This window comes from Chenopodium quinoa, unplaced genomic scaffold (genome assembly GCF_001683475.1).
Source record: "Chenopodium quinoa cultivar QQ74 unplaced genomic scaffold, ASM168347v1, whole genome shotgun sequence".
Taxonomy (NCBI): domain Eukaryota; kingdom Viridiplantae; phylum Streptophyta; class Magnoliopsida; order Caryophyllales; family Amaranthaceae; genus Chenopodium; species Chenopodium quinoa.
In genome coordinates this window covers 1,324,716-1,396,487 of record NW_018742879.1, presented here as the reverse complement: position 1 = coordinate 1,396,487, position 71,772 = coordinate 1,324,716, and the positions used below count along the sequence as shown (strand labels likewise).

General features: G+C 38.3%; 5 protein-coding genes across 5 annotated transcripts; 3 read left to right on the top strand and 2 right to left on the bottom strand.

Moving 5' to 3' along the window:
* The first annotated feature begins 22,723 nt into the window (after nt 1-22,723).
* On the top strand, nt 22,724-30,002 carry LOC110726394 (meiosis-specific protein ASY1-like). Its single transcript, XM_021905867.1, has 23 exons — nt 22,724-22,893; nt 22,999-23,055; nt 23,774-23,870; nt 23,965-24,033; nt 24,119-24,211; nt 24,464-24,590; nt 24,717-24,786; nt 24,886-24,927; nt 25,379-25,507; nt 25,597-25,710; nt 25,807-25,849; nt 25,969-26,016; nt 26,099-26,223; nt 26,320-26,332; nt 26,435-26,511; nt 26,611-26,715; nt 27,042-27,192; nt 27,273-27,349; nt 27,448-27,505; nt 27,583-27,755; nt 27,869-28,000; nt 28,094-28,175; nt 29,639-30,002. The coding sequence occupies exons 1-22, from the start codon at nt 22,891-22,893 to the stop codon at nt 28,145-28,147; spliced, it is 1,857 nt and encodes a 618-aa protein (XP_021761559.1). The 5' UTR covers nt 22,724-22,890; the 3' UTR covers nt 28,148-28,175; nt 29,639-30,002.
* Nucleotides 30,003-40,605: 10,603 nt separating this feature from the next.
* LOC110726392 lies at nt 40,606-45,444 on the top strand. The gene is made up of 3 exons (XM_021905866.1): nt 40,606-41,175; nt 42,181-42,410; nt 43,073-45,444. Exons 2-3 carry the CDS (start codon nt 42,189-42,191, stop codon nt 45,143-45,145), a joined length of 2,295 nt encoding a protein of 764 aa, XP_021761558.1. The 5' UTR covers nt 40,606-41,175; nt 42,181-42,188; the 3' UTR covers nt 45,146-45,444.
* Nucleotides 45,445-45,779: 335 nt separating this feature from the next.
* Nucleotides 45,780-49,598, top strand: LOC110726390 (pentatricopeptide repeat-containing protein At2g02980, chloroplastic-like). Its single transcript, XM_021905864.1, has 3 exons — nt 45,780-48,551; nt 49,135-49,203; nt 49,519-49,598. Exon 1 carries the CDS (start codon nt 46,406-46,408, stop codon nt 47,960-47,962), a length of 1,557 nt encoding a protein of 518 aa, XP_021761556.1. The 5' UTR covers nt 45,780-46,405; the 3' UTR covers nt 47,963-48,551; nt 49,135-49,203; nt 49,519-49,598.
* LOC110726391 (flavin-containing monooxygenase FMO GS-OX-like 9) lies at nt 49,236-53,015 on the bottom strand. Its single transcript, XM_021905865.1, has 7 exons — nt 52,327-53,015; nt 52,078-52,148; nt 51,736-51,891; nt 51,344-51,426; nt 50,314-50,449; nt 50,031-50,204; nt 49,236-49,870 (listed from the first exon to the last, which is right to left on the bottom strand). The coding sequence occupies exons 1-7, from the start codon at nt 52,880-52,882 to the stop codon at nt 49,673-49,675; spliced, it is 1,374 nt and encodes a 457-aa protein (XP_021761557.1). The 5' UTR covers nt 52,883-53,015; the 3' UTR covers nt 49,236-49,672.
* A 3,085-nt stretch (nt 53,016-56,100) lies between these two features.
* Nucleotides 56,101-58,180, bottom strand: LOC110726273 (protein FAR1-RELATED SEQUENCE 5-like). The gene is made up of 2 exons (XM_021905726.1): nt 58,133-58,180; nt 56,101-57,378 (listed from the first exon to the last, which is right to left on the bottom strand). Exons 1-2 carry the CDS (start codon nt 58,178-58,180, stop codon nt 56,101-56,103), a joined length of 1,326 nt encoding a protein of 441 aa, XP_021761418.1.
* Nucleotides 58,181-71,772: the final 13,592 nt, after the last annotated feature.

Here is a 71,772-nt window from a genome sequence, read left to right as displayed (position 1 = left end):
CATACATTACTAATTATCATTTCATTAATTAATCTTTTGGTTAAATTATGACATGGTTTAACATTATACGTTATTCGTGTAACAACTTTGATTATAGTTTTATACCAATGAGTTATATAACTATCATTATTAGGGAGATTGATTTCATGCTTTACGGATACGGAGTAGTCTTTAAAATTTGTTTTTGTTGTTGTCCTTTGACTTTTGACACTCCGTACAAAAAGGCTTGTTTTGAGTGCGGTCTAGACTGCACCAAACTACAAAATGCCGCAAGTCAAATCACAATTTTGTGGTCTGGTGCAGTTTGCGGTTTAGGTGCGGTTTTCAAATTAATTTGGATCAAACCGCACCGCAAATCGCAAACCTTAGACCGTAAACCATCAAACCGCAAATCGTTAAATTGTTTTTATAACATATTTTTAGAATAATAAATATTAAATATCTTAAAATTTTGATGTAATCTTTGACTTATTTAATTAAGGGTAAAAATTCCCTCAAAAAAAATAAGTGTAAATTAATATGAGTTTTAATATTTTAATTATAAATACAAAATAAAATAAAAGTTTTTAAGTTTTTTTGTGATTTAAAACAATTGTAGTTAAGCCGCATAGCACTAAACGTATTTTGCAGTGCAGTTTGATTATAATTGCAGTTTGAAAAGTTTACAAATCGTAATTTTACAGTTTGGTGTGGTTTGAGATATAAACCGCACCACACGCACCAGATCATGAACAGCTCTAAATACAGGTCAATTAAGGAACTTTATTATGGACTACTACAATATATCACAATTTGTACATTTTGTGCAGTTACCAAACTTAGAATAACTTCAAGAACAAAAAGCTAATGGCATCAAACTTAAAGATGGTGGTTGCCCTTTAAATCTGTTCCCATCTTAAGATTCAATCCAATAAATTCCAGCGTTTTCAACATTCATCGTAATATTCCCGACACACATTGTGTAAGTTCCTTTTTTTTTTCCTTGTCAAAAATAAAATAAAATGGTATAATATTGTTTGATATATTCTCGTTAAATAAAATACTATGAGTACTCCATAAAACATTTTTTGAAAGGTAACTCAAATTGTGCCACGTTTATTTATTTACTAGGTTAGGTCCCGTGCCATGCACTATATAACATGGACAAAATACAACTATAACACACTTCGTATTTATTTTCTTCTTATTTGTGTAAATTTTAAAATTAAACATGGAGTGTAACGAAATAGTTAATTAGACTACAAGTATATTATAATTAACTACATCGATCTTAGACCATATGAGTGTTTTAAAAAATCAATGATAAATGAGTATCTTTTTCCTTTTTATTAGCCAAATAAGTATTTTAAAATAATGTATTACACCCAGTGGATATGAATAATAACCCCCTTTTAATGATATTTGATCAAATTGTCTTACGCCGTACATGATTTCATATATACATAGATTAAGATTTAAAATGTTAAGCTATATTGTTATACTCTCTTCGTTTCATGTGGAGAAACCAATTAAAACATTTTTAAGAAAAAAATCTCATTTTATAATTAAAAAAAAAATTCTGATTAAAATATTGAGAAGATAGAAATTGCACCAAACTTATATTATTGTGCATTTAATAAACTTTGTGATAGTGGAAAGCATAATAAGTAATACATAAATAGCTTAAATTTTTTTTAAAAAAAATATAACAATGTTATTTTTGTCCAAAAAATATGCTATTAGTAGGAAGATTTCTAATATGAAGAATATTTTGAAATTTGTCAATGAAAAATACTGCAAGAACAAAATAAACACAGAAATAATAATAATAATAATAATAATAATAATAATAATAATATTAATAATAATAATAAATAATAATAATATGAATTACGAATCTCTTAGTTTAATAGATTCAACAGTTTTGTAATATTGTTGTAAAATTACTTTATTTAAAATATATTAATAATTTGATAGAATAAAATATGATGTATTATGTATGCTATCTAAGGATATGACATACGATGTACGAAGTATAAGATATAAATTAATAGATATGAAAAATATTATATTATAGATATGGATAGGAAATTATGTAAAGTAAAATTACCACAATTATATGATTTGGTATATATTTTGTGTACAAATTATAGTAAAAGACATTGACTAAAAGAAAAGGAAAAAAATAGGGGTGACATGAGTCATTCTTGGTGTTTGTTTTAGTATTAAAATAGGTTAGTCTCGTGCGATGCACGATTTTAACAATATTTTTTTGGCTTATTTGTGTGTAATACGTAGTATAAATAATTTAAGCAAAATATAATAAATTGATGAATTAAATAAAGAGTGGAAGCCCCAAATTCATACAATCTACATAAAATATACGGAGTAAGAGAAAAGATAATGTTTATAAGAAAATGAAATAGTCCAACCACCTTTTTTTTTTTACTCCTGGAAAATTGTTTAGTAATTTTAAATATAAATTCTTTTAGTAAAATGTATAATTAATTTACCATTTTCAAACATTTATTTATCTTGAAAAAAAAAATAATGTCAATAATAGTTTTGACGGGAAAATTTTTTATGAGAGAGTGGATAGTAATGATGTCAGTGGTAAAAACTTTATTTATAGTTAGAAATTGATTTATGTATGTAGTGACATATATACTCAAATTTGGGAAAAATTGTATTTAAGATAATATGATAATTACACCAAACAGTGGTAGTAATTGCTATTGATTGGTGCAGATTGCTTTAGTTCATACAAATAACCCCGAAGATCGGAAATTTTTGGGAGTTGCTGGTGAACTCGCAAATTATAAACCTATAGTGCACCCTAATCAATGGTCTTCAACACGAATTAAGATTTTAAATCAGAATGATAATATTGAAGTCGGATGGATGGTAAGACACATATTCTAATTAGAATTTTTAAAAATTGGTCGCAAATCGTTAGAGAATACGTATAACCTTTTTATTTGGGTGTCAATATATATGTTCAATTTCAGGTAAATTCGGAAGTATTCGAGGATTATGAAGCACATTTGTATGCAAGTTTTGTGGCACTTGTAAGCATTCTTATCATATTATATAGGATTATATACCATAATGATATATTATAGCATGGCCTGTTGAGTGGCTAGAGTCTTTAAACACATTAATAGTGTGTGATATATAATGTGCCTATATGTATATAATCATGTTGTGGATGTTGAGAGTGAGGGATAGTTCAAGTGGTTAGATCTTCCTTCTTGATTCCAGGAAATTCTGTGATCGATTCCCCTCACTCCCGCCGTTGTAGCTCTCTTAACACCATGTTGTGGATGTTTCATATCGGAGATAGTATTCTGAATTCTATCGAGGCGATCCAAAACTATTCTTTAATACAATGATATAGAAAATAATTAATTGTTCCCTTTGTTTTAAAAAGTTTTCCTATTTGAAATTCAGATATTATTCACAAATTAGAAGGATCCTTTTTTTCAATATATAAGAGAATTAGATGCATGGTCAAATGAGGCCTTGTTTGGTTCATCTTAATGAGTGCTTCAATATGTGAGAGAATTAAATGCATAGTCAAATACTCAAATGAGGTCTTATTTGGTTCATCTCCATGAGTGCTTTTAAATATAAATATTTTATATTTTTTTACTAAAATGTAATTAGAGATATATATTAACGATTCAAGATGTCCATTGCAATATGCGTTCAAACGGAAATGGGAAAATTTTAAGGGAATAAAGGGAGCACTATTTTATTTTACGCATGTTTAAAATACAATCTCCATTCCTTTTATTGCAAACTTCTCTTCACCATTACCAAGAAATGCATTTAGATTTAGAAGAGAGAAAAAATAAAGGTGAAAATAACATTTGCTTGTGAGAATAAATATTGCTCCCTTCTTTAAAAATAGTAAGTTGTAAGTGTATTAATTAACATCCACATAAGTAAAGCGTATTGAAACAGAAGGAGTATGAAATAGTTTCTTCAAATATTTAAAAGAAGTAGAGAACTATAAATTTTCTAATTGCATTTGTTAATTTCCATTATGAATTAATTTAATTATTGTGGGAATTATGATATTTAAGTCAGAAATTTAACCACAAGCTCAATTCTCTTATACGAGTATATAATAGCATTCATTATATATAAATCCGTGGTAACAGAATTAAGTCAAAATTATTATGTAAATAGTAAACAAAGTCAAACTATACCAATTAAAAATGGATAGGAGTAAATGGTTTAAAGATCGGTATTACTTCATGATTCTTTTATATATACGATAAAGATTATAGGATTGTATTATATATCCCTAAAATTAATAAATTTGACCTTATCATAACTTAACTAAATTAACATCCTTTTATAGCATGGATACTATACTTTTCATTGGTATTAATATTCGTGTTTCTATTGTTTTGTGAGGGTATAGCATGAGAATAAAAATTATTGGTTATCAATAATTACTAATACAACAAAAGTAATTGGATATTATCCAGAAGATTTATTTTCTTTTCCGGATTATTTTAGCCAAGTTGAATGGGGAGGTGAGATTTCACCACCTGGAAATGGGCAATGGGAAGAAGGTACTCTACAACCCTTTCTATGGAGCATCCGTTATGCATGCTACATACGTCGACGGAAATAATACGAAGGTGTTAAATCCCGAAGACACTCATAAGGTTTGGGATTGCGATTTGCGAAGCATCATATACAGTTAAAGATGCAGGTTGGAAAATATGAAAAATTCGGTCGACTGATGTTATATGGAGGTCATAATGAGGTATAAGAGCCTGCCATATTGTAACCATGTTTATCTAGAGTTTATGTAACATCATCAATATTTAATAAAGAGTTTATTCTTTACATGATTTGTTTTTTTTTTTTTTTTTTTTTTTTTTTTGACATGATCTTAACACATACACCAACAAACTAAATTCATTTTTAAATTGATTCTATAATTTCAAAAAGTTATTTATTGTAATTTCAATTTTTTTTTCTTTTTTTGCATAATTAATTTATATATAATTATTGAAATTAAAAATTGTTATTCATCCGTCAATGAAAATCACATACATGCCTATATTCAAATTTGTCTAATTCATTTATTGTTAAAGATATGAGATATGATCCATATCAAAAATATATGTGTGATATATTTTTCATATTGATATTATTATTAGGAAAATTTAAAATGCACCCACCTTTAAATCAACCCAAAATAAACCTAAGTTAGTATTTTTTTTTTTCTCTCTTAGTAAACCTAAATGATATGTGACCTAAACAACCGGTCATTTTTTTTTCCTTTAATTATCTTTTTATAAATTAACAAAATAAAATAAAATAAAAAATTTATAAAAAACACAGACCACCCCCACTCGCTGCCAGCGCCTCCTCCCCACACCCAACTGCCAGCCAGCCTTGTAATACCCTAGAAATTTCCTTCTTTTTACAATTCCCTTTTTTACCTTTATAAAACTCTTTTTAGGAAATAACCAAAATATTACCGCCACCGTGATAACAGTTATGGCTTTTCAAAGTCACAGAGCGGAAGTCTTACAGCTAAAATAAAACTTTTAGAAACAAATAACTTGAGTTCACAACCTCAAAACCAAATTAAAATAAAACATTGCACAAGTTGGAACCAATATAAACATGACCCTTCAAAAACCAAATGTAAATAATCCATCATCAACGTTAGTCCAAAATAATAATCAATCAACTAAAAATAAAAGTCTAAGAAAGCATAACAAGTAACTCTCAACACTAATCCTATCATGCTCTTCATGCTTCGAGTACCTATCACTTTCTCTTTATTTCAATCCTTCTACTCACCATACAAAATGGATCTTAGACTCTTAGTAGGGTCAATCCAAAGAAAGCCAAAAGACAAACATAAAAGTACGAATCATCAAAAGCTGAGAGGATGAGATGAGAAGAGAAAAAAGAATGATTAAAGAGATTTTAATTTTCTAATTTTATAATTTATTAAAAATATAATTTATAGAAATTAACTTTGACAATAAAAAATAATGTATTTTTGAAATTATTAATTGAAGGAAATTTTAGATTTAACACCAGAAAAGAAAAAAAAAACCCCGAAAATGGTTTTTAACACCCCCAAAAAAAAATTATTTTAACACCAAACTTTTTTAACAAAATTGATTTTACCACCACTTAACTGATTCCGTCCAAGAATTCGTTAGGTGGGACCATAAAGCCACGTGTCATTTTATTATTGGCCAAAAAAAGAAAAAAAAACCAAAAACTACCCAGCCCCACCACTGCCATCTTCTTCTCCACCTTCACCCACATTCGTCGACGCAGCCACCGGCGCATCACCACCTCCACCCTCACCGACCGACCTAAACTCACCCCCTCCCTTTTGTCGCAGCCCTAAATCACCCCAAAACCACTTAACTACAGCCGTCGTTCCCTAAAAACAGCCACGAATTCGGCCATTGATGGCCGAAATTGGCCGATTAAGGCCACTCGGCCCCAAAACCGGCTGATTTTAGCCATTAGTGGCCGAATTCGTCGCCGTTTTGGGGAAGGAGGGTTGCGGATTAGGGTTTCAGTCATTAATGGTTAGGTGGTTTTGGGGCGAATTAGGGCTGCGGGAAAGGGAGGGGGAGGGTTCAGGTGGGTCAGGTAAGGGAGGGGGAGGGGATGCGTCGGCGTCTGGTCGTCGAATGCATTGGGTGAAGGTGGCAGTGGTGGGGTGGTGGTGGGGCTGGGGTGGCTGGGTAGATTTAGGAATTTTATTTATTTTATTTTAGGTTTTTTCTTTTTTTTTAGTTTTTATTTTTTTAAACAAATAAAATGGTGACACGTGTCACTGTGGACCCATTTAACAGAATTTTTGGACAGAGACCATTAAATGGTGGTAAAATTCAATTTTTTAAAATTTTTCTGGTGTTAAAATAAATTTTTTTTTGGGGGTGTTAAAAACCATTTTCGGGTTTTTTCTTAGTGTTAAAATTCAAAATTTCCTTAATTGAATAAGAAATAATTTTAATATTTTTAAAAAAATGCATACATGTATGATTCCAGCCAATCACGACATTCCACGATTTACCTTGCGGTAGTCATTTAAAAAAACGACTGCTATAAAATCTTAGCCAACATGCAATTTACTACGTAGAAGAAGAAGCAAATAATTTGTTGAGGAAGTAGAGATTATCAGTGTCCACTAGGATGCTAGTGGATACTCAACCTTCGTGATTTAGAAAATTTGATTAAAGAAGCAATCCATATTAAGAACCTACATTTTATAAAATATGATCGAAGAAGCAAACCATATATCAGAATATCTCTTCTACTAATGAATTTTGAAAGAAAAGAAAGCATAAAAAAAATTCAGTTTTAAGCGTAAGAATTGAAGATATCTCTCCTACATTCAATAGCGGAGCTCGTTACAGGGGCGGACTTAAGTTCAAGGCAACAAACATTTAAAATATATATTAAAAAAAAGTTAATAATGTAAATTGAATTGTTTTAATATGGAAAATACGATATTAAAATTCGGAAAAAAACTATCAATGTAAAACACACATAATTGTATATATGTGCAATATATGTATAAAATATAATATATTATATAATATACTGTTTTTATGAATTTTAAGTCATTATGAAAGTTTATATAAATGGTTTTATTAATAATTTAGGATAATAAATTAAATTCATTTACTTTTGGTTAAGAATTAGCTAGCTTAAATTGATTTGAACCCACTTGTTGGAAAGGTTGCTTCACCACTGGCTCGTTACTGCTTATTTCATCATGGTAATGATAAACAACAACCATAATATAGGTAAATTTATTCATGCATTTACATTCATTTTTTCATCGGTCGTTTCGAATTCGATATTCTTTGGATCAAAGGGTGAATTGTACAACCTAAACATACCCAGAGACTTCCACGAAGTTTCGTAACTGTATTAGTTAAAATGATATGTAGTTTGGTTGGTGGTGTACTTAAGGGGTTCATAGTATATTAGTGTCCACTAGGATGCTAGTGGACACTCAACCTTCGCGATTTAGAAAAACTGATTGAAGAAGCAACATATTAACAACGTACATTCAATCCATATTAGCAACCTACAAATTTATAAAATCTGATCCAAGAAACAACCCATAACAAAATATCTCTTCTACTAAGAAATTTTTAAGAAAAGAAATCCAGTTTTTAAAGCGTAAGAAAATCTCTCTTTTACATTTTATAACAGAGCTCGCCATGATAATGATAAACAGAGGTAAATTTATTCATGCGTTCACTTTTTCCATTCTGATTCCGGTATTATTTGGATCAGAGAGTGAATTTTACAACATAAACGTACCCGAAAACTTCCACGAAGTTCCGATAATTGTATTAGTTAAATTGATATGTAGTTTGGTGGGTGGTGTTCTTATGGCGTTCATAGTATATTGTATATATATTTATTGTATCTACGTTATTTTAAACCAATTCGAGTTTATCTCGAAATCGAGTTAACAGTAGACAAAATATGGTATAACAGAGTAGTATTACAATCAATCAATAACTATGTAATAAAAGACACACCATTAATGACACGTGTCATCTCTTGATGTGACCTTAGTGTTTTTTTATTATTTTTTGCTGAATAAAATTCTATTAAAGAAATAAATCTTTTACAAATATAATTTCCTAATTTTATACAATATAATTACTTTAACACAAAAATATATTGCTATATATGATTAGGGGATTTTGCTCCCACCAATCGGAATGCGCCACGTGGGCCAATCAGGTCCTGCCAAGTGTCCCCCAGTTGGAACTGTCAGGGCTTGCCACGTGGCACGCGCTTATTCGTCCACCTTGGACCTATTATGTCATGACATGTGGCATACTCCATGCCTAATGGAGAAACCGGCCACCCAGGCCCAACTTCCGAGGGAAGCCCAATCAGCCCTAGGTTAACCTAAACCTAGGATGGGCACGTTTCCCAAGGTTATAAATACCTCCCTTAATCCTCATTAAGGGGGATGACGAAAAAAACACATTAATTACACACAGTAATAACCGGCTGATCTCGCTAACAAAGCAGATTACCTACATTAAACACTCTCACCTAGAGAGACCCAATCACTTTAATTTCCGCATTAATTACTCCTTAATCAAGTACTAACTTGACCGTTGGAGGCGGAGCTCCCACCACCAGGAGTCTCCGTTATTTTGCAGGTACAGGCGTCCGGTTCCAGTCTCGGAATTGTAACTCTCCCGCAGGACATCAGAAAACCCCGAAACATTTGGCGCCGTCTGTGGGGAGAGTACTTCTGAGATGGCATCCAAGTCTGTACCGACTCCTGAAGAGAGGCGTTCCCTAGACGACCCTCAAGTTCAGTCGGACCATGATACCGAGAGTGAATTTGAAGTTGAAGCTCACACAGCTTCAGACGGGACCCTAAGGGCCCGACGTACCCGTCATACCGAAAGGAGGGAACATGAACATCTTCAAACTGGAAGTGAGCCAGAAGGCGCACCGCCTGTTCGGCAACAGCCGGCTGATGGATCTGCTCCATCACAAGGAACGAACTCATGACCTTCATGAGGAACTTCAAGGGAGAGATTCAAGAGTTGATCAACAAGAAGCCGCCTGCTCCAGTCAAGGAGCAGTCGGCTAAGAAACCCTCCACTTCACTGAAGAAGAAGCCAGTTCAAGGGCGAGAGGCGACTCCTCATCCTAAATCTAGGAAGCGGGAGCCACCTGCCCTTGATTTCACAAAATTCCGTTTTCCTACAGGAAATAGGAAACCTGTTCGTCATATTCAGGCGGACGGGTCGAAGCAAACATTCACAGACGCTCAGCTACTGCTAGAGCAGAAGAAGAGTGACCGATTGTCAGAGTCGGCCTCTACTTCAAACTTTCAAGGCAGTCTGCGAAATGCCTCGATGAGGCATACTCAGTCGTATCATGAGAGTCAGTCAGGCGGCACCTCCCGTCAGTCCGACTTTCATAGCGACCAGGCGATACCAAACTTACCATTTGTGCCGCAACAACAGTATTTTTTGCAGCCACCTCCGTTTGGTGGACCTGCAGCAAAAAACGTCCAACCTATGGACTGGCAGCTGCGGTTGCTTAGACTTGGTGAACAGCCGTCGGCCTTCTCCAAGGAAATTACTGAAGCCGCTCAGCCGGCCAAAGTGAAAAATGTACTAGTAGGCGCCTATGACGGCACTACTAACCCAGAAGACCATCTGATGGCATTCACCAACCTGATGTACCTTCAAGGGTTGGATGATCCCACTTGGTGCAAGTGTTTCCCAGCGACTCTCAAAGGAATCGCACAACAATGGTTCGGCAACCTGCCGACTGGTTGTGTAAATAGCTTCAGGACGCTTGCTTACTTATTCACCTCCAACTTCGCCATGAACATCCCTGCGAAGAAAACGACCCTTGATTTAGGAACAATTCAGCAGGGCGAGAAGGAGGGGCTTCGTTCTTACATCAGGCGGTTTAACCTGATGAGAATACAGATTCAAGGGTTACCGGATGAGGTAGCCTATACTGACTTTTTCAGAGGTCTCAAAGACGGGTCTACCTTCAAATTTGATTTGGTTCGAAAGAGGGTGGCGACTCTTCAAGAGGCCTTGATTGAAGCAGAAGCCTATATACAGGCGACTGATCTTTTTACGGTAAAACAGTCGGACGGGAAAAGGTTCGACAAAAGAGAAGGACGACAGAAACAGTCGTCAAACAAAGATGAGAAGAGAAAAGAGGTCTGGGCGGCTGATTCCTCTAAACAGCCGGCCCAGAAAAAGAAAAAAGAATTCAAACCATACTCCCCAAAGTATGCGTTTAACAAAGATAACCAGTTTATCCTAAAAGAAATCAAGGGACGGATCTCAATTGAGAAGCCGGTCCCCATGAAGGGTTCTGCAAACAACCGGAACCAAGATAAATTCTGTGCTTATCATGATGATGTTGGTCATCACACCAATGACTGCATCAGTCTCATGCGGTATCTGGACCTCCTGGCTGAGCAAGGTGATCTTGACACTTATGTCAAGAAATCTACGGGGAACACTTCCTCAAAAAAGCAGTCGGCCAAAAAGAATCAACAGGCTGACAGCTCCGATACAGATGATGCAGTCGTCTACACCATTGCAGGCGGCTTCTCAGGAGGCGGCCCCACTATTAGGGGCAACAAAGACAATATCAGGCGGTTAGATGTAAATTCCGTTCACCAAGAACGGCCGTCCAAATATTCATTTCCTAAGATTGTCATCACTGAAGAAGATCTAGGAGGGGTAAGAGGGCCGCATGACGAGCCTATCGTTATTGAATGTAAAGTGGCCAACCAGAGAGTTGGCCGAATCCTCATAGATACCGGAAGCTCCTAAGATCTCATCAGTAGCAAATGTCTGTCGAAACTAAAATATCAGACTGATTGCATACATCCGGCCTCCCACCCTTTAGTTGGGTTTGGAGGAGGAGGAGTCCACCCACTGGGACGAGTGGATTTACCCATCCGCCTGGGCAAAAAAGGGGAAGGACGACACATGGTAGTCCGGTTCCTGGTAGTAGAAAAACTCTCGGCCTACAACATTATTCTGGGTCGACCAACCCTGAATAATTCCAAGGCTGTTATAATCCCATCTCTTATGTTGCTCAAGTTTGAGAGGGATAATGGAACAATCGGGTCCCTAAGGGGAGATCAGAGGATGGCCCGAGAGTGCTATCTCTCGGATGTCAAGCCCACTGTTATGGCCACTGGGTCAAGCGGTGAAAAAACAGACCTTGACAATGTCAAGGAGAGTGCGCCTGTTCAAGAATCAGGCGGCAAGAAGAGAAAAGCATCCCAGACAGGGGCCGCAAGAAAAGAAAGAAAATAGCAATCATTGGCAGAGGAGCGGTCGGATGAGTTCCACCCTTAGCCGGCTGGTGAGCATGCGGACCTGATCTTAGACGACTCACGTCCTGACCAAACAGTCAAAGTTGGGACGACTGCTCTGAGAGACCTTGGTGACGACTTTCACAAACTATTGAAAGAATACAAGGACATCTTTGCATTCGAAGTCCATGAAATGCCAGGCATTAGTCCTGATCTGGCGGTACATAAACTGGTCGTGGATCCGAAAAAGAAGCCGGTACGGCAAAAGAAGCGGAACCATGGCGAAGAAAGAAGTCAGGCGGCAGCCGCCGAAGTTAAAAAATTACTTGATGCAGGGTTCATTCGGCAATGTTACTTCCCAGACTGGGTTGCAAATGTGGTGCTTGTTAAAAAGCCGAATGGCACCTGGCGAATGTGTGTAGACTACACAGACTTAAACAAGGCGTGCCCCAAAGACAGTTACCCTCTGCCTAAAATTGATAACCTGGTCGACTCAACATCCGGCCATGCTTTGATGAGCTTTATGGACGCCTATTCTGGTTTCCATCAAATTCCTTTATGGAAGAAAGATCAGGATAAGACGACCTTCGTCACTGATCAGGGGTTATACTGTTACACGGTCATGCCGTTTGGTCTTAAGAATGCCCCGGCTACCTTCCAGCGAATGATAAACACTGTGTTCTTTGATCAGATTGGGAGAAACGTCGAGGCATACATTGATGATATGATTGTCAAGACTAAACTTCAGAAAGATCATCTTTCGGACCTCCGAGAAACTTTCGCCACACTCAGGCGGCACCATGTCATGCTCAATCCCAAGAAATGTGTATTTGGAGTTGAGTCTGGGAAATTTCTCGGATTCCTTATCAATCAGAGAGGAATAGAGGCGAACCCTGAGAAGGTGCAGGCGGTCATTGACATGCAGTCGCCTCGTACCATCCGAGAGGTTCAGAAGTTAACAGGTTGTCTGGCGGCCTTGGGAAGATTTCTAAGCCGATCAGGCGACAAATGCCTATACTTTTTCCAGGCAATTAAGAAAAAGGCAAGGTTTGAATGGGGGCCGGATGCTGAGGCCGCCTTCCAGAAATTGAAAGTTCACTTACATTCCTTGCCGAGGCTGGTCAGCCCTTTGCCCAAAGAAGTACTCTACATGTACCTGGCCGTCTCTGATCATGCGTTAAGCGCTGTTCTCCTTGCTGAAAGAGACGGTTGTCAGCTCCCGGTCTACTTTGTCAGTCACGTACTGAAAAATGCCGAGTTGAGGTATCCCCTAGTGGAGAAATTTGGGTCTTGCACTCTTCATGGCTGTTAAAAAATTGAAGCCCTACTTTTTGGCACATGCAGTCGTCGTGTATACAGACCAACCTATCAAGCGGCCACTTACCATCATATAGTCGTCAGGCCGAATGATCAAATGGGCCATAGAAATACAGAGCCTCGAAGTTACTTTCGAGCCTAGAAAAGCAGTGAAGGGGCAAGCCTTTGCTGACTTTATTGTAGAGATGACTCGTCCTCCTGACTCTCAAGTTCCAGACCAAGTATGGAAGGTATATGTGGACGGAAGCTCTACTTCAAATGGTTGTGGAGCAGGCGTCATATGTCAGTCCCCAGAGGGCGACAGGTACGAGTATGCTCTACGCTTCAGTTTTCAGGCTTCAAACAATGAGGCAGAATATGAAGCTTTACTAGCCGGAATCCGCATGTGCAAGGCGGCAGGGGCAAGAAAAATAGACGCCTGTTCCGATTCACAATTGATAGTGAGTCAGTACAATGGCGAATACGAAGCAACCCATCCGGCCATGATCAAGTATTTACAGGCGGTCCGACAAGCAGTCGGCTCCCTTGAGGATTTCCATCTGATCCAAGTGCCGAGATCAGAAAACAACCAGGCGGATGCACTGTCAAAATTAGCATCATCTGCCTCCTCTGATACTCCTCGAACTGTTTTTTGGGAAGTAATGGAGAAGAGAAGCATCGAGGAAAACCCTATTGGAATCCTAGACAGAAGCTCAACCTGGATGGATTCAATCAGGGCATATCTGACAAACGGTACACTGCCGGATGATCCTCAACAGGCGGCAGCACTGAAAAAACGAGCCACCTGTTTTGAAATGATAAAGGGAGAATTTCACAAAAGGGGGTACCTTCAACCCTTCTTAAAGTGTGTTACTCCAAAAAAGGGACGAGAGATACTAGACGATCTTCACTCTGGTTACTGTGCTTCTCATATAGGCGGTAGGACGCTTGCTCAAAGGGCAAGGCGGCAGGGCTACTTTTGGCCTACTTTGGAAGCAGATGCAATAGAGATGGTGAAAAAATGTGACAAGTGCCAAAGGTTTGGCAAACTAATTCACCGTCCGGCTACTGATCTCACTACCATTCATAGCCCACTACCGTTTGCTAAGTGGGGCATGGACATTCTGGGTCCATATACGCCTGCTACAGGCGGAAGGAGGTACATACTTGTTGCCGTTGACTACTTCACTAAATGGGTAGAGGCGGAGGCTGTAAAGGGAATCAAGACGAAAGATGTAATTTCGTTCATTTGGAAAAATGTCATCACTCGGTTCGGGGTTCCCATGTCTATGGTTTTTGATAATGGTCCCCAATTTGAGACGCCTGTTCTCAAAAGCTGGTTGGGTGACCAAGGAATTGCAAACTACTTTGCATCTGTCGGCCGTCCACAAGCAAACGGCCAGGTAGAAGCCTTTAATAAAATCATCTCGGACGGTCTCAAGAAAAAGATTGAACGAGCAGGCGGCCTATGGGCGGATGAACTACCACATGTTCTCTGGGCCATTAGGACGACTGAAAAAGGGGCGACTGGAGAAACTCCATTCCTCCTAACTTACGGTGCGGAAGCTGTTCTTCCAATAGAACACTACGAGCCGACTCTTCGAGTAATGCTATATGACGAAGAGGCAAACTGGGAGGCCATGCGCCTGGCATTAGACTCACTTCCTGAAAAGAGGGGCAATGTTGTCTTGCGCCATGAAATCTATCGCCTGAGAATGACTAGATCATACAACAAAAAAGTACATAGGCGTCCACTCAAAGTAGGGGACTTTGTACTTAGAAAAATGGAAGCAGTTGGTAGGGCTAATGAGTCTGGCAAACTAACTCCCAACTGGGAAGGACCCTACCGAATCTGTGAGGAAGTCAGGGACGGTACCTACCGTCTGGAAACACCAGACGGACAACCGTTGCCTCGAACTTGGAATGTAGATAATCTTAAGAAATATTTCTTTTGAATGATGTAAATAGTAAAGAGCTACTTAATAAAAGTTTGCATACTTACTATTCAATTTTGTACTAAGAGGGGCACGCCTACTAACAAATAGTCGGCGACTCTCCATGTTTAATTTTTATTCTTACTTAAGAGGGGCATGCCGTCTGTACCTTTACAATCGGCTACTCTCCATTGAGTATTTTACTCTATTTTCAGAGGGGCATGCCGTCTGTACCTTTACAGTCGGCTACTCTCCATTGAGTTTTTCACTCTATCTTCAGAAGGGCATGCCGTCTGTACCTTTACAAACGGCTACTCTCCATTTTCTCACCATATGGGCATGCCGTCTGGACATATAGTCGGCTACTCTCCATAGAAGAGGGCCGACTGGTTCCAAACACACAGCCACCCTCCTTATACTTAGCTAAAAAGATTTGGGCCTGGCCGACCCTGTTCCTAACAGGCGGCTACCCTCTTCTTACTTAGCACCTACGTTCATCAAGAACTAACCAAGGCCACAGGTCGAATGATCAGACCAGGCGCCAAGCCAACTGATCAAATCTTCAAGACTAATACGACCTGTCCCAACATCATAGCAGGCGTCCAGCGGCATCCCTCCGGATGAAATTCGTCGCAGAGAGCAGCTCCCTTTTGGGTGGAACATTGCTCTATAAACTAATTACACGGAACCTATACGGCTGTCCCCAAGGGCAACCACGTAGCCGTTTTTGAGACAAGGATAACTCTATCACTAACCAAACCAGTGGTAGCAGTTGACATCTGAGTCAGATGACCGCCTGTATTACTTGGGATAAATGCAGGGGGTACCTCTTGAGTTAATAGCCAACAAACATTGGCGAATCAAGGGGTCTAGCTGGCCTCCGCCGCCTGGTACCTCTACTTCTCAAGCAAGAGTGACGGCGACTGAGTAACTCCAACGTTAACTCATAGTCACTCCCTCAAATTTGGTATGGAACCTAAAAGGTTTGAGTAGACCGCCTGTTTTTTGGCAAACAGGGGCACTCAAACCCCTATTCCTACTAGGTAACCTATTGAGTTAATAGCCAACAAACATTGGCGAATCAAGGGGATCAGCCGGCCTCCGCCGCCTGGTACCTCTACTACTCAATCTAGAGTGTAACGGAGACTAAGTAACTCCTATGTTAACTTATAGTCACTCCCTCAAACTTAGTATGGAGCCTAAAAGGTATGAGTCGTCCGCCTGTTTTTAGCAAACAGGGGCTCTCAACCACTACTCCTGCTAGGTTAACAAATTATGAGTTAAAAGCCAACAAACATTGGCGAATAAAGGGAAACAACCGGTACCCGCCGCTTGTTATCTCTACTACTCAGTTCCTTGGCGACTAGGTAACACTCATGTTTACTTGGTCAGACCACTTTCCTACTTGGTTAAATTTACAAATGACAGGACCACCTGCCTAAAAAGGATCCAGACCTTAAAATAGTTCGAATACCGATTGGATAAATGGCCGACTGATCGTCTATCCTGGAAACAGACAACCATTCGTCCAGGGGCATAGGCGGCGTGACTAACTATCCGTACCTGTCTGCAACTATCGGCCATGTAAAACAGTCGGTCTAGTGAACAATTGGATATTAGAATGTGGAATACTTAGACAAATTTGAGGCAAAACAAAAATTCATTAAAAAGAAGCCGGTCATTAAAGACCGGCAAAATATTCAAAGCCCCGGCCCCCTGGCCGGGTAAATACAAAACAAACGGCACGCAGGCCGTGGAAAGAATACATAAAGCTTAAGAAGGGGGCAGATCTTCAATATTAGCAGCTGCCGCCTGGTCAGCACTCTTCTTGCTGGACTCGGCTTCAGCTGCATCCTTTTTTGATGCATTACCCCCAAGCGGCACAAGCGCCACTACCGGCTCCTCCTCCTCCAACGCTTCCTCCAACGCCTCTTCCTCAGCAGCAACCAGGATCTCTTGATTATATGTATCCGAACACTGGCGGTACGTTTTTTCCCATGAGGCAAAGTCGGCATTAGGGAAGAGGCGGCCCCAAGTCATGCGCTGGATTTGAGCGGAGTCTTCCATCATCTCCCGGACCAGCTCTTTCTTCTCTTGCTCGGCCTTTTCCGAGAGCTCTTGGGTAAGACTCTTCTCTTGGGTCACCAGGCGTTCTTTTACGTTGGCCAAGGATTTCTCCAAGGCTTCGTATGAGTACATCTTTAGGCGAAGAGGTTTCAGCTCGGCCTTGAGATTGGTGATGGTCGCCTCCAGCTCGCCATTCCTCTTCTGGGCCGCCTCTAACTAAGCCCGAACAGCGGCGGTAGCCTGCGCCTGATAATAAAGAATATCAATGGTCAGAACTTCATTTTGGGCAATTTGAAACATTGCCTTATCACAGTTGGAGGCGGCCATAGCTTTTGCTGCCTTTACCTCTTTGTTCTTCCGGTCAAGCGGCTTGCGAAGGCCGTTCACTCGGAGCAGGGCCTAAGTAAGAAGAAACAGGCGTCAGTTTCCAAACAAAAAAGAAAACAGGCGTCCAGTAATTCAAATACTCAAAAATATGCTAAGTATACCTCAGCAAGGACCCCTGCAATCCCGTCTAGGTCAAGGGTGCCGACACCCCTGACCGCCTCCCTTTCAGCTGGAGGAACTGCCCTGATCATAGACTTGGCCATCTCTACCAAGACAGGCTCCTGAGGGCCGGCTGCATCAAACATAAACAAACGGATTAGACCTAGTAAAAAAGGGAGCGAGTCTAAAATTTACAAGGACAACTTCATACTTCTAGGCGGCCCAGTTGGAGTTTTAGAAGAAGTGGCCGGCTATTTCTCAGCCGCCACATGTTTCCTGGCAGAACCAGGAGAGCTTGCAACAGTCGTCCTCCGGGCCTTGGGGTCCGGCTGTTGGGAAGATGAAGCTTTTGGAGCACCCGTCTAAAAAAAAAAAAAAAAAAAAAAAAAAAAAAAAAAAAGTCAGTATATGCATAAACACAACTCCAAAAAGAGGGTGAAAGGTTCGGAGCTCACCAAGGGTGCCCCCTTCTTAGGGGAGTCGGTTGAAGCTTGTTGCATGATGGAGGCCCGCAACATGGCCGCCGCAGTCTTGGAGGCGGTGATTTTGCTCATGGCGTCAGCTGCAAAAACAAACAGCAAAGTTAATAAAAGTCATAACAAGAAATGTATGGAACAACAGAGTATTCGACAGGCCGACTACCTCTTGAGAACCGACTGCTGAGGCCACAGGCGGCCAAAAAGTACTCGTCGTAGAGCCATTTGAAGCTCGGGACGCAGTGCAGGGGTACTTGCTCTCGTACCCCTGAAGTAGAGTCGACCCTCGACTCTACTTTAAAGAGTCCTTTATCAAGGATCTCTTTCTTAGCCTTGGGGGGAACAGGCGGCATGCTACGGCCACCTGCAAGAAGGGGCGGATTCCTGTTCCACCTATTGAAGCGCTTGTTCAGCTCAGTGTCTGAACTCTCAATGATGAGGAAGGTGCTCCGCCAGTCCTTCCACTTGTTTGCTTTACCTCTCGTCATGAGGTAGCCCCTGTGGCTTGTCAATTGATACCAGCCGGTACCGCCTGCCTTAGGGGTCCGGCTGAGATAGTTCATATGGGCGAAAGCCTCGAAGCTCGGCTCCACCCCGTGCAGTTCGCACCCGGCCACATAGCCGAGTACGTTGACCCAGGAGTTTGGGGCTAACTGCCATAACCCCAACTCATACCCATCCAAGATCCGCTGAACAGCCGGATGTAATGGGAAGCGCAGCCCTGCCTTGATGGCCGCCTCGTAGCAGCCAAAGCAGGCGCTATCATAACTGGTACCAGCCGGCCAGACGATTGTGTCTTCTGGATCCGGCACAAACACTAGAAAGTCGGGGCCCATGGTGTGGTTTGCAATAAAGCTCTCCACTTTCTCTTGCATGGCTGTGATCCAGCCCCGAGGTACCGTGCAGTAATAGGGGGTATTTAGCTCTCGGTAAGAGGCGGATGGCTCCGCCCAATTGTCCCCCTTCTCAACTGCGTGAGAAAGTCTCGCCTCTTGCAGGCGGCTGTTTTTCTCTTCTGTGTCCAAAGAAGCATGGCCAGAAGAGCTTGACTCGGAATCGTCCTCTGACGAGTCCGAAGAGGACGACTCCTCCCCTCTCCCGGAGGGGCCCGCCTCCTCTCTTTGAAAAGGAGCAGAATTGTTAACTGTTAAATGGGAAGGGGTCACTATGACTCCTCCCACAGAATTTCCGGCTTTCAGGCCGCCTTGTTTCACTTCCACATCTGGCGCCTGGTCAGATGTTTCACTAAGCGGCACCCTGTGGGAGGAGCCGTCTGAATTTGAGATCCTGGTAGTCTTTTTCGTTCTGGCCATCCTGCTCTGCATAGACACAGATACAGTCGGACTTTGTATAAAGGGCAAAGATGGGTCCGGAAAAGGGCAGGCGACACTCCTAGTCCTAGATTCAGCCGTCCCCGGTGACCGGCTGATCACTAACCTAGGTCGTGTCGTGTGCTTCCGTGGTGCCATTTCAAAAAATAAAAAGAAAATTAAGAGTAAGAGAACCGACAGTTACCTGAACGAGTGACGATTGATGAAGTGCTAAAAATCCTGTGCAGTCGGCTTGTCAGAACAGGCGGTAGGCAGAAAAGGTCCAAAATGTCAGAGCAAGTTCAGGGGTCCGAATGTTCTCTCAAAGTTCTCAAGTGTGAAAATGACTCAAGACAATCCTCCCTTATATAGGCGAAGTGAGAAGGCAAAGGGTCACTTTCAGAATTCAAAATTTGGGCGGGAAAATCTCTCGGCCTTTCGCCGACTGACACCTGTAGAAGGTCGTCGCCTGTTACAGTGCGACACCTGTCACAGGTAACACGTGACCAGTCACGTGCCACCTGTGAGGGGCAAATGATTAGGGGATTTTGCTCCCACCAATCGGAATGCGCCATGTGGGCCAATCAGGTCCTGCCAAGTGTCCCCCAGTTGGAATTGTCAGGGCTTGCCACGTGGCACGCGCTTATTCGTCCACCTTGGACCTATTATGTCATGACATGTGGCATACTCCATGCCTAATGGAGAAACCGGCCACCCAGGCCCAACTTCCGAGGGAAGCCCAATCAGCCCTAGGTTAACCTAAACCTAGGATGGGCACGTTTCCCAAGGTTATAAATACCTCCCTTAATCCTCATTAAGGGGGATGACGAAAAAAACACATTAATTACACACAGTAATAACCGACTGATCTCGCTAACAAAGCAGATTACCTACATTAAACACTCTCACCTAGAGAGACCCAATCACTTTAATTTCCGCATTAATTACTCCTTAATCAAGTACTAACTTGACCGTTGGAGGCGGAGCTCCCACCACCAGGAGTCTCCGTTATTTTGCAGGTACAGGCGTCCGGTTCCAGTCTCGGAATTGTAACTCTCCCGCAGGACATCAGAAAACCCCGAAACAATATATATCTAACATATCTTTCGTAATCCTTTTATATATATATATATATATATATATATATATATATATATATATATATATATATATATATATGTTTCTTAACATAACTTTGATTATTTTTTACATCATTTTATATCTAACATATCTTTCGTAATCCTTTTCTTTTTATCAAAATTTGTTAACTATATTTTTAGATTTTATTTTGTTTATAAAAAATTAGATGAAGCCCGTGCGATGCATGGTTTGTTTCTATTTTTCAAATAATATCTTTTACTAATATATATTTATCTAATAAACTTGTTATATATTATAAAATGAATTATTAACTTTGTTCATCATATTTACATAAAATTCGTAATATAAAAATATAATATTTTATTTTACAAAGTTTCATATGTGACTGGTCACACCGTCTGGTCGGGATTACTTGGTCAGGAGTTACTTGGTTGGTCAAGAGTTACCCAATCGATTAGGGGTTACTCGGACGGTCAAGGATTACTCGGTCAGTGTTTGGGTATGTCTCAGCCGACCACACGATATGACCAGCCACACAAAAAACACACTGATTTTATTTTTATAATTAATATAAAACTTTTGATCTAAAATAAATTGCAAGTTTTTTTTATTGGCTAAAATATAACATTTTCCTATGTGACGCTCTAAAATTAGTCTTACATGACATAATCCTATTGTAGCGTTTTAAAATTATTAATCCTACGTGGCGATTTTTAATTATAATCCTACGTAGCGCCTAAAAAAAAAAAAAAACTAATCTTACGTGGCAAAATTCTATTGTAGCATTTTAAAAATATTAATCCTAAGTGGCGCTCTAATAATTTTTTAAAAATTAAAATCCTACGTGGTGCTCTAAAAACTTAGGAAAAAAACTTTCCTTCATATATATACTAGTTTTGTACCCGGGCGATGTTTGGACTGTCCTAAACTTTTTAGCTTGAATGTTAAACGCGATCATATAACCCTTTTTATATAATAGTGTATTTTTTGTAGTTTTATTCGTAAATAGATATCTATGCTATTATTATTTGATATTTTTTTTATTGCACTTAAATTATTTCAAATGAACTGAAAGTATTTTTACCAAACTAAAATTATTTTTTCTGATTGAAACTTATTTTTACTGATTTTTTACTTTTTTTATTGAAATATATTATAAATGGATCTCATTTTAAAGAAATTTTCAAAACGAATTTTATGATGGAAATAGTAATGAGTTATAACATATTTATTAAAAGTTATAATTAATTTTTTATATATATGAAATATTAGAAGTATATTGATAATAAAACACAATACAACATTTTTATTCTAAAAAAATCTATCCTAAATTCAATTAGCATCCTATGTATCACAATAATACCTATTGTCGCCTACGTGGCTCGACACTTGGCGAAAAACTAGAATGCCAAGTGTCAATATCTCGTGGCTTGGCTGCGAGACCGACTTTATATATTAGTGATATGATATGATATTAGATTAATTATAATAATAGTTTAATAATAATTATTGAAAAATACCGTGCATGACACGAGACTAAGGCCCTGTTCTGTTCACCTTATTTCCACTTATTTTAGGAAAAATAAGTTCAGATAAGGGTTAATAAGTTCAAATAAAATAAGTTCAGGAAAAATAAGTGCAGATAAGTTGTGATAAGGGTTAATCAGGGCTACCCAAGTTCAATTTATAACTTAAATAAGTTCTAATAAGGCTTAATAAATTAAGATAAGTTTAGATAAGTTAAAATAAGTTCGGATAAGATCAGATAAATTCAGATAAGTAAAAATTAGGTGAATAGAACACACCCTAAACTAGTATACAATATACATATGTATTAATGTATACTCGGTATGTAATACTCCCACCGTTTTTAAATACTTGCTCTAATTCTCCATGCGTGGATTTTTAGGAGAAATTGAAAAAAGTAATAAAATATAAAGGTAGTGGGGTAGATAGAAGATTAAAAAATTGTAAAAAGCAAAAGTAGTGGAGACTGGAGAGAATACGAGGAGAGAGAATATGAAATTAATAAAAATATGATTTATGTTGAGTTTACTAGTTGAGAGAAATAAATTAAATATTGTAAAAACTTTTCAAATAAGAAAATGGAACAAGTGTTTAAAAAACGCCGAAAATAAAAAGTGGAGCAAATATTTAAAAACGGAGGGAATAATACCCAAAAATTAATACTCCCAATTGAATCATAGCACAGCGGAGGCAAAACTTCGCGGTCTTTATATACACCGTTTTCACCTATTTTCAACTCTTACTCTCATTTTCCAAATTCAAATTTTCGAATCATCAAACCGAAAATCCTTCTTTCCCTCTCATTCTCTCTCTACTGCGCAAGTTTCTCTCTCTACAAGCTCAATACTTTGGCGAAAATGGTGATTTTCTCTCTCCTCTTTCCGTTTATCTCCATTGTTATTCTCACAGCATTGCTGTTTTCCAGAATATTCTAAGTTCCTCTTATGCTTCTCATTTTGATGTAGGTTGTCGCGCAAAAGTTGAAGGAAGCTGAGATAACGGAGCAAGAATCTCTTCTACTGGTAAAATTTCTCTCATAATCTCAATTTTCAACTCAATCGAAGATGAATTTCGCTAAATCGCTTGGCAACGCTTCATTCAGTAGCTTGATCGTTTGAATTTCGTGTTTGATCGCTATAGTTTGAGCTTCAGGTTTTTGTAAATTGCCTATTTTCCTCGAATTAGGGCTTTATTTTCGTTGTGATGTTCAAATTGCTGTTCATCCTGCGTTTATTTTGTTATCGGCTGGAATTATTGGTGGATTATTCATCAGTTAATTTGGCTGTTATTCGACTAGTTTCGGTAATTTTAGATTGGATTTGCGAAGTTTATTTGGCGAAAAGGTTTTGCGAAATAGAGATATTTGAGGAAATTTTTGGTACGAAAAATGTTTGAAAATTTGAATTCGTATGAATTTAATGTTTACGCACTTCTGTAACTCTGAAAGAACTGTTACTTGAAATTTTGAAAATCTTTCTTGCTAAATTATTGGAAGTTGAATTGCTACATTGTTGGATAATTTTAGGAAATTTGATTCGGAAAGTCTATGATTCATCATTCTGTTTGTAATATTGTACTGCTTTGTGACACATGTTATCACAATGATCGTAGATAAACGACTTTTCGATAACTCAGAATCTCGAGAAGAAGTAAAAAATACGTAAATGATGAAATATAAGTAGGCTGTCCATTTTTGGAGATATAATCAGGACATATAATAGTGGAAATGACTCATTGCAGACTAGGAATTTGCTTCGGATTGCAATATTCAACATCAGTTACATAAGAGGCCTATTTCCAGAGAAATATTTCAATGACAAGAATGTTCCTGCTCTAGGTAATATTCTTATTGATTTCACCTTAGTGTCTGTTTATGAAAATATGGTAGTCTAAGCAGATTGTGTGTTTGGGAAATTTGTGTTATTCATTAGAGATGAAGATAAAGAAGCTGATGCCAATGGATCCTGAGTCCCGCAGACTGATAGATTGGATGGAGAAAGGCGAGTACACTTTTTAAGTGAGTGTTGGCTGTATTGCTACTTGCTGGTGTAGCTGATAAACTTGGTTGTGCTGTGTTTTTTGCAGGCGTATATGATGCATTGCAGAATAAGTACCTGAGGACGCTATTGTTCAGCATCTGTGAGGCTATAGATGGTCCGATAATCGAGGAATATGCATGTAAGACTCCTATACTTGCCAACTAAAACACACGCACACACACAGAAGCACTACTGCATTTCAATGTGTCAATTAGGTTGATTAGAGGGATTTGTCATTATGTTGCAATAAATAAGCATGTGTAAATTTTTTGTTCAGTTTCTTATTCATGAAATCTACTTGTCTGCAAGTCTTCTTTACATTATGATTGTAACTTACTGAAACTCGACTAATGTGCCCATCTTTATCATATTGTATATATACGTCTTGCAGTTTCGTTTAGCTACCCAAATGCTCAAAGCCAAGAAGTCTGCATGAATTTTAATCGTACTGGAAACAAAAAGCAGGGAGGATCTTTCAAGTGCAACTCAACTGATGAAGTTACTCCAAATCAAATGAAGTAAAACCTACTTTATTAACCTCCTTTTCTCTTAGACTTTTTAATGATATTATAGACATGGAGTTCTGCTGACATAGATCAGCTTTTATGCAATTTAATTCTAATTTGAAGAGAGCATAATTGTAGGAGTTCAGCTTGCAAAATGATTCGCACTCTGGTTCAACTTATGAGAACACTTGACAAAATGCCTGAAGAGGTAAAAATTCAGCAAAACAATCACAGGATACCATGAAATTTTGCACGTTTGTCTTGCTTATATCAAATAAAATATTGATAATTCTTTTTCACATTTCAGCGTACAATCTTGATGAAGCTCCTCTACTTTGATGATGTGACGGTATGTCTTTGCATGCCTGTTGTATTAGTGCTAATTGTATCTGTGCCTGTCACTCTGTATCATGAGTGTATGATTAAAAGCTGTTAAATCCTAAAGGTCATTTATGGTAAGAAGTATCTATAAGATAACAATTTTCTATAAGTTGACACAACACACCTAATCTTGTGCAGTTGGTTTATAGTAAGACTCTGGCTTCTTCAGTTCATGATCATAGGAGCCATGTATCTGTATTTGGAAAACCTCAGAATGCAGACTCCTAGTGACCTTGTTCCTTGGAGAAACACCTTCAGACTTTAAGAAAATGTGTGCCCAAAATTTACTCCTAGTTTAACAGTGGCAACCAAGAGCTGTGAAGTACATGTGTTTTCTTTGTTCCTGCTACATACCTGTCCTTATGTTTGGATTAATTCATTGTGTGTATCTTAAAGTGCTACATCAACTGAAATTGCAGCCAGCGGATTATGAACCACCATTCTTCAGAGGCTGCACAGATGAGGATGCTCGTAACTTGTGGAATAGAAATCCCCTGAGAATGGAGGTTGGAAATGTGAATAGCAAGCACTTTGTATTGGCTCTGAAGGTAATAATAGAAGCTGAGATTATATGAATCCGGCGGTTACAGTTCTCACTTGTTACTGCATTCATAATGGGATTCATTTATCTTTACAGGTCAAAAGTGTGTTAGATCCTTGTGAAGATGACAACGATGATAATAATGATGAAAGTGTGAGTTTGGGAGTTGATTCTGTTCATAGAGATGATACTTCAGAATCTGGCAGTGAGGTATGTAACTTATTTGCATTATCAGTGTGTGTGTGTGCCAATGTTTTGTGTAAGAAATTGTTTATCTCATTATAACACGCTGTGTATCTCATTCAGGTCAGCTCCTCACAAGAAGATCAGTATGTCATCCAACCAGTGGGTAATTGCCCAACTTTCTCTCTCAACTTATTAGGCACTGTAACGGCCTTCTTGCAAGTTCATAAGTGACATTGTGTAGATATACTGAGTTACTTTCTGTTCTGTGCTTTGCCTTTCCAGACAAGCAGCAACCTTATCAAGAAGATACCATGGCTTCTCAAGGAAGTGGTAACGGCACTTCTCATTTTTAGGGTACTGCATCAAAAGGATAATGCTACTTGTTTTACAGAAAATTTCTGGTACTTTGCAGATGACACACAGGATCCAGCAGAAGATGAACAACAATCAAGCCGAGTCAAGGACTGGATCATCTCTAACAATTTTGAAACTGTGGAATTCACTGACGTGCTTACAAATTTCCCTGACATCTCAGTGGTAATAATTTTTTAGACAAAGAAGACTTTTGCAATCTATTAATCTTGCATTTTTGCATAACCTAATTTTGTTTTTTTGAACTTTATTTAATTGCAGGTGCTGATTGAAGGTAAATTGTCTTACTTCATCCCCTGACAGTGAGGAGTATCAAAAGCAACCTTTGAACTTTCATCATAACAGCGTGTATATGCTCAATTTTGTTTGATGACAGAGATCATAGACAAGCTTGTTCTCGAAGGTGTCTTAGCTAAATCCGGGAAAGATACATATTCTGTCAACAAAAAAAAGGTTATTTGGATTACACTTCGTCACTCCTGCTCATTGCATTTCTTATTTCATTCTTCTGCAACTGTGTACTTTGTTCTGAATGTCCATTCAATACTTCAGGAATCTGAGTATGAATTTGATGTCAAAAAAGAGATAGATGATCAAGTTCCAGTTAATGAGGAGAAATCTGCCCCTGCCTCTGGAGAAGATCTCTTGTATATGAAGGTTAGTAGGTCACTTCCACTTTTTCTGCATATTAGATGTAGTTTTTTTTTACAGTACATACATGGTCCTTTCAATAGTTTTGTGAGTTGTGACAGACTTTTTTTAGAGTCGGCCTTTAAACTTTCTGTTTTTGGCACTGGAGCATTTTTGCTGGACTAGAGAAAAGATAGGGATGATTGCTAATGCTGCAACATAGCTTATTTCTTCTTCCTTTACCTCAAAGGAAGATGCAAGATAAACAATTGTCAAGGGCATTTAATTGAACTGATACTATACAGTTTTTGGTTTTGTTTACAGTGTCCTTGACTTATTAGTTCTGAGTGCAGGCCTTATACCATGCTCTTCCAATGGATTACATCACGATCAGCAAGCTTCAAAGCAAACTTGATGGTGATGCCAACCAATCCACCGTGAGAAAACTAATTGACAAAATGGCCCAAGAAGGATATGTTGAAGCTACAAGCAACCGCAGGCTAGGTCTGTGTAGCTGCAATTTTGCCTATGCTTCTTCTCATATAAGCTTTAATAATTTTTTTTTTTTTTATGTTCTATCCCAGGCAAGCGTGTGATCCATTCAGATGCAGCTGATAAGAAGCTACGTGAAGTCAGAAAGACGTTGGATTTTGAAGCTATGGTGATGATGGCAATTATCTGTTGGATTTTCCAGTTCAGCTGTACTAAGAAATTATGCAAGACAAGGCTCTAATTGCTTGATTCTAATCTGTTTAACAGGATGTTGATGTAAATGCACAACAAAGCAAGTCAAACCATGCTGAACTCGAGAAAACTGGTGAAACACTCATCTTTGTCTGACTCATAAACTAACTACTATAGCTTTCCATATGCTAATTCCCTTGTAATTTACAGGAATCAAAAAGGCTGATGTGTCAACTTGTGGCGTCCTTCACTCCATTGGATCTGATATCACACGCATGAGAATCAGATCTGAACCTGATATGCTTCAAAATGGTTCGCTTAGGAGTGATCAGTCTATTTCGAAAGCAAGGGAGGGTCCATACACTCCCACAAGCAAGAGTGGAGTTAGTGTTACTGAAGCACCTTTCTTTGACTTTTAATGTTCTAGTATCTGCTAGTATATATTAATGTCCTCTCAAATAAATATAACTGTAACTCTTATGTGATTTCCTAACAGCCAGCAGCTTCAAGAGAGAGTACCATACCTGGGAGTGGTAAATCCAAATTGAACGGGAAAACAAGAAACAGCAATGAGACTGATATGTGCAGCAGGCCATCACAAGACAAGCGTTCTAGGAAGGCAAGCACGGTAAGTTACAATGTCTAAGTAAAGAAACTTAGCAATGGTATTTACAGGGTTGCAACTAACTTTTGACCTGTGATGTAACTGTAACTTTCATAGGTCAAAGAACCAATCATTCAATACTATAAGCGCCAGAGATCGCAAGCTGTTTAGAAGATGAGACTCGACTATTACCAGAGAGGTTAACTTCACTCTGTAACTTAGTTATGATTTTCTGGTTATAATGACTCAGCTGAGTAAAATCGCGTATTGCATTTGCCATTTGGAATGGATATTGAAGCCATAATCTACATAAGTATTGCGGTTGTTGATCTGTGAGTATAAATTTAGACTAGCTAGTTAACTACAGGTCAGGAAGTTCTTCTAGAGAAAACTATTTTTTTGCCAAAGAGTCCGACCTTTTCATTTTTTTAATGAATCACTGTTTCTTGTGGTTCAATTGAGAGTATGGTCACACATTGTGACATTGAGTTTGCATTAAAATTTCTTGTGAAGTCACAATTTACATTTGGTATTGCAATTACTTATCAGTGAGCATGACATGTGCTGATGTGCATTAAGAATGGTTTGTAAATCATAAAGTTCTGCAGAGTATATTGCTTTTAGTTAGTTACACTAGACCATCTTTAGAAAATCATTGTGTGATTTAGCATTGCTTTCCTGAGGTCAGTAAAACTCAAGATTTAAGTTCAGGAGTTGCATACGATAAATAAATGTTTGGACCTTAGGAATTAGGGATCTGTTGGATGTTATTGTTTATAAAAGACTGGATGTGGTTGAATATGTTTCAGTGTTGACAAGTGAAAGTTTTGGCAAGGCTAAAGTAAACAGCCCCACATTGAAGTTTTCTGAAAGTAAAGTATAATTATTATCTAAGAATAGTAAGCCTTAAGTTTTCCGGAGACCTCAAATAAATTTGGGACGATACAAAAAACATAACCATGACCCTGTGTAAGGAACAAAGGGTGACACACAAATTGGATATGGTCCAAAATTTTTTATTCCCCAGCCACTACATAGGTTCAGATAATACTATTTTTTTCCCTTCCATAATCTGTCTGGTGGCTGCAAGTCCTTCAGTAAACCCTTACAATGGATAGTGGGCACCGGGAAGCAATTACTTTAATAAAACAATAAGAATTGGACAGTCGTTAAAAAACACACACAAAGACGATGAACTTTGTCAAATGGTCGGTTGACTATTATATTCAGTATGCTATATTCAGTATGCTGAATTAATCAGAGTGTACCAACCAAGACAAAAACCTTAACCACAAAAACAATTTTTTGTTTTCTTTTTGTTATTGTTATTGTTGCTGTTGTTGAGTTGAGTCTATTGAAGCATCTTTAATGCAATAGACTTATGTAGTTACTTGTTATCAAACAGCCTCATGATTGTTGTCTGATAAATGTTCTGTCTCACATCAAAAATTTGTGATGAATCTCAGTATATAAACTTCAAAATCTCGTTTACCACGTTTCTTGTTAATGTAAAACAAAGATTTTTAGCAATTCCTTGTAGACTTGTGTTTAGTCGGCAGAGAATTGCATAGAGTCCTTGTCTTAAATGTTTTTAACACGGGAGTTGGACTGTCTTCATCAAAAGATGGTGTTCTTTAAGCTAACTGAGGATGTTGCTTGCAGTTTGGGAGCAACCAACTTGTTGTCCCAGCAAAAAAGCAGTAGGCACGGAATGACTTCGATGGGCCTGATGGCTGACCGTTGGCAGGATCTAGCAATGCAGTACCAGGAAACTACTTTTGACTGCAGAAGCCGCGCTAATATTTGCTTAAGTTTAATTCAATGAAATATTGTATACTTGTATATGCTAACCAGGTTTCCTTTGCCTGGATAAACTGAAAGTGTGCATATAGTTGGACTCAAAAGATTTGTGCAGTGATGTTGCGTTACAGTTTTATATATTAACTACTGAAGTCTTATATACGGAACATTAGTTTAATGAAAGTTTTCTCTGTTGAGCATGCAATTAAAGCAATCGAATCATGTTGAAATGTTCTTGAAGCCGATCACTACCTGAAATCTTACTTCACTTTCCTCAAAACAGGCCCGGTCGATCCTGTTATTAGTTTGACTGTTGAAAAAATCGATAGATCTTTAGCTGTTTCAAAAGCCTGGAGTTTCTGGTAACTTCTTGCTGAACTACCGTTCAAATTTAGTCATTAAACTTTATAAGTTTTGAAGTGCAGAAAGTTGTATATTGTTCCAGGCTGGTTTGATCTGTGATTGTTAAATTTAGCTGTTCCTTATTTACAGCTGAATGTTTTTTCATGGATTATCAATAGATTATAGACCAAAAGTATTTTATCTTTCTTTCATGTTTGTCAGCAGATTACTGAATGCGTGATATTGACTTGAGTCAACTGAACAACTTTGAGTCCCACATCGAAACTTTAGGAGAGAGCTTACCTCTTTATTATGCTCAACCTTCACCTATAGTTTGTCCCTTCGGGGACATCTGATAAAATTGGAACGATACAGAGAAGATTAGCATGGCCCCTGCGCAAGGATGACACGCACAAATCGAGAAATGGTCCAAATTTTTTTGATGAAAATTGATTTCTTCTATTTTCCCCTTAAAAAATTTGTTTATATTGATTTTATTCCTTAAATTACTTTGACTTTATCTTATGTTCATTCATTCAAAAATTCTAAAATAGTATGGAGTATATCAAATTGTGTCGTAGTGTAGAACATAAAAAATTGGATGAACTACTGAAGTACATAACAATATTTAACAAAAATTACTCTTTTTATAGTGGATTATTACTTTTTGATATGTTTTGATTTTATTCCTTAAATTACTTTGACTTTATCTTATCTTCATTCATTCAAAAATTCTAAAATAGTATGGAGTATATCAAATTGTGTCGTAGTGTAGAACATAAAAAATTGGATGAACTACTGAAGTACATAACAATATTTAACAAAAATTACTCTTTTTATGGTGGATTATTACTTTTTGATATGTTTTTTAATACCCAGCAATTACCAATATGAAGTACTTATAATTAACATTCTTTTCAAATTACTCTTTTCTTAAGGTGATTTGTCGCTTAATATTTTTTATATATATATTTTTGGTTTTTGGGTAAGGTAAAGTAAATACTCACCTTGATATGGAGAATAAATAAAATTCACTCAAAATTTCATTTAATGAAAAAATAAACCTTTAATTTGTTTTCAATGTAAATAGTCGAGGATTTTCTATTTCACTAACTCCCCTTCTTTTTATTTGTTTCAAAAACATTTGACGAAGTTATACCTTTTCTAATAATCTATGCATATAATAATATTGACCGATTATTTTATTATTTTAATTTAAGCAAGAAGATTTTTCAGAGGCGACCAAGGGATTAATATGTCGCTAGATTAGTTTCATGGTATATTTTCACACATTTTTCATGGTTTTATATTAATAAAAAATACATTTAAATATATTAGTGATCAAAATTGGGAGTTAGCAAACCTAAATAATATGTTGCAATTATTTTAACATAGAGAAATTACACTAAATATATTATTGGCATAAAAAAGATATTTATACTAAACCTAAATTATGATTCATCATCTTGAGTACCTAAAATGAATATAAAAAAGACTTTAATAGAGGGGGTTAACTTCAAAGTTGTTCTTCTTAAAAAAGATAGAAAGGGCCAGATTTGTGATTAGAGTAGAAAGCATTAAGAAAATGCGTTATCCATGCATGACTATACTATAAAATTGTCAAATGGGGTACTTGGACACTTGACAGTGGGTCCACATTATTGTGCCTTTTTTATTGCACCCATACTCAATTGAAATTAACAAATCATATAATTGTTCATAGTAGTCGCAGTAGGTAGCTGGTAATGATTATTGTGCAAATTTCTTGCAAGTATTTGCTATTATTAGGCTCGTTTGGTTCATTTTATTTTGCATGAAATTATTTTGTAAAAGTATAGAATTATATTATTTTGTCTGAATTTATCAGAATTATTTTATTTTATTTAAATTCAATTTATTTGAATTTTTAAACTTATTTATCTCAACTTGGTTTTCTAAAGTTAGTTTGTCTGAAATTATTTTTTCTACATTTAGTTTCTCAAATAAGTTGAAACATTGCAAATAGAGTTTACGTGCATACACAAATTGTTTTGCTTATATTTCTAACTCGCATATGATCAGTACCAAAATCAATTTATCCATTACAAATGAAGAAAATCAATTCACCCTGAAACTCACAATTGTTTAACAAAATGTTTTCTGATTTCTGAATGATATACCAATTCCCAATTTAAATTCTAAAATAGTGGACTTCAAGACAAATAGTTTAAGATTTGCACATTATTTATTATTGGGTCTATACGTCTAATCTCCATGATTCTGAGTTGTCCCAGTCTCATATTTTTAAGATAAAAAAGCCCATAATAAAAATTCAAAAATATACAAGTAATAAAACCCAAAAAAAAAAACCAATCTTCCTTGAATTTTATGAGACAGCAGGAGAGAGAAAGTAATTGATATGCCTGCAATAGAAAGCAACAACAATAATAATACGGTAAACTTACCAAGAGAGAATCTACACTTTCTCTCTCCTTCTTTCTCATTTCCCCTTTTCCTATTTTTTTTTTTCTCTTTCTCGTCGTTTTCTTCAACACAACTACACATGGAAGAAATAAATACTCCCTCCGTTTTTAAATACCTACTTCTAAAGGTGGGCATGGATCGTGCTGGTCCACGGGCGGCACGAGCACGGCACGATGGTGGCACGGCCCGACACGGCACGGTGACCGAAGAGTGGGTTGTGGGCCGTGCCGTGAACACAATTTTGAAAAACCGACACGAGCACGACAGGGGCACGATGGGCGGTACGGTTGGTCGGCCCGCCAGCACGGCATGGCCCCGTGCAAACGGCTAGTTTCCGCTACTTCAAATAGCCATAAACGGCTATTTCCAACAGCCATTAACGACTATAGTTCCAGATTTCTCTAACGGCTAATTCATCAATTTTCCTATAAAAACTTCACTTCTTCATCCATTTTTTTCCACATTTCATCAACTCATCTATTCTCAAATCACTTATTCTCTAATACTCTTATTCTCTAATTCCTACTCTCTTATAATCTCTACTTCTCAAAAAAAAAAAAAAATCTTATATAATCTTTAATTCTCTCAATTATAAAAATTAATAAAAAAAAATATTATAAGTTCGGGAAATTAGTTAGTGGAAAGCAATAGAAGTGTCGTTGTAATAACTCATCTTTATTATTATTATTATTATTATTATTATTATTATTATTATTATATTATTATTATTATTATTATTATTATTATTATTATTATTATTATTATTATTATTATTATTATTATTATCTCAAAAACAGTTAAAGTCATATAACCTACAATAAATTAGTGGGAAGCCGAGATACAATCTGGGCCCCCACTCCTCTAGCTATAGGAAAGCCTACCCTAGTAAAGATATAAGCTGCAGCACGCGCCCCAATGTCTTGCATCGCCGAGAACCTCTGAACCCTCTTCAACAACGCAACAACCTCCTTCTCTAATTCCCCAAGTGAAGAAAAGGAGAAGGGAATGAAACCATATCTAATTTGCCGACAACTAGCTTCATACTTCACCCGCTTACGATGAGCCGCATCAACCACAACCCGTCCAGGAACAAAGTCAGATAGCCCTGTCTGTGTCAAGGGAGAAGACCCAGTTAGGTCCACACAGACATCGCGACCACGATCCCAGGAATAAAGTAACACATCAGCAGGTCTGAGGGCCCCGTCATTCCCTCCGGACAACCCTATGTCAACCTCCTTTCTTGCTGAAATCTCAGATCTGTAGCAGATATCAAAAAGGGTATCCCGGACAACATTATGCCGATGAATACCCACAATACCAGCACACGACACCGCGTGATCACCGAAAATATCCCCAGTAAAAACCCGAGAACAAGTAAAGCATGGCGTCGAGATAGAGAACAATGGAATACCCATCTTGTAGCACAACACACATCGGTAGGTCTTGGCGTTCATCGTTTGACCCAACCCAGAAATAGGGACTGCCCGAAGCCAAGCAGAGGTGTGATCTCCCTGCTGCGATTTCCACAGTGCTGATTGCCGGGGAGACAAAGAATAGGCGGATTCTGCAGAAGCGATAACCTTTGTGAAATATATATCTACCAATTTCTTCATGAGTTTAGGGGCAGCGATCTCACTAGGATTACTCACAATGTCAGACTCCACTATTCCATTAAACAGACTCAACGCATCTCCATAGGCTCGTCCAAGACCAACAATGTCAGCATGCCGTAAAAGTTGTGTCTGCAACCCAGCAGACTGTAACCAAGAAGCAAGAAAAGCATAATGACGAACATCACCTGCTGAATATACCCTAAGCCCTCCAAACGCAAATGGTAAGGTGGCAAGTCGCCATTGCCAATCGCCAAACCCAGGCCCCGAAGCAGTAACAATACGCTCTAAGGAAGATCGAAGAGCCCTGTCGAATGTGCGTTGAGCCGTCTCAAAAGTACTAGGAGGACAAGTACGCAATGCAAAGTAGAGTTTAGAAACTCCAGTACATGCCCTAAGTAACAATAACTCACACTGAGGATCATCAAGCATAACAATCTTATCCATAAGCGCAATGGTCTTGGTCATCCTCTGCATCACAAGCTCACCACCAAAACCGGAATCGGAACTAGCAGGACCCCCAAGCAACTTAACACCACGCAAAGGTCGAGCAATATTAGGTGGAAAGACACCCACAATCCTACTTCGCGGGTCTTCGGTAGGCCAGAAAACTTCAGTTTTTTCCACGTTAAGATGTAACCCAAAACGAGGCCCTTCCTCCATAATCAACTGCAAAGCCTTCCCACCACCAACGTGTCACCAATAATAGTACCGTCATCCAAATACCAAGCATGAAGACATACATCAAAAGTGTCTCTGATTTTACACACCAGGGGTTGTAAAACCAAAGTAAAAAGAAGAGGACCAAGGGGATCACCCTGCTGCACCCCCTGTGACGACCATAATATTATTATTATTATTATTATTGTTGTTGTTGTTGTTGTTGTTGTTGTTGTTGTTGTTGTTGTTGTTGTTAGTTATAATTATTGTTATACTTATTATTATAATTTTGTTATTGTCACTATTATTATTATTGTTATTACTATTGTTGTTATTGTTATTATTATTTGTATTATTATTATTTATTATTGTTATTATTATTTGTATTATTATTATTGTTGATATTATTAATATTATTATTATTATTAATCATGGCATCAAATCCGAACCCTTCTTCCTCCTCTAGGAAAGCCAAGTCAAAACGTACTAGTACTAGTAGGGAATCACCAAATCCAAACACTTCAATGCCTCCCCCCCTAACATGCCCAATCCGAACACTTCCACCCCCTTCTTCCATCCCCAAACCATGGGAAGATTCGAACAATTTGACAATATGTCTCCTTAGAATATGTCTAGTTCGGGATTTCAACTAAAACAATTCTCACCTCATTTATACGGCTCACAACATGAATTTTCTTATCAAACTACCCAAGGTAGCCAAACAAATGCCACCGGCTCAAGTGAACAATCCACCCAAATTCCAAACACATTAGAATGGTGTACCGAAGAGGAACTTGCCAATACCAACCGAAAGAGTAATGTTTGGGGATATTTTCAATTAAGTAGAGATGGAACCAAAGCCAAGTGTAAGACATGTAACAAAATTTACTCGGCCGAAACCAAGGGAAGGACGGGACACCTTAGTAGACATGTAAAAAAATGTGGTGGTCCATCTAGTGATCCAACTCAACCGAAAATTTCTCAATTCCATCCACATGGCTTCACTTATAATTATGAGAGAGATAGAGATGAACTTGGAGAATATTAGTACATGCCGAACAACCTTTTCTTTTTGCCGAAAATGATCCCTTTAACAATTACATTAATCGAGCACTACAACCCCAACACAAAAAAATCTCTAGAAAAACTGTCCGTTCGGCTGCCATGAAATCTTTTCTAGAGTACAAATTAAAGTTATATGATGAATTAAGTAATCTTACTTGTAGAGTTTGTTTGACTGCTGATGCATGGGATAGTGTTTATGAATATCACTATTTGTGTGTGACTTGTCATTAGTTTGATACTGATTTGTTATTATAAAAACGCATTATCCATTTTAAAATGCTTGAATACCCCTCACCGGTCTTAATATTGCTCATCATTTAATGCAAGCTATTGATGCATATAATCTTAGGCCTAAAATCATGTCTATGACTTTTGATAATGCAACTTCTATGACATTAGTGCAAATTTAGTTAAAGCACAATTGATCGATGTAATATTAGATGGAGATGCACTACATATTAGATGCATTTGTCATGTTCTTAACTTGTGTGTGAAGGATAGAACACAAGCAATTGGTCCATTTTATCACAAAATTAGAAATGTTATTATATCTATTAACAGCTCTACCATGAGATTTCAGGAATGGAAAGCTTTTTGCAGGCAACAAAAGATAAAGGCTATTAAAATATCAACGGATTGTGCAACTAGGTGGAACTTCACCTATGAAATGTTGAGTAGGGTAATCGAGTACAAGGCTTCATTAACAATTTTTTTATAATAAAAAATTTCCACAATTTGCTTTACTAGATGATGATTGGTCTAATTGTGAAAAATATATGCAGTTTTTACAATTATTATATAGTATGACACATTGTTTTTCTTCTATTTATAATCCTTGTGCTCATTCTTTTCTTATCAATGCATGTTTACTTGCACATCTTTTCGATGAACACCGATTACAACACGATTATGATGGATATCTTCCATCAATGGAGGAAAAATTGCGTAAATATTACATTACTATTCCTATGATTTATATTTTTGCTTCTATATTAGATCCGAGGCAAAAGTATGATGGCACATTTTTATTAATTGATTTTTATTTTCAATGCATGAATTTTGAATATGATGTTGAATCTTATAAAACTAACGTGACCAATAATTTTTTTGCCTCATATAGAGTTTATGAATCTAAATATGGAACCGCGACTCGATTTGCTCCTTCTCAATCATCCAAAAATGTAAGTAAAAGGGCCAAAGGTTTATTTGCACTAGCTGCTAACATGATGTCTAAGTTTTCAGGTAGTGAATCATCATCTAGGATAACACAAAGTGATGTTTCAGAGTTGCAAATGTACTTAAGTTACGACTTCATGAATGGCATGGATGATGAAGAGAAGTACGGCCTCGATATCCTTGATTGGTGGAAAGCACAAAGCACGAAACATCCAATTTTGGCGGCAATGTCTCGTGATATTTTTGCTATTCAAGTCTCCTCCGTTGCCTCCGAAAGAGCTTTTAGTGCGTCAGGAAGGATTTTAGACGATAGAAGAACAAGACTAAAACACGAAATACTTGAAATGTGTGTTTGTTTCAAGGATTGGTTGGATGCCGAAACTCGCTGCCAAGATCGTACTTATGCAGAAAATGACGACGATGAAAGAACGTCGGGTTCTACTAGTTCTCAATCAATTCAATTGGCCGATGAACTTGAACTTGAACAAGAAGAAGAAGAAGAAGACGAAGACGAAGACGAAGAAGAACAAGAAGAATAATTAGATTATTACATACTATTAGTTATAGCTAAATTTTGTATTATTGAACCCCGTATAATAAAATAAACTATAAAGTTAAGTTATTCATCAATTATTGTACGATTGTTATCATTATAAATGATTGTATTATCGATTTATCGTACTGGCGTATAATAAAATTAAATAAGTTATTCATCAATTTTTGTGTTATCACACTCAATTTTTTTTTGTAATTATATGCATTGTTGCTTCTTGATAAATAATAACAAATATGTATAATAATAAAAATAATAAAATTAATTATAATAAATTAATAATAACATAAATAATAAAGAGTAAAAGAACTATAATAATAAAAAGAACAATAATAATATAACAATACAAAAAATAAACATACATTAATAAAATTATTTAAATATACTCATTTTAAAAGTTATTCAAAAAAAAATATATATATCAATTTTAAAAATAAATAAATAAATAAATAAATAAATTCGAGGCGGCCCGCTGCCCGGTACTGCACGACACGCCAAGCACGTGGGCCGTGCCGTGGGCTGGGGTGTGCCAAATGGTGGCCCGACACGCGAAGTTGCAGGCACGGCACGGCCCGACATGAGCCACCACCAGGCACGGCCCGCAGTGGCCCGGCACGGCACGGTGCCCACCTCTACTTGCTCCATTTCTCCATGTGCGGAGTTTTAGAAGAAATTGGAAAAAGTAATAAAATATGGAGGTAGTGGGGTAGATAGAAGAATAAAAAATTGTAAAAAGCAAAAGTAGTTGAGAGAATTGGAGGAGAGAGAATATGAAATTACTACGTACTCACTCCGTCCCATAATACTTGAGACGTTTGGGTGGACACGTAGTTTAAGAAAATTTCAAATGGGTTCATTTAAAACATTTGTTTATTATTATGAACCCATTTGTTTATTATATAAAGGATTCTATTTTATATTTTTATATTATAAGAAAACAAAAAGTGGGGGAGGTGGAGGTAGTGAGGAGGAGAAAATGTAGGATTTAATTGGATTTTGGGGTTTGTGGTCCCAAAGAGAGTATAGGAAAATATTTGTTTATTTGTAGTTCCATTCCATATTTAGTAACGTGTCAAGTATTTTGGGACGGTCGAAAATGGAAACTGTGTCAAGTATTATGGGAGATAGGGAGTAATAAAATATGATTTATGTTAGGTCCACTAATTGAGATAAATGAATTAAATATTGTAAAAACTTACCCAATAAGGAAATGGAGCAAGTATTTAAAAACGACAGGAAATAGAAAGTGGAGCAAGTATTTTAAAACGGAGGGAGTACAAGTATAGTAGGAATATATACATACGGAGTACAACCTGTATAGTATAACATACTCCTTACTTAGTATTAGAGGTGTCAAAACTCAAAACTACATCGGATCCGAACCGATTCAAAACCGTCCTGAAAAATATCCGATTCATAATAATTTAGCATGACTCAACTTTAAAATTAACCCGATTCGACTCGACCTCACCGAATCCGATCCAAACACCCAACACCTCTATTTAGTATATATACTTCCTCTTTTTTAAGTGCAACAAGTTGATTAGCACATTTACGATTTACCATACGTCACTTTGATTATTACTCGTAATATCATTGTTTTTCATTATTATAAATTATACGGAGTACATTAGTAAAATTCAACTCAAAGTCACTTAATGAATAGTTCACTAATTATTACAAATGTTGCATTTAAAAAAAAATGGGGGGAGTATGCATATATATTGAGTGACACATTAAGTTTTGTGAAATATATATAAGGTATTTACTTATTAATTGTAATAAATAAATTTTTTTTATGTCACACAAATAATACTCCTTTGTAGTAAATAATAAGAAACGGAGGTAGCATATTTTTACTTTGAAGGATAGACTGTCTTATTTTTTTTTTTTTAATTTTATTTATTTATTTATTATTTTTTTATTTATTGTTGCATATTTCTAATAAATGTATAATGTAATTTGGTAGCACATCTAGTAGCTAGGTAGGATATGGAAAGTAATGTAGAGACGTAGAGTACATCTGTACGAGTTCGTTTCCACAAAGTATAATCTGACATAAATTAATTTAATCTTTTAAAATCCGTGCTATCGTTCCTTCAAAAAATATTAAGGTTTGTTGAGAAATAAAATTTCTTGGTATGAAAAAAATGTATGTTTTATAAAAAAAAAAAAGAAAAAAAGAATGCAAGTTAAATAATTTATTAAGATGTAAAGGATCAGAAGTCGAGAATAATAAAAAATGTAACACAAATTTTTATATGTGGGGTTACTCTATTAACGTTACAGGGATTACTAGCTCAATGTGTTATAGCCTTACAAGGGTTTCTTCGTTAGTGTTTTAGGAGTTACTTGATCTGTGTCATAGGGGGTTATTTTGTTCTCTTACAAACGGCCAAAAGGTGTGGCCAGCCGCACACAAAACACTCTGAAAATGTAAAAATTGTGACCATGAGGAAAAAAAAAAGAAAAAGAAAGAGTATGTAATTTAAAATGTACACTTGGGCAAAAAAAAAAAAAAAAAAATTTAAAATGTACACTACTACGGAGTAGTTAGGGATTATAATAATAAAAAAAAAATGTAAAATAAATTACTTCTAAAGAGGAAAATGCTTTATTTAACAAAAATGTGTGATTGTAAAATAGAATGATTATATAAATTTAAGAATTTATGATAACACTACGTGTTGATGTAAAAATCACACATTAATTCATAAATGTCCCAAAAAATTAAATAAAAATAAATAATTTCAGCTAAAATAAAATAAGTTAAAATAAAGGGTAATGATAGAATGATAGTGTTGCATATAAGCACATAAAACACTCGTAGATCGGTGTAATTAATGCTTATTTTTACTAAAAACATGAGTAGATCAATGTATTAATGTTCAAGGAGTAAAGATTTCGGAAAAATATACATTAATTTATACTAATTTATGTGTATTTTTGTTTAATGAGGGTTGCATCATCATCATCATCTATAGAAATAATACTACATTTGTTTCAAATTATTTGCATCGATTTGACATAAAATATAATTAATTTTTTTTAATTATTATAAATAATCTAAAACGAAGGTTGTATCTTTTATATTTTCAAACAAAATCAGATAATACAAGTGTACAACCGAAGCCTTAAATTTGTGCATTTATCATTGACTTCATTGTCCTTTTACAAAATCCAAAAAAAAAGTTAAATAAAAAAAAGAAAAGAAAAAGGCATTTTGATATATTAATGTCCTTTCCTTCCTCCATTCCTCTGATTCCTCTTCCTAGTTTGTTGGTTTCTTTAGATTTCTTTCATTTTCTCTCTCTTCTCTTAGTGAGAGAAAGTGGGTGGGTCCAGCAGATCCAGTGCTACAAGTTTTCTTCCTCTTCATCTTCTCAATCCAATGAAAATCCTTCTTTTTTTCTTCAAATTTTCTTCATTTCTAAGAAACACCCACTTCAAAATTTAACCTCTTCTCAAGATTTTTGGTTGTTTTTGTTTGAAGGCTTAAGAAGATTTTTGATACTCTGTCTCAATTTCAGGTAAATGTTCCTCTAAATTTTCTCTCTCCTTGAATTTTGATTCATGGGGTTTCTCCAACAGTAATCTATAATATAATTACACTCTTTTTTTTCTGTTTAATTTTAAGTTTTTTGATTTTTAAATGTTTTTTTTTTGGGTATGAATTGTTAATATTAATCTGGGTTTTCAAAATCAAAACAAAATTTTAGCTGTTAATATCACTTTCTCTCTAACTTTCTCACACTACTGTGAGAAAAAACAATGTGGGGATTGAGATTTGATGGTCAAGAATCTGGTGAAAAGTGAGTACAAAAGAATTTCATTTTCTTTAGATTTTAAAGCTTTTTTATAAAAATAAAGATTTTTTTTTTTTTTTTTTTTTTTTTTTTTTTTAATGGGTAAAAAATTGATCTATGTTCTAAGCTCAATCTGGTAATTTTGTAATAATCCTTGATTTTCTGTGTTATAGTTTCTGCCATTGATGTATTGAAACAGTGTAATTCTGTAGTTTGTTTTATTGATTTTTTTCTTTTTCAGCCAAATTACACTTTTGACCTTGGTTTTTTTTTTTTTTTAAAAAAAAAAAATTACTCAGATGCTAATTTAGAATTAGTAGTTTTAGTATGAATCAATAAGTGTTAATCTATATTTAGAAAATGTTTTTGAAAGCTAATAATCTGGTTGCTTAAGGAGCTATAATCTCATAATGCCTCCGTCTAGATTTAGTTGTCACTTTATTAGTTCAAAATACGCTTGCCAATGCGACAACTAATTTTGGACAAAGGGAGTATTAACTCGGAAGGGGGGATTGATATGTGTCACATTTTTCATGTACATGTTCATACAAAAGTTGTGGGTGTTGTTGAAGATAATTAAGTCAGTGTGATATTTTAAATTTAAAAAATGAAGCCTGATTTGTTTTACTTTAAATTATTTGTTTATAATTACCACAAACTTTATGTTACTTAGTTTCTAGATGAATTTGATTATTCACACTTAACACAGTTGCACATTGTTGTGAGCAGGGCAAATAATGCAGTGCAAAAGCTACTTTCCTGTGTACAATTCACAATACGATCTCAATGTCGATGCTAATGGTGGTGCTACGCCCATGATTATTGGCAATGGGACCTTTCGAAGTGGGCATTACCACGACTATGTGCCACTTTCGCCGGTTCCACCACCAGGGCAGTCCGCTTATAAGGAAATGTTGCGTCGGACAATGGTGCTACATGAGGTTGCATTTAAGGATCAGGTACCGTAAAAACTAACTTTGGCCGGTACCACTTCAAAAAGTAATAGGCAGTTGAAATTCGGGCTCTATGAATCTATGATATTCGCCTATCGGTTTGCCAAATTTTCATTACAAGCTTTTTACCCTATGTTGAAGTTGAATTGTGGAGTATAGACTATGAAATTTATATGCAGTCAGTACTTTTATAGATTGTGTTATCTATTCAATATGTTGTTTTGCTAAGTACTTAAATTTGGCCATCTTTTCGCATTACCATATGCTATTAAATTTTAGGGGTGACCATAATCAACTTGTACTATGGTTTAGTGCATTTTCTCTGTAAGCTTACTTCCTAATTTTAGACGCCTGTAATGTTGTCAGTTGTTGGTGAAGCAAGAAATCTGCTGTGCATTATTCATGATCCCCCCACCAAAAGAAAAAAATTACTGCAATACCTTGCAGTTACCTGAGTCGATCTTGTCATTTGAGGGTTGATAAGCAATGCCTCTTAAAAGTATGTATAGGATCTCAATATTGACCTTTACTCTAGAAGTCATATCTTGCATGATTACGGTTGAAATGTAGTATAGTCCAACTATCTGTATACCTTCTTGTTGTAGATGTAGCTGACCGTACCAATGAGCAATTGATTCACTCCTTAAATTTTTTTTTTTCGCTTCCAGGTTCAAGAATTACATAGGCTTTATAGAAGACAGAAGGAATTGATGGATGAAGTAACTAATAAAGAATTGTATATGAGCCATTTACAAATAGAAGTCCAAAGATCAAGTTCATCATCGGCAAAGATATCATCTAGATGTGGTCAAAATACTCTAAATAGTGTTCCATTAATTAATTCTCAGTATACACCATATTCCACAGGTAGAGATAACAATCCGACATCTCTCAGTTTTTTGAATGAACCAAAACCACCTGTCAGTCCCGTAGCTTCACAAACTGGTGGCACTGTGAATAGTCTGAACTTTGCGGAATCCAAGTGCAAGAAAGTTAAAGGAAAGCTTTTAGACCTTGAGCTTCTGGCTGAGATGTACATCGACAGTGATGAAGAGAGATCTATAGAAGATGTGGAATTCTCAAAGGCCCCTACTCCTACCACTCTGCCTTCAAATAAAAGGTTCAAAGTAGGGGTTGAGACTTATGCAATGGCTTCCACAGCAAAGAGATCATTGGGTCCTGTTTTGCAAGGAGAGCTTCTTAGTCCTTGCTCAATTACAGGGAGCAAAATTACTTTGGCCGACTTAAATGAACCTCTGGCGACATCGTGTTTGGAAGAGAGTGGTGGGGACAAAAGAATTAGCTCTTTCCTGGAAATCTCGGAAATTAATCATGATCTGTCTGATATCGAGAATACTATATCAGATGGTATTGCTGATAATGTGACAGGGAAACCTCTTGCTCAATCTGACAAGGCTAAATCTGAGGTGGGTTTTGCTACATCTGGGAGAAAGCCTTCCTACAGTTTGGGGCAGATTCCTCTTGTGGTTCAAGCACTTCCCTCTTTCGACAACCAACTAACCAGCAGTAAAGGTGCTAGAAACTGTGGCAGACGGAAAGGGCCCATTAATGATAAGGTCGATGCTAGTCTACTGTGTAGTCCAAATTTTAGGGTAGCTAAGTCCTTAAGAAGCAGCTGTTCTGACGTCAAGTCCAAAGAATCAGTGGTTTGCATGTCATCCAAAACTTCTGATTTAAACTGCTTTGATTTGAACTCTGTTGTGATGGAAAATTCAGAATTTACACCATCAGATGATACATCAAATAACGGATCTTCCGCTGAAGCTGAAACTGTGAAAAAGAGCAAGATATGCAGAATGATTGATATCAACTTGCCATGTGATTTCATGACCGATGAAGAGCCAGTTATTCAAGATGATAAAATTGTACATGATCATGAGAACTCAGGTCGGTTGAAATTGAATTTTTGTATGAATGATGACAGTTTACAGCCAAAGTCACCCTCTTTGGACAAAACTCAGTTAGAAATTGATTTGGAGGCACCTATTAGCCCAGAAGTAAAGGAGCGCTCACCACCTAGAGGAGACTCTGAAGATAATCAGTCAGAAGAGGGTAGTGACCTCTTTTTGGAACTTGCAAAGATTGCAGCTGATGCCATTGTATCCATTTCTTCATCTAGTTCTCAATCTTACCAAGAGAATTTGGGCTTGCGAAAATGTGAAGCTTCTGACAGTGGAAATCTAGAATGGTTTGCTGGGTTAATCAACTCCCTTTCCTCTGACCTAGAGAATGATTTCGACACAATGAACTGCAAGGATACTTGTAGTATTGATGATTTTGAGGCAATGACATTGGAACTCCCTGAATTGAAATCGGAAGACTTTTTGTGTAAAAGCAATGTCCAAATCTCAAATGAGACTTGCTTGACAGTGTTGCCTTGCCAAACAAGAAGGGGTCGAACAAGGAGGTCAAAGAGGAAGGACTTCCAAAGGGAAGTTCTGCCTTCACTTGCGTCTCTCTCAAGGTACGAGGTTACTGAGGATATTATGATGATAGAAGGGCTTATGGAAGCAGCGGGTACCCCTTGGAGTCTAAGTAAGACAAGGAGAGCTTGTAGGACGGGAAGAAAACCTCGGGCGGCGAAGCAGCCGACTTTTGATGAAAAAGTTCAAGAATTGAGTGCTCTTATCAGCTGGGGTAAGGTCAACAGGCGGCCTAGAGGACGAAGAAGTCCTGCTAGTCCTACTACTATATCAAAATGGCTCGGACATGATTTATGAGAGGATTTTTATCACAGAAGTATGCAGTTTCCGATTCAAAAATCATGTATTTACATACTTATTGATTGAATGGCCCTCTTTTTTATTGTTAACTTAGGATCATCATTTAGAGCAGGATATAGAGCTTTGATATTATTTCCATGTCTGAAATAGATGTGATGCATTGTCTATTGTCACTTTTAACGCTGACTGTCGGATTACGCCTATTTGTGACGTAAATTTGAGAAAGCTAGTGAAGAGAGGCTGTTCTGTATATTTTGAAATTGGAAAAATAGATCAAAATTTCTTTTGGTTTTTAACAATGATTGATAAGATTACTAGCACAGCAGCACATAACCTTTTGTTTTCTCTTGGTGATACTTTCTGACTATTGTGATACACTGATACTGCCAAAAAGATGAATAAAAGCAATGAAGAAATGCACAAATTTTGGAAAGGGAAAGAAAGGGATAGCTTATGAGACACTAATTATATCAATTTGCTTTGCAGCAAAATGTGCTACGTATAGTACTATATATATAGTGCCACACTGTCAATGCCTTATAAAAAGCTAAAGTAATTCAATTAATGGTCTTTATTCTAATTAATCTTGAAGTGGTTCAGTGGTAATGAGTCTGATGAACACCAGTACAAATATGACTGAAGTTGGACCAATAATTTATATATAAAAAAAATATCTTAATAGGATTGGAGGTGTTACGTTGACTATGGCATAAGCTAACCATTAAAGGAGATTATTATGCGTCTCTTTTCATTGTCATTAGTATAGAATTCATAATGGAAAATAATGCAGAGAATATTTAATGTTGTCTCAAAACGGTAACAAACTAGGTTAGTTGATATTCACATATCCTGTTGGTATTTTATGCTCTTAATATGTTTCTTTTCAAGTTAGTTTGTAGAGTTTAGTTCAGAGTAGGAAATTGCAAAGACTATAATCTATATTTGAATGTATCCAATTGTACGTCAATAAATTCCGCTAAATTTTTTACTATAGAAAGTATTAATGAAACACCCCCTAAGTTACTCATAATTTTTTTTTTTCCTTTTTTTTTTTTTTTTTTTTTTTTTTTGATATCGATTTCTTCTACTACATATGGAGTTCCTACCGATTGCGTTAATTTAGCTCTCAACTTTACAAGTACGTCGACTCCGTATTAAACATTAGTAGATCAATTTCTTACAAAAAATTTCAAAGCTCTTTTATTTACCATCTCAATTTTTACCAATGAGTGTCCACATCAACAACTTATTAGGACCATGAAACCCTTTCATGGCAGGTTAGCAACATCTTTGAAATGGATTCATTCTTTCACACGTTCAAATTCATCTTTATCACTCAAAACTTCCATAAATTCATCTCAAATTCTGGGAAAACTCTCAAACCCTTCTCAAATGAAGCAGATTCTTGCCCAAATTATCATTCAGAATCAACATTTGGACCAATTTTATCTTATGAAGTTCATTGATATTTGTGCTACTTCAAATGGGTTTACTTCCTCTGCTGTTATTTTCTCTCAATTTCATGAATTTTTCGACTCTTTTGTTTGTAATTCAGTTCTTAGAACTTATACCCATTTAAAGAAATACTGGCATTCAATTTTTGTGTATGTACAAATGCATAAACATGGTATATCCCCTGATTTATTGACTTTTCCTGCTGTAATTAAATCAACTGCTCATTTGGGTCGTCGTAGATTAGGGAAATCATTGCAATGTTGCGTAATTAAGATGGGTTTTGGTTCAGATTTGTTTGCAAATACTGCACTTGTTCATATGTATTGTTCTTGTTTGTCGATTGATGATGCCCGCAGAGTGTTTGATGAAATGCCTGAGAGAAATTCTGTTTCTTGGAACGCGTTAATTACTGGTTATGTACATGGAAGGCGGTTTTTAGAGGCGTTTGATGTGTTTAGGGACATGATGAGGGATGGGGTAGAGTTAAGGGAGGTGACTATGGTGGGGCTATTATCGGCTTGTGCTAACTTAGGAGCTCTGGATCATGGGAGGTGGGTTCATGACTATATAAGACAAAATGGGTTGGCGTTGAATGTATATGTTGGCACTGCTCTTATTGATATGTATTCAAAATGTGGGAATCTTGAAGAAGGTTTTAAGGTTTTTAAGGCAATGAAGGTTAAAAATGTGTGCACTTGGAATGTTTTGATTTCTGCATACTCGATGAATGGACGAGGAGAGGATGCTTTAATGGCATTTTATAGCATGGTTTTTGATGACTATAAGCCTGATGATGTTACATTTTTGGCTGTTTTATCGGCTTGTTTTCATGAAGGTCTTGTTGGTGAGGGCAGGTCTCATTTTAGAAGTATGAAAGAGGAGTTTGGAGTGGAACCAAAGATGGAGCATTATGGTTGTATGATTGATCTGCTCAGCCGTGCTGACTTAATTGATGAAGCCATGGAACTAATTAGGACCATGCCATTGATTCCAGACCCGACCATTTGGAGGGCATTGCTTCGTGCCTTTCAATTTCGTGAAAATTTCCATTTGGTTGAACTTGTGATTCTGAAACTCGTTGAACTAGAACCACAGAATGGAGATAACTTTTTCTTATTGTCAAATCTATGTATACAACAGCAAAGATGGGCAGAAGTTGAGATAGTGAGGGAAATGACGAAGGATAGAGGTATCCAGAATCTTCCTGGCTACAGTTCAGTTGTTATCAACAGTGAAATTTATGAGTTTATTGCATCATATGATATTAAACCTGGACTTGAGGAGATATATAAAGTTTTGGCGTGTATGGCCAAGAATCTAAGATTATCAAGTTGTGTTACTGATAGTGAAATGTTGTAGCATGATCTTGTTGAAGAGAACATTTTTTGGTTGCCTCTTCTCCTTTTGTAAATTAGCTATTACCTGGATATTAATCTTCATAAGATTTTGGCCAAAGTTACATATTTCTGTTCTCCGGGATAGATTGGAGCTTGGTAATTGGTATCTCACTTAAAAGCCAAAGCCAAGAAACTTTAAATGACTCAGGCTTACCCCTCATGAAAATTTTCAATTTATTGTCAGAGTGCTCTGGTAATGCCTGAACCCCTTCAATTTTTTTATTTTTTTTTTGACACACTGAACATGTCACTATGCTATGTCTTGTTAATTTGTGGACTGTTGGTCCAAGTTTTCTTCTGAACAGGTAAATGTGTGTCACAAACTGATGACTTTAGTAATTTTTATCTTGTTAAGAGGCTATTTTAAAATTTCGATGATATGTAAGATGGATTATAGGAAGCTGCTGCATGAAAATCAATGGAGCAGCACTAATTATCAGATTAAATTCACATTTTACTGAGACGGACAACAAAAACTAGCTGGAATATGATTCAACAAATTCAATAAACTCATATTGGAGCTCATCCTCTTCCAAAACTTTTGCAGCAAGGTTAGTGGGATTTGTAATCCCTTGCATCCACTTTTCGATTATTGTTTTTGAAGTACTTTTTCCTTGGTGGAACTTTCAACTTTAATGTACTTCGTAGCATTTTTTTTTTACTATTCATATGTTTCCACATCTGTGGAAGATCTGCTGATTATTATGCAGGAAAGTATTGTGAAAAAAGGAAAAAAAAAAAACTCTATCATGGAACATTATGCATATGGTCATCTATGGTGACAAATTAGCTGTATTCTGACCAACAATGCCTAAAATTGTCAAAATATGAAAACCTTTTTATCTTTTGGTAAAAGTAAATCAATATTCTTTTTTGCTCAAAATAATTTCAGTTTTACTAATTTTAGATCATTACTAACCAAGAAGAAAGAAAAATTAACCTTGATTTCCCACTATTCTTCTTCTTCCTCCTAAAGTTATTACAGTTATTGACATCTGTTGGCATGTAGTTCAGCTCTTATTTTGGAATGTGCTGTTGCTGTGCATGATAGGCACATCCAAGCTTAGTATCATTTTCAGCATGTTGACTGTTGCACCTATGGCTGAGACTGAGAGGACCCTTTTCTTTTTCCAGGTGTTGGAATCATTTGTTAGGTCATCACGAGGCTGTGTTTTGGGGAGCATATATGCTGAATCTGAACAAGTATGTATATATCATGTTACAGCTTATAACTATTAAACGAATAATTTGAATATATCCCTGACAGTTAAGCGACTAATAGGGGCGATATATGGAGAACCCTTAGGCCTTAATCCAAATCTGACTAAGATTTGCAAGGGTAAGGCTATTTCACCCCCTGTTAGTTACTTAACTAGTTAGGCAAATATACTATTTCATATTTAAAATGGAAAACACTTGTGTCTTGTTGGTACAACCTTTTGAAGGCTTTTCCAACATGGCATAATTTTGCCGGTTTCTCTAATAAAAAGTAAAAATCATTCAAAAAACTGCATACAGGGCAGTACTTTGTGCGACCACTATCATCAATACACAAAAAAGAAAATATGTCAACCTCGAATCTTTCGCTGGAACACTGGTATGTTGTTCTATGTAAATTACTGCATATTACTTTGACATTGATTTGTTGAGCTGGCTGAAGCAGAGTATTGCTTTATACTTCAAATGTATGTGCTCCAAGTTGAGTGAAATGAGGACTTTGACGAGCTACTTGAAGCAGTTCAAAGTCATCATAAACATCACGATACACCTCCAAATTGGCCTCCGCGTTCATCAGAGCTGATACACATAGCTCTTTCCTCCATTCTTCCAGGCGTGGAAATCCCACTTTATCCGCATACAGGTCACAATACTGCAGGAAAAGGCATAATTAAAGGTAACTGACAGCAGAAAAACTTTTGGACTAACTTCTTATGGTACTTGAAACACTGAAGAATCTGTAAAAGTGTTGCAAGTTAATGCATTTGATGTTCATGTAAAAGAAAATTTAGTTAGACAAGATGTCTGTTTACCTCAAAATCGGCAATATCATGAGTGTTATGCTTTGGGATGGCGGCAGCTTCCCTGGACTGATAGAACTCTTTGATTTCCTTCATCATATCTTCCCAAGATGGCAATGTTTTTTTCCCTGAGAGCAGCTGAGCAATCCATTTTGCTTGTGATTCAAAGAAAGGGAACCCTATGATCTATTAATTCAATTAATGAAAGCCATTATGATATAGAAATATGTTGTCACACTAGCAGAATTATAAGATTTGTTAATGTCATTGCAGGTTTGAAGATATTAAATAATACCTTCCTAGGTATTCCGACAAACGAAAGAGAAGGAGCAAGCGAAGGAGGGAACGTATGCTCATATAAAGGTCCAACGCGATCATCATCCACCTCAATGATTCCTTTGGTGTCAAGAAATGGAAATGTATATGAATACCTACAGTAAACAGTAAGTCTCTTCACGGTTAATCTTAATCATCAATCATGTTTCTTTATCAGCAAAAAAAAAAGTTGTAGTAGTTGCATGAAATTATGGGTAAACTTCTCTTTTGCCTACAACTGTACCTAACTTTCTGACTTTCTTTAGACATCATTTTCATAACAACATTCTGAAAACTTGAAGAACTGTATATTATTATTTGCAATACTTCCTGCTTAAGAAACTTGCATGTCACCATGATCCAAAAAAGTTGGTCCCATTATGTTGTTATTATGATGATTTACAATACTATTGTTGGAATTACTTATGATACAAGATGCATGCTTACATAGAGTGCTCAATCTTTGACTTCCCGTACCAATTTGGTAATCATCAAGCCTTTGCACACTTTTGGGACAAGGATGGCACCTTGAGGAGCCTATATACTCGGATGTTTGGTGTACTCGGGTGACTATATGTACTCCAATTTTAATCAGTTTTGTTTGTTTTACTAGTACTCCAAGTCTTCAAATTACTTGTCGTTGCCTAGCTTGACTAGCTGTCAATTGATGTAATATTATTCGTAAAGAAATTTTATGAAATTTTTGTAATTAATTGATATCTTCTAGTCTATATGTTTAAACATCTAAAATCAATAGTGACTCATAGCAAATTAGCAAAAGCACTGTAGGGAGAAAGAAATTTTGGACATATCCATGAATTATTGTATAGAAATAAGATGAATTATTTCAAGAAGTGATGAATTAATTATTTTAATATTCCGAATTAATCAAGGTTGTATAAAATGTATACAATATCCTCACACCTATATATTAATGCCTTGAATGACAAATAAAATATATTAATTCCATAAAAATGATAAAAACAAAAAAAATGGAAATGATATATTACCCAGTGCAGTATATGATAGTATCGGCAGTGACGCAAGAACCATCCACGAACAACACTCTTCCATCTTCTTCAAGGCAGTCAATCTGCAGTATAATATACCAAAATTTAATTGTTATGTTTCATATAGAGGTGGTTGAGACTAGGACGGAATATATTTTAAGGTCATTACCATTAATCATTAGATGTATGGAATGTAGATGTAATTAAAATACGGAGTACTATGTATGCAATTTAAATCTGTATGTTGATATATATATATATATATATATATATATATATATATATATATATATATATATATATATATATTTTAATTTTTTGATGGCGTGGCGTGAAAAATAAATCAGTTTATTATTTTGTGTGTATGTGTGATACTTGTATAATATTTTTACCTTTGGGCAAAGATGCAGGTTTTTATGCTTGGCAAATACTTTGGACAATCCTTCAGAGACTGGGGATTTGGCACTGAGATAGATTTCCTTTGCTACTCCCACCAATTCCATTGATAGTTCTTGTCCACTCATTGAACTTCCTACAATCACCACTACCTGCAACATGTATACGTAGTACGAGTATGTAATTATATGAGTACTCCGTAAGTCGTATAAAATATTACGCATTAATTGACTTAGAATTGACTATCTCGAGGAAAATTAATAGTCAAAATTTGTTTCAAGGCTAAAAAATGTGAAAGTTTAGAGATCTACAATGATGAAAATGGTATGAATAGTTACCTCATCGCGAAATGGATCTGGTACCCGATAAATATGACTATGAATTTGTCTTCTTTTCCAAGAGTTCATACCTTCAAAAAAATGCATGCAAAAGAGAAGCAACAAAAACATAATGAGTAATGAAAGTGAGTTAATTACTAAAATTGTCTTCCTGCATGCTTAACGTACACTTCTATTTTGTACTTTTAACTCTTTTTTTAAGCCATGTGTTATTATGTGAAATAAATGAAGTGTATGATCAAAGTATACCTTTAATTATAGGCAACCTTGGATGAGAATAGTGGCCACTAGCAACAACCACCGCGTCAAACACTTCTTCCACCAATTTTTCACTCTTCTTCTCCTTAGATTTCACCATCCATTTCAACTCCTTGGCAACCTCGGCAAACTCGGCCATACCGACATACTCAACCCTAGTGTTAAACCTAATCATGCCCCTCAACCCAAAATATTCACAAAAATCATTAAGGTACAACAAAACTTCCCTATGGCTAGGAAATCTCCTCATGTCCCTCCCTTTCTTCTCTACGAACGGGAAGTCAGTATACCCCATGATCTCCCTAGGAGATGCTAACCTTAAGGATTCATACATACTACTATGAACCTTAAGGAACTTATTTGCCCTGCCTAAAGGATCCTCTCCCTCGATTTTACGCTCATAGAGCCATTGCCCTCCTATGTCATGGTTTTGCTCAATGACTACCACATTGTGACCTTCTTTCATGAGCTCCCGGGCTGCCACGAGACCGGATGGTCCGGCTCCTATGACACATACACTCTTGGATTGGTAACTTTCTACAACCATTGTGGCTCTTAACTTGCTAGTTTTGGCTTGGTGAAGATAGGATGTTTGATCTCAAAGTGATAGAAAATGAATCTGGTGAATATTATTGTTGGAAATGGGTTTATATTAAGTTGCGGATCCACATTGACCGAAGTGGGTCCACATGCACCCACTTAGCTTAAAAAAAAAAAACGTAGTAGAAAACTTTGAAGATTAAAAAAAATGTTTATAATCTGACTAGTAATATATATATATATATATATATATATATATATATATATATATATATATATATATATATATATATATACTTCGTATAAAACTTAAAAAGAACTCACTTGGATCTTAAATTTGAGTATTTGACACAAGAAGCCAAGAAAATTTAATGCTAATCCTAGCCTCCTAGGTAATTACATCTTCCCTTAAAAAAAAAAAAAGTAATTACATGTTACAGTAATAATAATAATAATAAAAAAATACTCCGCCGTATATTAATAACCAACTCCTTTCTCTCTTAAGCATATACGTAGGGGGCGTTTGGTTAGTGTATTTTTTGAATTGGAAACGGATTCGATTATTTCGATATCGTTACCGTGTGTTTGGTTTGAAGGCATGGTAGCAATTACCATTACCTAAGGGTAATGGTTACCTCTCAAAAACTTGGGGTAACAAATACCCTTATCGTCCTCTTAACAAATACCCTTTCCATGGTTAAACCAAACAAATGAAAAGGTAATAGCTAAATAATTCCTTTCCTCCCTCTTATTTGTTTTCTTTCTACTCTGTTTTCATTTTCCGAACCAAATGCCCTCGTAGTATGACTTCTTCTTTTTTTTTTTTTTTTTTTTTTTTTTGGATTAAGACTTTTAGACTTCTAAAATAGTAAAATCTCCTTATCCTCAATAACAATTCACTTCAAGGGTGTTGTTAAACGTCGTTCACAAATTACAAGGTGACGCTCGCATTTTTTTATTGAATTTCCTAATTTGCCCCTCATATATAAATACTTGGAAAACCGAGTTACGAAACTCACAAGTCATTTCTCAACCCCGACACTCTCTCTCTAAAAAAAAGGCAAGAATTTTTAAAAAAAAAAATCAGAAAAAAAAAATCAGAAATTTATTTTCAAAAAAAACCAAAAATTTGAAAATAAAAAAAAAAATCAAAATTTGAAATCAAATGAAGAACATACGAAAACCAAAAAAAGCTTGAATCCGGGTATGGCGGACGGAAGACGCATTAGGCTTGCGTACGGTGGTCGTGGGGGCGGCATTTCCGGCGGCGAGCAGGTTGGTAATTGTTGCTTTGTTGCTGTAATTAAAAAAAAAAAAATTTCGGAAAACCCAGACTTCCGCCTGAAATTTCTGGAAGTCTGGGGAAACTTTCGGAAATTTTAGGCGGAAGTCTGGGTTTAATTTTTTTTTCCTTTTCTTTTGTTTGCTGAAGCTGTTTTTTTTTTTTATTTATTATTTTATGTTTTTTTTGTTAATTTTTTTTTCTTTTGTTTGGTGAAGCTGTTTTTTTTTATTTTTTTATTTTATTTTTGGTTTTTTTTGTTTTTCTTTTGTTTGGTGAAGCTGGGTTTTTTTTTTTAATTTTTTTTTGTTTTAATTTTTTTTTCTTTTGTTTGGTGATGCTGTTTTTTTTTTTTTATTTTTTTTGTTGTTTTTTTTTCTTTTGTTTGGTGAAGCTATTTATATTTTGTTTTGTTTTTTTTTTTATTTTTATTTTTCTTGGTTTTTTCTTTTGTTTGGTAAAGTTCTTGTTTTATTTTTATTTTTTTTTATTTTTTCTGTTATTCGTGATTATTAAATTTTCAATAATCTGTTTTTTTTTCTTTTTTTATTTGGTGATTATTATTGTATTTCATTGATTATTTTTGTGTAATTTAGATCGATTATTATTGTTATGTATTGTTGATATGTTTATTTATTATTTTTTTCATTTATTGTTATTGTTACGTATTGTTGTTATGTTTTATGTATTGTTGTTATTGTTATGTTTATTTACTTTATTTTTCATTTATTGTTATTGTTATGTGTTGTTGTTATGTTTATTTTTTTTTTCTTCATTTATTGTTATTGTTATGTATTGTTGTGATGTTTATTTTTATTTATTGTTGTTATGTTTATTTATTTTTTGTTTTCATTTATTGTTATTGTTATGTAATGTTGTTATGTTTATTTATTTTGTTTTTTCATTTATTGTAATTGTTTTGTACTGTTGCTATTATTTTTGAATTTGAATATTAGCGATTCAAGGTTGATATCATAGTTGTGTGTGTAAGTATTAATGAAATTATATTTTCTACTTATTTAATGCAGATTGAGGGTTCGAGCGCTCGACATGCAAGATCGAGACGTTTGAATGCATCAGTTAGGAGGGAGTTAGGTGGTGCAGGACCTTCGGAGGCACCGTTTCATCGTGAGCAGCAGTACGGGTCTGCTCGTACTTGGTCGGGGGAGCATCAGTCATACATGAGCGCCCCCATGTACTCGTCGGGTAGAGTGCCTGTATCTGACGAAGAGGACGACGATGAGCGAGCTAGTCATGCTAGTCGAGATTTAGAGTACGACCCTCAGGATTACCGTACTGTGTATAGGGGTGACCATGGGAGATATGGTAGTAGTAGTGAACCAGGTGAAGGTTCTACCAGCTCGTCTGAGTCATGGGTGGTTTGGGGGCCGATGCCAGGTGGGCTTGAGGATGGTACTGTCATTCCTAGTTTTGGGGGTCACGTGGCTTCATATCTATGGGGTGGCCAGGAGCGAAATGTTCTGCGGTGTTTGAACATGACACAGTTGTGTACTGAGTTGGGTAACTGACGCGCTCGTCTTCCGCAGGAGCACCTGGAACTGATTGATGGCAGTGGTCTATCTCACTTACCCGGGATCATGTTCCAGGGATTTGACTGGCCCCTGATTTCTGCTTTTGTTGAGAGATGGCAGCCAGACACGAACTCGTTTCACATGCCATTTGGGGAGATCACGATCTTTCTGCATGACGTGTATCATATTCTAGGGCTCTGTGTCGACGGTTCCATGGTTTCCACTACTCCTAGCACGGACGTTTTACGGGACGCGTGCTCGATTACCTTGGATATGACTGCGGAAGAGCTGAATGAGAAGTGCGGTACTAAAACCGTATGGCAGGGAAGTGGGGTGCTTACTGAGAGGATAGTGGAGTCGACCTTGGAGGCGCAGAGGCCCTTCTGTTTCCATTACAGGGCGTACCTGTGGTTAGTTCTTGGCGAATGTTTGTTTCTGGACAAGAGTGGAAACCGTACTCATCCTTCCTTCCTCAACGAGGTTTTTGTTGAGGATGGTCACAAACTTTGTTTTATGACAAAGCCAAGTCCTCTCAACATACTCTATCACCTTTGGATAACTTGCCCATTTCAGTTTCATCGTCTCTACAGCAGCCTCATAATCCTCCTCGGTTGCAGCGTCCATCACACGTTTCCATCTCCCGTTTTTGAATGTCGCACCAACCTTTTTGCTTTTGAACATATCAGTGACACGAGCCTCAACATCTTTGTTAATATGCCATCGACAAAGTAAGTGCGAGGTCCCTGGAAACACTTCCTTCAATGCCGTAACTAGCCCCAGCTCACGATCAGTCAAGAAAACCGACGGTTCCTTATCAAAACCGATCAAGTCTCTCAATCTCTGCAAAACCCATCGATAGCTGGCCGTGCACTCGTTGCGCATGAAGACGTAACCGACGAGGAAATTTTGATTTTTCGGTGTCACACCAACTATCTCAAAGAACGGCATTCCGTATCGGTTGGTCTTGTATGTGGAATCCATACCGATCACATGCGGGTACGTCCGTAGGATGTCTACCATGACTGGATGCGCCATGAAGGCGTGCTGTAAAACGCCTTGATCATCAGACAATACCCAGTAGACATACTGACTCTGTCTAGCCAAATGTAGAAACTGCTGAACAACTCCTCTCCCATCTGACATCTCGGTTCTGAAGTCATTTCGGCAGTTGTAGATGTGTCTAATGTCTGGATGATCCTGAGGAAATTTCTCGGCAATGGTCGCCATGATGTTACGCGGTGCTACCTTAGACTTGGTCATGTTACGCACAACCTGCTTCGCTTCTGGGCTTAACCCGCTTATTTTACGATGCCCCTCTTGATACGCAATCATTGGATGGTTGTGGGTCCCAGTTACATCATTTTTCGCCGTGATTAACCAACAGTCGTTGACAAAATTGAAAGATATCTTGATGTAGAAAGGACAACCATTGGCTTTGGTTTTCGTGTCCTTCCTTATTGCGTTCTCAAGATCTCTCGGCTTATTCCTGCGTCCCCGATCACATCTTAAATATCGATATGGTCGACCATCTCTCTGTCTGTTGAAAGACGATTTCACCAAAATAAATCCCAGATTTATTGCAACAGCATCTGCCCAACTAACTGCTTCATCAAACGTTCGAAAAACCTTGTCTGTCACGAAATTTGCACTATAATTCACACCGTCACCGCCGTCTTCAACCTCCGAATCCTTTAACAATAAACCAAACAAATGAGGCAAATATTAGTATTATAAATTTAATAATAATACTAATATTTTTATTAATAACAAAAACTATAATAATAATAATAATAAAAACTTTAATAACAAAAATAATAATAATAATAAAAATAATAATATAAATAATAGTAACAAAAATAGTGATAATAATTATAATAACAATAATCATGCTAACAACAAAAGTAACAATATTATTATTAATAATAATAATACCAATAATAAGAATAATAACAATAATAATAGTAACAAAAATAATAATAATAAAAATAAAAATAAAAAAATCGATAATAATAATAATAATAATAATCATACTAACAACAATAACAACAACAACAACAACAATAATAATAATAATAATAATAATAATAATAATAACAAAAACATTAGAAATATAAACATAATTAATAATAATAATAACTAACACAATATAATAATACTCACAAAAATCAGCAAAAATAATATTATGAATTTTGAAAGAATAAAAAAAAAAAAAACGAATTAAAGGACTTCCGCCCATTTTTTCCGGATCCCAGGGGAAGATCCACCTAAAAAATCCGGAAGATCCTCTTAGGATCCGGAAATTCCAGGCGTATGTGGGGATCCGCCTAGAATATCCGGATCCTAGGAGGATCTTCCGAATTTTTTAGGCGGATCTTCCCCTGGGATCCGGAAAAAATGGGCGGAAGTCCATAAAAAAAAACAAAATTCAAAAACTACGACTTACAGATTCTTCCGACGACTGCTCCGGCGTACTAAAGTTGTCGTCGCTCATCGTGAATAGTGGGCCCCAATTTCCACACTCGGGATTTTAAAAATTGGTCGGAATTACTGTACAATGGTGGTCTCGGGTTTTTTTGTGGGTCGGGATTTTTTAAAGACAAGTGGGGGGTCGGGAATAATATTTAACTTTTTACTAGCTAAAGTGAGTCATGGTGGAGCCTTATATGGAAATAAAACACTCAAGGGCAAAATAGTCAATACACATAAAAATGGGAGCGTCACCCTGTAATTTGCGAACGACGAATAGCAGTTCACTTCACTTATTGCCAAAAGCATCTTAATCTCTCATTTTCTTTTAGTTTTCATGTAAGATTTGAACATATAACTTCTAATTTCAACACTAATTGTCCTACCAGCAAGTTACGCCATACTTATGTTTTACTCTTTCCGTTTCTATTTATTGATTGTTATGAATTGAACAAAAAAGAACAAAGAGAGTGTATCCTACTGCTTTATATCTCTCAAAAAAAAGCAAAAGAAGCTTGGAAGAACTCCTCGAGATCTCGTCATTGAGGACACTTATGTTATTGCAGAAGCTTTTTCTATGTTTTTTTGTAATCATATTAGGAGGGGGGGGGGGGGGGCAACACAGTAGCACATTTAATGGCTAGATTAGAGCCAAGTAATGGCATTGAGCAGGTGTTTTTGGATGGTTTCCCGCAGGGTATAGCTACCCTTGCGGATCTTGATGTTAATTATTGTCTTTGTTTAATAAAAGTTGCCGCCCTGTTTCCTGTCAAAAAAAAGCAAAAAAAAAAAGAGTATGTCCTATATAAAGTAAAATAAAAAGCCATAAAAATATGTAACATATGGTAGCAGCTCTCTGGTGCCCTGGCCCTGGTGGTAGATCTTAAGTAGGGGTGTCAATTTGGGTAAACAGTTCGGGTTTGGATTGGGTTTATTTGTTTTGGGTTATAACGGGTTGAAATGATTAGCGGGTTTGTTTGGGTCGGTTTTGAAACTCATCGGGTCAGTTCGGTTTGTTTTTTTTTTTTTTTTTTTTTATTGCGGTTTCTATTCGGGTCGGGTCCTAATCGGGTCGGGTTGTAGTTGGTTCGGGTCATAATCAGTTTGGGTTGAATCGGGCTGATTTGAAAACGGGTTTAGCCAGTTTAAAGCGGGTTTTGGTTCAAAACAGTTCGGGTCCTAATCGGGTCGGGTTGTAATAGGTTCGGGTCATAATCAGTTTGGGTTAAACTGGGTAGGTTTGAAAATGGGTTTCGGTTCAAAACAGATTGGATGAAATCGGGTCCGGTCATTATCGGTTCATGTCATAATCGGTTTGGATTGAACTTGGTCGGTTTGAAAATGGGTTTACCTAATTTAAAGCGTGTTTCAATCCAAATCATATTAGGCTTAAATCGAATTGGATCGTTATCGAATCGAGTTAGTCAGATAATGGGTAAGAACGGGTCATGTTATAATTAAGTTAAGTCATAAATAAGTTAGGTTTATCGAGTAGTGGGTTGAATAAGATCAGATCATAAACATATTGGGTTACGGGTTGTAAACGACTCAGTCATAATAGGTTACCCGTCGTAAACGGTTCGGTCTCAATGCGTTATGGGTTGGAAACGGTTCGGTCACAACGGTTTACGGGTTATAAACGGTTCGGTCACAACGGGTTACGGGTTATAAATAGTTCGGTCACAACGGGTTACGGGTTAGACCGGTTCAGGTTTTTCGGATTTTTGTCGAGTTTAAATTGATTAGGGGATTTTTATCCACCAATCAGCATCTGACACGTGGACCAGCCAGGTTCCGCCACGTGTCCTTCATGTAGGCCAATGGGAGCCTGCCACGTGTCAACCAGAGATACATCCTCCATGGACCAATTACGACGCGACACGTGTCCATCCATGCCAAATGGGAAAATCAGCCAACAAGGCCCAATCTTTGTGGAAAGCCCAGTCAGCCTTAGGTTTAACCTAAACCTAGTATTGGCACGCATCCCAAGGCATATAAATATGCCCATTAATCCTCATTAAGCGGGATGACGCACATTAAACACTCTCACCTAGAGAGACTAAATTACATTATTTTCCGCATTAATTACTCCTTAATCAAGTACTAACTTGACCGTTGGAGGCGGATCTCCAATCATCCGGAGCATCCGTTTGTTTTGCAGGTACAGGCGTCCGGTTCCAGTCTCAGAATTGTAACTCTCCCACAGGACATCAAAAAACCCCGATACATTTTGGCGCCGTCTGTGGGGAGAGTACTTTTGAGATGGTATCCACGTCTGTACCGACTCCTGAAGAGAGGCGTCCCCTGGACGACCCTCAAGTTCAGTCGGATCATGATACTGAAGAAGAGTTTGAAGTTGAAGCACATACAGCTTCAGACGGGACCCTAAGGGCCCGGCGCACCCGTCATTCCGAAAGGAGAGAACGGGAAGATCCTCAAACTGGACTCAGTGATCCAGTCGGCGCACCGCCTGTTCAGCAGCAGCCGGCTGATGGATCTGCTCCCATTACAAGGAACGAACTCATGACCTTCATGAGGGGCTTCAAGGGAGAGATTAAGGAGCTGATCAATAAAAAGACGCCTGCTCTGGCCAAGGAGCAGTCGGCTAAAACCTTCCTTTTCAGGGAAGAGGAAGCCTGTTCAAGAGCGAGAGGCGACCCCTCATCCTAACTCTAGGAAGTGGGAGCTGCCTGTCCTTGATTTCACAAAGTACCGCTTTCCTACTCCAGGAAAGAGGAAACCCGTTCGTCATATTCAGGCGGACGGGTCGAAGAAAACATACACATACGCTCGGCTATTGCTAGAGCAGAAGAAGAATGACCGACTGTCAGAGTCGGCCTCTACTTCGGATTTTCAAGACAGTCTGCGCAATACCTCTATGAGGTATACCCAGTCACATCATAAGAGTCAGACAGGCGGTACCTCCCGTCAGTCTGGTTTTCATAGTGACCAGGCGGTACCAAACTTACCATTTGTACCGCAACAACAATATTTTCTGCAGCCCCCTCCGTTTGGAGGACAGGCGGCAAAAACTGTCCAACCTTTGGACTGACAGCTACGGTTGCTTAGGCTTGGGGAACAACCGTCGGCTTTCTCCAAGGAAATTACTGAGGCCGCTCAGCCGGGAAAAGTTAAAAATGTGTTAGTAGGCGCCTATGACGGCACTACTAACCCAGAAGACCATTTGATGGCATTCACCAACCTGATGTACCTCCAAGGGTTGGATGATCTCACTTGGTGCAAGTGTTTCCCAGCGACTCTTAAGGGAATCACACAACAATGGTTCGGCAACCTGCCGGCTGGTTGTGTGAATAACTTCGGGACGCTTGCTTACTTATTCACCTCCAATTTTGCTATGAACATACCTGCGAAGAAGACGACCCTTGATTTAGGGACAATTCAGCAGGGCGAGAAGGAGGGGCTTCGTTCTTACATCAGGCGGTTTAACCTGATGAGAATACAAATTCAAGGGCTACCGGATGAGGTGGCCTATACTGACTTTTTCAGAGGCCTCAAAGACGGGTCGACCTTCAAGTTTGATTTGGTTCAAAAGAGGGTGGCGACTCTTCAAGAAGCCTTGATTGAAGCAGAAGCCTATATACAGGCGACTGATATTTGTAGTACTGGAAAGCAATCGGACGGAAAGAGGTTCGACAGGAAAGAAGGACGACAGAAGCAGTCGTCCAACAAAGATGAGAAAAAGAGAAAAGAGGTCTGGGCGGCTGATTCATCCAAACAGCCGGCCCAGAAGAAGAAGAAAGAATTCAAACCATACTCCCCAAAGTATGTGTTTAACAGGGATAGCCAAGCTATCCTAAAAGAAATCAAGGGACGGATCTCAATTGAGAAGCCGGCCCCCATGAAGGGTTCTGCGAGCAACCGGAACCAAGAAAAATTCTATGATTATCATGAAGATGTTGGTCATCAAACCAACGAATGCATCAGTCTCATGCGGTATCTGGACCGCCTGACTGAACAAGGCGATCTTGACTCTTATGTCAAGAAATCTAAGGGGAACACTTCCTCGAAAAAGCAGTCGGCCAAAAAGAATCAACAGGCCGACATCTCTGATACAGATGATGCAGTTGTCTACACCATTGCAGGCGGCTTCTCAGGAGGCAGCCCCACTATTAGGGGCAACAAAGACAATATCAGGCGGCTAGACGTCAATTCCGTTCACCAAGAACAACCCTCCAAATATTCATTTCCTGAAATTGTCATTACTGAAGAAGATCTAGGAGGGGTAAGGGGGTCGCATGACGACCCTATTGTAATTGAATGTAAGGTGCCAACCAGAGAGTTGGCCGAATCCTCATAGATACCGGCAACTCCTCAGATCTTATCAGTAGCAAATGTCTGTCAAAGCTCAAATATCAGACTGATTGCATACATCCGGTATCCCACCCTCTAGTAGGGTTTGGAGGAGGATTCGTCCACCCAGTGGGACGAGTGGATTTACCCATCCGCCTGGGTGAAAAAGGGGAAGGTCGACACATGGTGGTCCGGTTCCTGGTAGTTGAGGAACTCTTGGCCTACAACATGATTCTAGGACGACCAACCTTGAATAATTCCAAGGCTGTTTTAATCCCGTCTCTTATGTTGCTCAAATTTGAGAGGGATGATGGAACAGTCGGCTCCCTAAGGGGAGATCAGAAGATGGCCCGAGAGTGCTAAGGAGAGTGCGCCTGTTCAAGAAGAAGGCGGCAAGAAAAGGAAAGCTGCCCAAATGGGGGCCACAAGAAAAGTGAAAAAATAGCAATCATTGGCAGAGGAGCGTTCAGATGAATTCCGCCCTCAGCCGGCTGGTGAGCATACGGACCTGATCCTAGACGACTCGCGCCCTGACCGAACAGTCAAGGTTGGGACGACTGCTCTGAGAGTTCTGGGTGAAGACTTTCATCAAGTTTTGAAAGAATACAAAGACATCTTTGCATTCGAAGTCCATGAAATGCCAGACATCAGTCCTGACCTGGCGGTACATAAACTGGCAGTGGATCCGAAAAAGAAGCCGGTACGGCAGAAGAAGCGGAACCATGGCGAAGAAAGAAGTCAGGCGGCAACCGTCGAGGTTAAGAAACTACTTGATGCAGGGTTCATTCGGCAATGCTACTTCCCAGACTAGGTTGCGAATGTAGTGCTTATTAAAAAGCCGAATGGTACTTGGCGAATGTGTGTGGACTACACGGACCTAAACAAGGCGTGCCCCAAAGACTGTTACCCTCTGCCCAAAATTGATAATCTGGTCGACTCAACAGCCGGCCATGCTCTGATGAGCTTTATGGACGCCTACTCTGGTTTCCATCAAATTCCTTTATGGAAGAAAGATCAGGAGAAGACGACCTTCGTCACTGATCAAGGGTTATACTGTTACACGGTCATGCCGTTTGGTCTGAAGAATGCCCCGGCCACCTTCCAGCGAATGATAAATACTGTGTTCTTTGATCAGATTGGGAAGAACGTCGAGGCATACATTGATGATATGATTGTGAAGTCTAAGCTTCAGATAGATCATCTGTCGGACCTCCGAGAAACTTTCGCTACACTCAGGTGGCACCATGTCATGCTCAATCCCAAGAAATGTGTATTTGGGGTTGAATCTGGGAAATTTCTCGGATTCCTTATCAATCAGAGAGGAATAGAGGCGAACCCTGAGAAGGTGCAGGCGGTCATCGACATGCAGTCGCCTCGTACCGTCCGAGAGGTTCAGAAGTTAACAGGTTGTCTGGCGGCCTTGGGAAGATTTCTAAGTCGATCTGGCGACAAATGCTTATACTTTTTCCAGGCCATTAAGATAAAGACAAGGTTTGAATGGGGGCCGGATGCTGAGGCGGCCTTCCAAAAATTGAAAGTTCACTTGCACTCCTTGCCGAGGCTGGTCAGTCCTTTGCCCGAAGAAGTACTTTACATGTATCTGGCCGTCTCAGATCATGCTTTAAGTGCTGTCCTTCTTGCTGAAAGAGACGGCTGCCAGCTCCCGGTCTATTTTGTCAGCCATGTACTGAAAAATGCCGAGTTGAGGTATCCCTTAGTAGAGAAATTTGGTCTCGCACTCTTCATGGCCGTTAAAAAATTAAAGCCCTACTTTTTGGCACATGCAGTCGTCGTTTACACAGATCAACCTATCAAGCGGCCACTGACCACCATGGAGTCGTCAGGCCGGATGATCAAATGGGCTATAGAAATTCAGAGCCTCGAAGTCACATTCGAGCCTAGGAAAGCAGTGAAGGGGCAAGTCTTTGCTGATTTTATTGTTGAAATGACTCGTCCCCCTGATTCTCAAGTTCCAGACCAAGTCTGGAAGGTATATGTGGATGGAAGCTCTACTTCAAACGGTTGTGGAGCAGGCGTCATATGTCAGTCGCCAAAGGGCGACAAGTACGAGTATGCTCTACGTTTCAATTTTTAGGCCTCTAACAATGAGGCTGAATATGAAGCTTTAGTAGCCGGAATCCGCATGTGCAAGGCGGCAGGGGCAAGAAAGATAGACGCCTGTTGTGATTCACAATTGATAGTGAGTCAGTACAATGGTGAAAACAAAGCAACCCATCCGGCAATGATCAAGTATTTACAGGTGGTACAACAAGCAGTCGGATCCCTTGAAGATTTTCATCTGACTCAAGTGCCGAGATCAAAAAACAATCAGGCGAATGCTCTTTCAAAATTAGCCTCCTCGGCCTCTTGTGATACTCCACGAACTGTTTTTTGGGAAGTAATGGAGAAAAGAAGCATAGAGGAAGACCCCATTGGAATCCTAGATAGAAGTTCAACCTGGATGGATCCAATCAGGGCATATTTGACAGACGGCACCTTGCCGGATGACCATCACCAGGCGGCTGCACTGAAAAAACGAGCAGCCAGTTTTGAAATGATAAAGGGAGAACTTCACAAAAGAGGGTATCTTCAACCCTTCTTGAAGTGTGTTACTCTAGAAAAAGGACGAGAGATCCTAGAAGATCTCCACTCTGGTTACTGCTCTTCCCATGTAGGCGGCAGGTCGCTTGCCCAACGGACAAGGTGGCAGGGCTACTTTTGGCCTACTTTAGAAGCAGATGCAATGGAGATGGTGAAAAAATGTGACAAGTGTCAAAAGTTTGGCAAACTAATTCACCGTCCGGCTACTGACCTCACTACCATTCATAGCCCACTACCGTTTGCTAAGTGGGGCATGGATTTTCTGGGTCCCTATACGTCTGCTACAGGCTTTAGGAAGTACATACTTGTTGCAGTCGACTACTTCACTAAATGGGTGGAGGCGGAGGCTGTAAAGGGAATCTAGACGAAGGATGTAATTTCATTCATCTGGAAAAATGTCATCACTCGGTTCGGGGTTCCCATGTCTATGGTTTTTGATATTGGTCCCCAATTCGAGACGCCTGTTCTCAAAAGCCGGTTGGGTGACCAAGGTATCGCACACCACTTTGCATCAGTCGGTCGTCCACAAGCAAACGGCCAGGTAGAAGCCTTTAATAAAATCATCTCAGACGGTCTCAAGAAAAAGATTGAACGAGCAGGTGGCCTATGGGCAAATGAACTACCACATGTTCACTGGGCCATTAGGACGACTGAAAAGGGGCGACTAGAGAGACTCCATTCCTCCTAACCTATGGTGCGGAAGCTGTTCTTCCAATTGAACACTACGAGCCGACTCTTCGTGTAATGTTATACGACGAAGAGTCAAACTGGGAATCCATGCGCCTGGCCTTGGACTCACTCCTAAAAAGGAGGGGCAATGCCGTCTTGCGCCATGAAATTTACCGCCTGAGAATGACCAGATCATACAACAAAAAAGTACACAGGCGTCCACTCAAAGTGGGGGACTTTGTACTAAGAAAAATGGAAGCAGTCGGTAGGGCTAATGAGTCTGGAAAATTAACTCCCAACTGGGAAGGATCCTACCGAATCTATGAAGAGGTCAGGGACGGTACCTACCGTCTGGAAACACCAGACGGCCAACCGTTTCCTCGAACCTGGAATGTAGATAATCTTAAGAAATATTATTTTTGAATGATGTAAATAGCCGAGAGCTACTTAATAAAAGTTTGCTGTTTCATTCAATTTTGTACTAAGAGGGGTATGCCTACTGATAAACAGTCGGCTACTCTCCATGTTTTATTTTTCAAGTCTTACTTAACGAGGGGCATGCCGCTTGTTCCACACAACCGGCTACTCTCCCATAACACAGTTCACCAAGAATTATCAAAGGCTCATGGCCGAAATGATCAGACCAGGCGCCATGCCAACTGATTAAAATTTTTAAAACTAATCCGACCTGTCCCAACATCATAGCAGGCGTCCGGCGTCATCCATTTGGATGAAATTCGTCGCAGAGAGCAGCTCCCTTTTGGGTGGAACATTGTTCTATAAAATAAATACACGGCACCTATACGACTGTCTAACCAAGACAACCACGTAGCCGTTTCTCAGACAAGGATACCTCTCACTTAATCGACTAATCAGGTCCAACAAGTGTTTGCAGTAACCATCCGTGTCAACCAACTGACTGAACTACTTGGGATAAGAACAGTCGGTACCTGATGAGTTAACAGCCAACAAACATTGGCGAATAAAGGGGAACAATTGGTACCCACCACTTGAAGCCCCTACTACTCAGTCACTCGGCGATTAAGTAACAACCATGTTTACTTGGTCACTCCTTAAAACTTGGTATGAAACTAAAAAGGTGTTCATATATTGCCTGTTCTCACTAAGTTAACATAGCAGGGACTAGCCGGCCTAGATCGCCTAGAGTCTCTTGCCTAAAACCATGGCAGGTAGGAAATTACTTTCCTACTTGGTTAATTTTACAAATGACAGGACCGCCTGCCTAAAGGGGATCCAGTCTTCAAAATGAGTCAGATACCGGCTGGATAAATGGCCGACTGATCGCCTAGCCTGGAAATAGACAACCAGTCGTCCAGGGGCATAGGCAGCGTGACTACCTCTTACCTGTCTACAACTATCTGCCATGCAAAACAGTCGGTATAGTATGCAACTGGATATCAAAGTTTCGATACTTAGCAAAATAGAAGCTCAAATTCGAAACATTTTGACACAAAAGGCGACCTAAAATAATGGTCGCCTAAGTTATATTAACAGCCGGCCATAAAGACCGGCATAAATATTCAAAACCCCGGCCCCTTGGCTGGGTAAAAGATACAAAAGAAGCCGGCCATTAAGACCGGCAAAATATTCAGAACCCCGCCCCCCTAGCCGGGTAAACAGAAACAAACGACACGTAGGCCGTAGAAAAAAGAAGACAAAAAGCTTAAGATGGGGGCAGATCTTCAACAATAGCAGCTGTCGCCTGGTCAGCATTCTTTTTGCTAGACTCGGCCTCAGCTGCATCCTTTTTCGACGCATCCACCCCAATCGACACTATGGCCACTATCGGATCCTCCTCCTCCAATGCGTCGTCCTCAGGAGCCGCCAGGATCTCTTGATTGTATCTCTCGGAACATTGGCGGTACGTTTTTTCCCATGACGCAAAGTCGGCATTGGGGAAGAGGCGGCCCCAGGTCAGGCGGTGGATATGAGCAGAGTCTTCCATCATCTCTCAGACTAGCTCCTTCTTTTCCTGCTCGGCCTTTGCCGAGAGCTCCTGAGTGAGGCTCTTTTCTTGAGTCGCCAGGCGCTCCTTAACGCTCGCCAAGGATTTCTCGAAGGTGTCGTATGAGCTCATTTTTTGGTGAAGAGGTCTCAGCTCGGCCTTGAGGTTGTTGATGGTTGCCTCCAGCTCATTGTTCCTCTTCTGGGCCGCCTCCAGCTGAGTCCTGATAGCAGAAGTAGCCTGCGCATGATAATAAAGAATATCAGTTGTCAAAATCTCATTTTGGGCAATTTGAAACATTGCCTTATCGCAGTCAGAGGCGGCCATAGCTTTAGCAGCCTTTACCTCTTTGTTCTTCCTATCAAGCGACTTGCGAAGGCCGTTCACTCGGAGCAGAGCCTGAGTAAAAGGAAACAGGCGTCAGTTTTCAAACCAAAAAACAGGCGTCCTGGAGTTTAAACGACAAAAGTATGCTAAGTATACCTCAGCAAGGACCCCTGCGATTTCGTCTAGGTCAAGGGTGCCGACACCCCTGACCGCCTCTCTTTCAGCCGGAGGGACGGCTTTGATTATAGACTTGGCCACCTCGAACAGGTCCGGTTCCTGAGGGCCGGCTGCATCAAGCATAAACAAGCACGTTAGACCTAGTAAAAAGGAAGCAAGCCTGAATTAAGGAGGACAATTCCATACTTCTAGGCGACCTGCTTGGAGTTTGAGAGGGGGTGGCCGGCTGTTTCTCAGCCGCTGCAATATTCCTGGCCATGCCAGGAGAGCTCGCAACATTCGTCCTCCGGGTCTTGGAGTCCGGCTGTTGGGAAGAAGAAGTTTTTGGAGTGCCCGTCTAAAAAAAAAAAAAAAAAAAAAACCACACGGTCAGTATCTGCATAAACCCAACTTCAAAAAGGAGAGAGTGTGAAAGGCTTGGAACTTACCAAGGGCGCCTCCTTGTTGGGAGAGTCGGCTGAAGATTGTTGCATGATAGAGGCTCGCAACATAGCCGCCGCAGTCTTGGAAGCGGTGATTTTTCTCATGGCGTCCGCTGCAAGGACAAATACCAAAGTTAATAAAAATTTAGCTGTAATGCATGGCAAAAGGGAGTATTCGACAGGCCGGCTACCTCTTGAACACCGACTGCTGAGGCCAGAGGCGGCCAAAAAGTACTCGTCATAGAGCCGTTTGAAGCTTGGGACGCAGTGCAGGGGTACTTGCTCTCGCACCCCTGAAGTAGAGTCGACCCTCGACTCTACTTTAAAGAGTCCTTCGTCCAGGATCTCTTTCTTAGCTTTTGGAGGAACAGGCGGCATGCTGCGACCGCCTGCAAGAAGAGGCGGATCCCTGTTCCACCTATTGAAGTGCTTGTTCAGCTCCGTGTTTGAACTTTCAATGATAAGGAAGGTGCTTCGCCAATCCTTCCACTTGTTTTCTTTACCTCTTGTCATGAGGTAGCCTCTGTTGCTCGTCAATTGATACCAGCCGGTACCGCCTGCCTTAGGGGTCCGGCTGAGGTAATTCATGTGGGCGAAAGCCTCGAAGTTTGGCTCCACCCCGTGCAGTTCGCACCCGGCCACATAGTCGAGAATGTTGAACCAGGAGTTTGGGGCTAACTGCCATAACCCCAACTCATACCCATCCAAGATCCGCTGAACAGCCGGATGTAGTGGGAAGCGCAGCCCAGCCCTGATGGCCGCCTCGTAGCAGCCAAAGCAGGCGCTATCATAACTAGTACCAACCAGCCAGACGACTGTGTCTTCTGGATCCGGCATAAAAACTAAAAAGCCGGGGCTCATTGTGTGGTTCGCAATAAAGCTCCCCACTTTCTCTTGCATGGCCTTGATCCGGCCTTTTGGGATAGTGCAGTAGTAAGGGGTATTTTGCTCTCTGTAAGAGGCGGACGGCTCCGCCCAATTGTCCCCCTTCTCAACTGCGTGAGAAAGCCTCGCCTCTTGTAGGCGGTTGTTTTTCTCTTATGTGTCTAGAGAAGTATGACCAGAAGAACTAGACTCGGACTCGTCCTCTGACGAGTCCGAAGAGGACGACTCCTCTCCTCTCCCAGAGGGGCCCGCCTCCTCTCCTTCGATAGGAGCAGGAGAAAATGTAGACATGTCAACTGTAAAATGGGAAAGGACCACCTTGACCCCTCCCTCAGAGCTGTCGGCAGTCAAGCCGCCTTGGTTCACTTCAGCATCTGGCGCCTGGTCAGATGTCTCACAAATCGGCACTTGGTAGGAGGAGCCGTCTGAGTTTGTGATCCTAGCGGTTCTTTTTGTTCTGGCCATTATGTTCTGCATAGACACAGAGACAGTCGGAATTTGTATAAAGGGCAAAGATTGGTTCGGAAAAGGGCAGGCGGCACTTCTAGTCCTAGATTCAGCCTTCCCCGGTGACCGGCTGATCACTAATCTAGGTCGTGTCGTGTGCTTCCGTGGTGCCATTTCAAAAAGGAAAAAATAAAGAAAAATTAAGAGTGAGAGAACCGACGGTTACCTGAATGAGTGAAGTTGACGAAGTTCTGAAAATTCTGAGAAGCCGGCTTGTTAGAGCAGGCGGTAGGCAGAAAGAGTCCGAAATGTCAGAGCAAGTTCAGGGGTCCGAATGTTCTCTTCAAAAGTTCTCAAGTGTGAAAATGACTGAAGTCAACACACCCTTATATAGGCAAAATGAGAAGGCGAAGGGTCACTCCCAAATTCAAAATTTGGGCGGGAAAATCTCTCGGCCTTTCACCGAGTGACACTTGTAGCAGGCCGTCGCCTGTTACGGTGCGACACCTGTCACAGGTAACACGTAACCAGTCACGTGCCACCTGTGAGGGGAAAATGATTAGGGGATATTTATCCACCAATCAGCATCTGACACGTGGACCAGCCAGGTTCCGCCACATGTCCTTCACGTAGGCCAATGGGAGCCTGCCACGTGTCAACCAGAGATACGTCCTCCATGGACCAATTGCGACGCGACACGTGTCCATCTATGCCAAATGGGAAAATCAGCCAACAAGGCCTAATCTTTGTGGGAAGCCCAGTCAGCCTTAGGTTTAACCTAATCTCATTAAGCGGGATGACGCACATTAAACACTCTCACCTAGAGAGATTATCTTACATTATTTTTCACATTAATTACTCCTTAATCAAGTACTAACTTGACCGTTGGAGGCGGATCTCCAATCATCCGGATCATCCGTTTGTTTTGCAGGTACAGGCGTCCGGTTCCAGTCTCAGAATTGTAACTCTCCCGCAGGACATCAAAAAACCTCGAAACATAAACAATTTTTGGTTTAAAATGGGTCTGGTTCCTATCGGGTTCAGACATAATCGGTTCGGGTTGTTATCAGGTTGGCTTGATAACAGGTCGGGTTAGTAAAGGTTCGCACAAATTCGGTTCAGTTCAGTTTCGGGTTAGAAAAAATTGGATCGAGTCAGTTCCTTTTCGAATCGGTTCGAAATAGTCGGATTTAACGGTTCGAGTTAGAAACTGACAGCTCTAATCTTAAGCAATAACATTGTAACATGATCAACTGTATTCTTTAATCATGTTTCTTTTCTTTTTCTTTTTTTTTTTATTTATTTTGGGGGGGGGGGGGGTGGGGCAATGTGTTTTGGGTTATTACTACCTATTTTGTACATTCAACTGATGAGTAATTCGTAATTCGTATTTTTCTTGGAATAAGAATGAAGGGTTAAGCTCAAATATGAAAATAAGAAATTTAATAACCAAAAATAACCAAAATACTCTGTGTTGTATGATGCTTATACAACACGGGTATGTACTAAGATTGACTCTTAAACAAGCTTTCAGTGGATAAATAAGCTGTGAATTTTCCTTTAAATCAAATGCTCTTCTAATTACAAAATTGGTGATATTGTTGGTGGTGGTTTGAAATAGTTTCCCCAAGGCTGTCCAGGGGCGGAGGGAGAGGGGTACAAAAGGGGACACTTGTCCCCCCATTTATATATAAAAAAAACTATTATGTTATATAAATCCCAAATTATAATTGTTTGAAAGTTAATTGTTTATATATATGTATGAAATACTTTGGATTACTTAATTTGTTTTGTTAAAATTTAAATCACACA

What these genes read in the sequence shown, in the direction of transcription:
- LOC110726394 (XM_021905867.1), top strand. An exon ending in GTATGTCATCCAACCAGTGG is followed by an intron (nt 25,850 to 25,968) that starts GTAATTGCCCAA and finishes TTGCCTTTCCAG; the next exon opens with ACAAGCAGCAACCTTATCAA. An exon ending in GTTCTAGGAAGGCAAGCACG is followed by an intron (nt 28,001 to 28,093) that starts GTAAGTTACAAT and finishes TAACTTTCATAG; the next exon opens with GTCAAAGAACCAATCATTCA.
- LOC110726392 (XM_021905866.1), top strand. Translation starts at nt 42,189, where the DNA reads ATGCAGTGCAAAAGCTACTTTCCTGTGTACAATTCACAATACGATCTC. An exon ending in AGGTTGCATTTAAGGATCAG is followed by an intron (nt 42,411 to 43,072) that starts GTACCGTAAAAA and finishes TTTCGCTTCCAG; the next exon opens with GTTCAAGAATTACATAGGCT.
- LOC110726390 (XM_021905864.1), top strand. Translation starts at nt 46,406, where the DNA reads ATGAAACCCTTTCATGGCAGGTTAGCAACATCTTTGAAATGGATTCAT.
- LOC110726391 (XM_021905865.1), bottom strand. Translation starts at nt 52,882, where the DNA reads ATGGTTGTAGAAAGTTACCAATCCAAGAGTGTATGTGTCATAGGAGCC. An exon ending in AAGGTTGCCTATAATTAAAG is followed by an intron (nt 52,149 to 52,326) that starts GTATACTTTGAT and finishes ATTTTTTTGAAG; the next exon opens with GTATGAACTCTTGGAAAAGA. An exon ending in TTGTCGGAATACCTAGGAAG is followed by an intron (nt 50,205 to 50,313) that starts GTATTATTTAAT and finishes TTGAATTAATAG; the next exon opens with ATCATAGGGTTCCCTTTCTT.
- LOC110726273 (XM_021905726.1), bottom strand. Translation starts at nt 58,180, where the DNA reads ATGAGCGACGACAACTTTAGTACGCCGGAGCAGTCGTCGGAAGAATCT. An exon ending in AGCAGTCGTCGGAAGAATCT is followed by an intron (nt 57,379 to 58,132) that starts GTAAGTCGTAGT and finishes TTATTGTTAAAG; the next exon opens with GATTCGGAGGTTGAAGACGG.